Here is a 72089-nt window from a genome sequence, read left to right as displayed (position 1 = left end):
GACTATATTTATGATATTGTCTTGATCAAGTGTTCTCGACTTAATCGGTAGAAAATTCAGCAGTTCATCTTCAACTATTATTTGTCCATCCGTAGTGTGATAAATCATAGGTTTAATGTGGGCAAACATTCCCACAGCACACCGACGCTGCTGACCGTTGGCCATCTTATCAATTATTAATATTCTCCTGTATGTCTCTAATGTTGTCAATAGCTTTAGACAAATTACCAAGACCTTTAAATTCAGACGGAAGATACTTACAACATGAATCGTCTCCCACAATAGCACAAATCAGCCACACCTGCAACCACTAACTAAATGAGCCCACAGCTCATTTCTCTTACAGGCTTGTACGGATGCAAATAGGCCACTGTTTACGAAATTCTCTTCACAAACAGTGTTCTTACATTTTTTAAATTCAACTTTGAATTATCTACGTGCTTTTTCATGGCACTTTCCTGAACACCTTAGTATCACAACTGAGACGGTATGATATGTATTATGAGAATTACATTATCAAAGGCCATTCACCATTCTTGTGAGTCATACACCCCCAAGACACAAAGGGCAACTTCTTTGATGCATTCTGTTAAAGGTGACATGACATGAAAACTTCATTTTATGAGGTTATTTAACATTAATATAAGTTCCCCTAGCCTGCCTTTGGTCCCCCAGTGGCTAGAATTTTCGATAGGTCTAAACAAAGCCCCGGGTGTCTCCGCCTTTGACAAAATGAAGGCTCAAACGCTCTGTTTGAAAATCTCCTCCAAGTGACGTAGATACGAGAAAGGTTACATCCCCTCTCTCTGCTTTGCCCGCCCAGATCATCTGGCCCGCCCATGAGAAACTGAGCTACCACCATGCAATGGCAAGTGCGATATCGTTTTTTCCTGGAGAGACATTATGGCGAGCAAACAAACGAAGCACAACAGTTGCTCAGTACTTGGATGTATAAATGCAAGCACAAGTCTTTATTTAATTCCTTCATCCGAGCCTCTGCACAACCAATATCTCAATTTTATTTTCGCTGAAAAGCGCCGACACAACTTCCCAAAGTTTTGCATGTCTGCGCCAAACATTTCAGCCACTACTGTTTCCTTAACTTGAGCCAACACAAAGCTGGCCTTGCTGAAATTAAATTCTGGAACATTACTAAATCTCCTTGGTCAAGCTACAAACCTTGGACAAGTAAGTTAACTAAAGCTATATCATTTTGTTGCTTTACTGTATATGGTTACCTAGCTTGCTACCCTTAGAATGTGGCTGTAACATTAGCTCTGCAGCCAACAGCTGAGTTACTGTTGCTAACGTAAAGATAAATGCAAATGGCATCAAGTGTGTGTGTGAATACAAACGCTGTAACGCCAGTGTTGTACACTTCTTTGTTATTTGGATAACCGTTATGCTGTTGGTGTTATGGGCGTGCGCAATATCCGCCTTTCCCCTCATTGAAATTATTATGAGTGTGCACCTCTGCAAACCAGGGTGATCAGATGAGAATTGGCAAATTCGAAGCATCTTACAGCAACGGGGCTATGAGCCAGCTGAGTTACTGTCGCTAATGTAAAGGTAGATGGCATTAAGTGTGTGTGTGAATTCAAACGCTGTAACGCGAGTGTTGTACACTTCTTTGTTATTTGGATAACCGTTCTGCTGTTGGTGTTATGGCGTGCGCGATATCCGCCTTTCTCCACATTGAAATGACTGAGTGTGCACCTCTGCAAACCAGGGTGATCAGATAAGAACGGATAAATTCGAGGCATCTTACAGCAACGGGGGCTACGAGCCATTGCAATACATCCATTGTAAACATTAGCGCATGTTGCCGCCCCTCTCCTGCCATTAGCATTTAAAGCTACAGACACAGAAACCGCGCGTTCTGAGGAAAGCTGATTGTGGGACTACTTGTAGTGGCTATAATTCTGCACCATGGCTGAATTTCGGGAAAGAGACTTCAGATACAGTATTAGGGGACCACTAAGGCCTATATAAAAGCATCCAAAAACAGCATGTCATGTCACCTTTAACTTAACTTGAGTCCGGCTTAAAGACCAATTACTCTTATTAAGAGCATTTAACCTGAAAGTCCTTAGTTAATATGACTCTCTTTTATGGTCAAACACACAGAGGTCTGAAATGGAAGAAAGGTGGAGGCTTGTTAAGAATGACTCCTTACATATACATTGTGTACATCCTTCCTTTCTTGGGAAACATGACTACAATAACATTTTGTTCACAGAAACAGTGAGCAAATCCAAAGTTTAAAAACCTGCATACATTTTTGAATAAATTCAAGGCTTAGTGTTATGATGATATTCTGTCGGAGGATGGGCCAAGAAACGCACCACAATGAAAAAGAGTTGACTTTGTTTATTAATCGAGCTGATCGGATCAGGTCACCACGACAGGCAAAGTGGTTGGCATGACTGACTAACATGTGTCTCAGATGAACTTTATATGCATGAGCTGTAACATACAAATATAGCACCCACCAAAACATGTCCTTAAACGGTATACATTCCACAACTTAATGCACAGGGAGAACAACCCAAGCGGTTCATTCATCACTCATCATTTGTACTATTTTCTGCATGTTGCTCTTTCTAAAGGTGAAAGTAGCACATTCTCTATCTAATAGTGTATTGTCCGAGACCTGCTGCATGACCTCTTGACCACAGCAAGAGACAACCTCACACATGTATAGAAAACCTGCGTATCACTTAGGTAAAATGCAAGGCAGGCTGCTGCTTTCAGATGGTCTGGAGCAGGGGTTCCCAATCCTGGTCTTCGGGCCTCCATGCCCTGCATGTTTTAGATGTTTCCCTGCTCCAACACACCTGATTCCAATGAATGGGTCGTTATCTAGTTATGCAGAAACCTGCTAACGACCATTGATTTGAATCAGGTGTGTTGGAACAAGGAAACATCTAAAACATGCAGGGCAGGGAGGCCCGAGGACCAGGATTGGGAACCCCTGGTCTAGAGCAGGGGTGTTCAATCCTGGTCCTCGAAAGCCCTGTCCTGCATGTTTTAGATGTTTCCTTGTTCCAACACACAGTTTGATGTTCAAGTAATTAGTAAACTGACTGAACCAAAGCCAGACTGTCATTAAATAATGTGAAACATTAGTGAGTTAAATTAGCATGAGATGTTTCCTTGTTCCAACACACAGTTTGATGTTCAAGTGATTAGTAAACTGACTGAACCAAAGCCAGACTGTCATTAAATAATGTGAAATATTAGTGAGTTAAATTAGCACAGTGGTTCCCAATCCGGTCCTCAGGGCACCCCTGTCCTGCATGTTTTAGATGTTTCCCTGCTCCAACACACCTGATTCAAATGAATGGGTCGTCATCCAGCTCTGCAGAAGCCTGCTTATGACCATTCATTTGAATCAGGTGTGTTGAGGTAGGGAAACATCTAAAACATGCAGGACAGGGGTGCCCTGAGGACCGGATTGGGAACCACTGAATTAGCATAACTAGCTAAATCCAAAAGGCGGGCACATGCTGCTAGTGGCTGGCTCAGTCTCAATTCTCCTCAGGAATTTTACGGTTTTGTTAAAGAAAGGTATTCTCGCTTTACATTCAATCCACTAATGTGTAACGTTTCTAGTGAAATTAATAGTATAGACTCAGAGATAGTTTAGTTCATCAATAGCTAGCAACATCGTTAGCAGTGCTCTGCTACTTTGCCAGTTACGAACGATATAGCTTAACAATTTTCTTGAAAGCCTTGAGCAAGAACCGGATGCCGGATCGATTCCCCTCCGTGCAAAAATGATGTTGTGTCCTTGGGCAAGGCACTTCACCCTACTTGCCTCGGGGGGAATGTCCCAGTACTTACTGTAAGTCGCTCTGGATAAGAGCGTCTGCTAAATGTAATGCATTGCATATAAGACTCGTTTGTGGTTCACAAGCAGACTGGTAGGTTAGTACTATGCGGGCAGGACTATACGTTTGTAGTTTAATACCGTACTGGTATAGCTGTAGTAACAAAGTTGTGCGGTAGTTAATGTATAGCTGCTTACAGTATTAGCACATTACGAGCACAGCAAAAGCTACAGGTCCCCCACCGGCGGTTTTGTTCACACCACTTCGGCGCCTGTGTGTGTGCACGGTCATACTTTTTGATCTACACTCAGATCCTTACAGCCACAGTAATGTGTTATTTTGTCTTAACTATGGTGCTATTAGAAAGCGTGAATGTACAGTAGTGCTGCCGATGTCTTCTGGCCCATAAATAGTTAAGCAGGTGGGGTATAATGAGCTGTGACAGCCACGTGTAAACAAATCAAGGTTAACACTGAATAGAAATGTAATCTCTTAATGTTAATATTCTTCTCAGGTGTTTTTTCCCTGACTGACGGTGGGTACTTCAAGCCTGGACTCATTGGACTACCTAAGGTAAGTTATACCCCTAGAATTGAGTGCTGCAGTGCAATGGAAAGGCTGCATGAAGCCTACATGACTGCTCTGAAGTAAACACAATATTTTGACTTACAAAAAAGTGATCCCTGAACGTCTATTCAGAGAGGGCTGACTAAATTGGACAAGCGGGAATTTTGTGTTTTAAATCAATTGGCTCCTTGATTTTCCCAAATGTAGATTTTTCCCAATAAAGTCCATCTCTTTGCTTTTCCAGTGTTGCACTGAATGTGGAAATGTAAGGACTGTGGGAGGAAGCTTACAAGAAGATATGAACTGCTCAAGCACTATAAACTATATCATAGGCATTACGGAAGGGGCCATTCATATCCATGCACTTATTTGAATTTTGCTTGTAGATTCAAGACCTGGAATGCTCTACTAAGCCATTTATCAAGAAATAACCCTGCCCAACGAACAGTTGCCAAAGCTATATCCATGTTTAGATGCCATATTTGTGGTAATAATCAACTCTCCACAAAAAGGGAATATTTTCAACACATCTTTCATCATCTTAAAAACAAGGAGACAGAAACATTCAAAAAGTGTGAATATAAAACCAACATCTATGAGAACTTCAAAAGTCATAAATACAGAAAACACTCTGGTACAGTGAATGTCTTAAAGCCTGGGATACATACTGTTGAAGAATCCTCTAACACTGTTCCCAGTGATATTTCAGATGGGGAAAGTATAGAGAGCAATGTCGATTTAGATTCTTCTTTTGACAAAGGGGATTCTACAAACTTGAATAAGGAGCTTAAACTTGCTTCAGTCCTCCTTAAATTAGAAAACATATTTCTTGTGTCTAATGCAGCTGTTGATGAGCTTTTGCAGGAGTTAAATTATTTGATTGGTTCTCTTTCTCTGCCGATTACGCAACAAACCATTTGCAAAGTATTGCAAGATAATGGATGCCAGTTTGACCAGTCAGTTGTTGAAAAGCTAGCCAGTGCACTGTGTGAGACAAACCCTGTTAAAAAAGCAATTGGAGATACAGGTCCTCTTTCTACAGCTTGGAAGCGAAAGGCTTACTACAGGAGAAACTTTAATGTAGTGGAACCAGTGGAATATATACTTGACCAAAAGACTAATAAGTCATTCCAGTATATTTCAATTTTGAAGTCTTTGCAACAAATTCTTGACTGCCAGACAATCTTGGACCAGACTGTTAATTTAAAGACTGAAGATAGACAGCCACAGCCACAGAGAACTTCTGCACACGTATACAAATCTTTTTTCGATGGTGCCCTCTTCAAAGAAATTGGACTGTTGTCAAAGGAAGAAAGCATTTCATTGATATTATACATCGATGACTTTGAAATGTGTAACCCACTTGGGACATCTAGACGTAAGCATAACATTTGTGGTTTGTATTGGATTCTAGGTAATTTGCCACCAGGTGGTAACTGCTCTGTCTTCCATCTATTTGGCTGCTTTAATCAAAAGTAATGGTCTGAAGTGCTATGAGTATGAGAAAGTGTTAGAACCTGTAATTAATTATCTTTCCATTTTGGAACAGAGTGGGATATTTCTATCAAAGTTGGGCAAAACCGTAAAAGGCACAGTTCAGTGTGTGGTTCCAGACAACCTTGGTGCACACAGTATTGCAGGATATGTTGAAAGTTTTTCAGGGTCATATGTATGTAGATTTTGCACTGCAGAAAGATCAGAGTTCCTGACAAAAGAAGTTAAAAGTGGAGTCTTTACTTTGAGAACCAAAGACATTCATGTGGGTCATTTAGGAATACTTGAGGAAAAACAATTGCCAAATTATTGTTGTGTGAAATCAAGTTGTATTTTGTCAAAGCGCCTCTCATATTTTGATGTTACTAGTAGGCATCCTCCAGATCTTGTACACAATCTTTTTGAAGGAGTTGTTCCTTTTGAACTTGCCCTTTGCCTCAGTGTATTCATCCAAAAAAAGTATGTCACTTTACTTACATTGAATGAAGCAATATCATCTTTCAACTTTAAGTGCTGACAAAACTAGTTCGACCTCATCCTGTGCCTCTCAGTTTTGCATCCAGAAAAACTATTGGGGGAAACGCACATGAGAACTGGAGTCTAATCAGATTTTTGCCTTTGTTGATTGGGCAGAGAGTTCCCTGTGAGGAGCCAGCTTGGCAGATCTTAACAGACCTGAAAGATATTGTTGATCTTGTTGTCTGTCCTGTTCATACCGAGGACTCAATTGCATATCTTGATTTTAAGATCTCCGAGCACAATTCGATTTCAAGAGGTTTTCCCAGACTATCTCCTTAAACCAAAACACAATTTCTTGGAACATTATCCACACTTGATCCATCAGTTTGGTCCACTAGTTGCCCTGTGGACGATTTGTTTTGAAGCAAAGCATAGCTTTTTTAAAAGAGTTGCAAGGAATATCAGGTGCTTCAAAAATGTGCTCCTTTCCCTTTCAGTGAGACATCAGTATCAGATTGCACATCATTTGCACGCATGTAGCGTGACCGGACCTTCATTGGAACATTTCCACTGTTCACATCGATGTTCTAAACAAGGAAATATCAAATGCTTTAAGACAGAAGTCTTCAAATCTGGACACTGTGTGCTTGGCAAAAAGTGTAGTATACAATGGACTAAACTACAAGTGTGGGATGATCTTGATCCACAGCTCACTGGGAGGGCTGCCAGAGTTTAGTGAAATCATCCAAATGGCAATACTGCTGGACAAGTTAATCTTCATTGTGAAGAAGCTCAATGTATGGATGGTATGTTGAACACTATAGAGCTTTTGATATCAAAACATCGACAGGCAAGGAAGTGGAACTTGTTGAGCAAGAACAACTACATAATGCATACCCACTGGCAGACTACAAAATTGGAGGGATGCGTCTTGTCACATTAAAAAGATATGTCAATGTTTAACGGGTGAGGCCTCTGAATGTATTTTGTTAAATGGGAAACATGTTGAACCTTACTAACTGCTTGTTATCTCTTCTCAGACAGCCATGGCTGGTTTAATGCCTGCAAAACTCAAGGTGATTTTGGGGGAGAGGAACATTGAGAAACTGACTCTTCCAAATGGCATACCAGAGTCACTAGAAGACCTGCTCAGCAATATCAAGACTACATTTGGGTTAAAGGACAGCATAAGACTGCAATACATGGATCAAGACTTTGGTAATGACTTTTTCAATATGAATTGTACAACTGAACTGAAATATTTGGGGACAATCTGGGGACAATCAAAGTGATCCAACAGGAAACAAATCTACTTAGTGCCACTGAGACCACACCATCTCGTTCTCTTTCATTAGAGTCTGATGACGTTGATTCTTTGGCATCAAATGACACAGTACTTCTCTCATCCCCTGAGTCCTCTTGAACACAACAGTGGCCAGTGAACTTTTTAATTACCCAATTTTCATACGACACAGAGCTGCAGCTAGAAAAGGGAAATTCAGAGTACCATGTGAGCCAAAACATGTTGAATGTCAGCTCCAGAATGAAGTCTGATATCCTAAACAGACTTTCCGAAGAAATGTACCAATACAAGGCCTACCCAGAGGATGTTCATTTCTGCACTGTGGCAGAAGCCTTAATCAAGAAGCACCCTTATTTGAAAGAACCTGGCTCCTTTAATGGCTGCTACGGCTGGAAACAGCGACTGAAGTACAAGATGGGAAACTACTGGACTCAGCTCAAATTGCAGGGCTGTCCAGAGCTGTCAGTAAACTCACTGAAATCTAAAGCTACTACAGATGCTTTCCCTGCTAAAAAAGTGAAGAAGCCAAAACAAGCTGAAGCTAACTTTTATCCATCCTTCCTTTCTGGTGATACTTTGGAAAGCCTGGAAAAAGAGAGACTTGAACTTCTGACAGAGATTGGCATAAGAAACAACGAAAGGGTAATCGCAGACAAAATGGCTCGCACATTTGCCTACAGACGACAGGAGGTAGTAAACCAAGAACCCAGTATCAAGGACTTCAAAGACAGATGGCCTACACTGTTCCAACAAAGAGAGGTATTTATGGAAGTGATCGAAGTGATATGTATAACACTGTTGACTGTCAAAAAATAACATTTGAGTCTTAATATTTGTTATACTTGTATAGACATTTTGGCCATTGTACAGGTATGCATTAATGGCTGCTTTGTTAAAACTGAGATTGTATACAGAATGGGGACAGTTGCATTTTTACGAAGGAAACCATATCTACTGCCCTTTTATTTTTTGTTTTAGATCAATGCAGATTTCCAGAGGCTCACGGCTGTTCCTCTTGAGGAGAGATTCATGGTCCAGTTAGACATCTACTCAAGTCAGCTGATCAGAGTCATCCGTGCCAAAGGAGAAGCAAAACTCCAAAAGACTGCTGAAATCCTGGACACCTTGGACAAGGTAGATCTGTATCCAAAAACAGGACCACTAGTTTCCTTGGTAGCTAAGAGGAGTGTCACAGTTTCTCAGAGCTCACATCCCTTTCATTAATTTATTTTATGAAACTGGCACCATATCTGGCCTTCTGCTTTTAATTAAAGTAGGAGTTAACTAAAGTTCGGGAGGAAGATAGCGCACCAAGACTCCTCCTCCACTCCAATCAAGCAACTCGCAAAAGCACGGAAGAACGCGCACCAACTCCAATCAACTTCACATGCATCAGCCTAGCAAAAGCATGGAAGAATGCAACCAAACTCCCCGTATCAATTACGAGGTTTGTATAAAGTGTCTTCCCTTGCTCTGATCCTTGTGCTAGCATGTTTTTGTTGTGCTTACCGCAGATTGGCGTTCCTGCGCACGTTTCATTACCGCCAACTCTGCGTCTGCTCCCGACCTCGTCTGCGGCACTCATGGATGTCCTGGACCTCCACCCATCCGACGATGAGTTTCCCTCCCGGCTGGTGCGCCGGTCCCGCCCTCGGCGTTCTGGCCGCGGCGCTGCTGCGACCTCCTTGCCTTCCCTGGCTCCCGCGGCTCCGCTTGCCGGTCCCGGGCGTCGGCCTGGCCGCCTCCCGTGGTCTCCGTCCCCCCGGCCTTCCTACTGGGATCACTCCGGGCGTCCCTCCCAGTCTCAGCGGCTGCCTGCGCCGGCCCTGGGTTCTCCTCCTCGCCCTCTCCCCAGCCTTCCCGGCCTCGCTTCTCGCGACCGCAGGCTCTTCGCGCACGCTCCCCGTCTCCTGCTCCGCGGCGCTCCGCGGTCCCCCACCCCGGGCCTCCCAGCACTGCCTTCCGACTGGACCGTCGCTGGCCTGCAGCACCTCCTCTGGGCTCAGGGCATCCGTTTTGGCTGGTCTGATCCCAAGGCCAGGCTGTTCGCCCTCTGTTTCGGGGAGTTCGCGGGCCGGCGCGTTCCTGCCTCCTGCCTCGCCCGCCTCCCCGCACCGGCTCTCTCCCACTGCCGGGCGTGGGGCCACGGCCGGCGCCTTCCTGCCCCCTGCCTTGCCCGCCTCCCTCTTCTCCCCGCCCCCCCCTGTCCCCGCTCCGGCTCCCGCCCTTGCTGACTTTCCTGGCCTTTTTGCGGCGTTCCTCGCCTCCTTGGCGCCCCCCGGCCGTGTCTTCTCTTTTCTCCGCAGATGGCTCCGCTCCGGCCGCCCCCCCGGCCCCGGCTGCTACCCCTCCTGCTGGTCCCCTGCCCGCCCCTCCCTTCACGTTGGCCACGGCGCCTCCCCCGGTCCCTTCCCACTCCGGTCCCTCCGTATTCCTCTACGACCTTCCCGTAACTGCACCGCTCCACAACCTCCACCTCCGTACCCTGGACATTATCCTCCAAGGTCTGTCCCCCCGTACACTCTCCACCTACTGGACAGCCTGGAAGTGTTTCAAGTCCTTCCACCCCATTCACCACCTCACATTCCCCTCATTCAACCTCCATTCCATTACCAGCTTCATCTCTTACGCTCACGCGCACCTCTCTATCCGCACTTCCACCATCCACACATACCTCAGCGGCATCAACTTCTTTCTCAAGTTGCTCTCCGGTTCCCCCTGCACTGCCATCTCCAACAGCCAAACCTCTCTTCTCATGAAGGGCCTGAAGTGCCTTGAACCCCGCTCTCCCTCTGCACGACTCCCCCTCACTGCCGACCTACTAGCCGCATGCATCACCACACTACGGTCTGGCTACTCCTCCCCTTCCACTGACTCCACCCTAGAGGCTATGTTCCTCCTGGCCTTCTTCGGCTTCCTGAGGTGCTCCGAATTCACGTCCACCTCCTTCAACCCTTCTGCTCACCCATGCGTCTCCGACATCACTCTTCACTCCCCCAACACACTCATTTTCTCTCTGAAACGCAGCAAGACCAATCAGAGTGGGCCAGCAGTTCCCATCTTCTTCTTCCGCCTCAATTCTCCCCTCAGCCCCTTCGAGTCACTACAGATACTCATTCACTCTAAATCCGGAAACCATGCCCTCCCTTCCAGCCCATTATTCATCACAGAATCAGGACTTGTCGCCTCCCGGTTCTGGTTCCACCATCATATCCGCCTCATCCTCACCAAATCAGGCATAAACCCCACACACTATTCAGCACATTCCTTCCGAATCGGCGCTGCTTCCTCTGCTTCCAGCCAGGGCGTCGCCGACCACACGCTTACCTCCTGTACATTAGGACTAACCTCCCTGATCTCCACCACACTCAGGCTCTCATCAGCCTCGCTGCAGCCCGCACGTGAGTATGTTCCTTTTGGGGATCGATCTGATGTGGGAAAAAACATCATACTGTTGTAATTATGAAGATGGTTAATGATTATGGACCCAAAGATATTTGTAATCACTCTTTGGAATATGCTATACTAATTGGAAACCATATTAATACAAGTTATATCATGGGAAACCAAATGCAAAGCTGTTTTGCTGATTACTGTTATTCCTAAACAATAGTAGGAGACGTGAAGCCCTAAATATAAGGTTTAAATAATTAAAGGATGAGTGGGGGAGAGGAGCATGTGTATGCTTTCATAAAAGACCAGGATGCATAGCTGTAATTTATGAGGCATATTTGTGGCCTTACGCCCAGAAGCCTACTACAGCTGGCTGTTCAAGGTCAGAAAGAGCCTAATTTCAAGCAGTGTCTATGTAGGAAAGTACCTGTTTTTTTTTTTTTTCACTAAAATTTTTATTTCAAAATTCACAGTTCACAATCAAAAATAATACAATAAACAAAAAACAAAACAGGAACCAAACAGAAAAATTCGGCTTGGGAGTTACATTTCTCGCAGTACTTCTTTTCTCTTCATGTCTTCATCTAAGTAATTTGTTTCTGTCCATATTCCTCGTCGCCGGTTTTGGTTCTGAATATTGTCCATTTCTCCCACTTTTCTTCAAGCTGTGCTTGTTGTAGTCTTAGGCGGTGTGTCAGTTTCTCCATTACATAGATTTCTTCTACTATGTCTACCCATTCTTTCTTACAAGGAGGCTCCACTTTACCCCATTTTCTAGTTATAGCCTTCTTACTAGCTATCAGTAGTATTTTAATCAAATATTTATCTCTCACTCTTATATTCTCTTTGGTAAAATTGAAATTACAAAGGTATAGTACCATATAGCTCATTGGAATATCATAACCTAATATATTTTGTACGGTTTCATGTACAATTCCCCAAAACTTAAATACTTTATTACATTTCCAAAATATGTGTGAGTGGTCTGCAGCATCCTTTACTCCACACTCTCTCCAGCATGATACATTTGTGTTATTATATTTGCTCTTGACCTTGGGCGTGATAAAAAAACGGATCAGATTTTTCCAAGAGAACTCCCTCCATATCCGCGAATTAGTGGTCGTCTGATGTGTTTTCCACATGTCTTGCCAATCATCATCCGAAATTTTCATACTAAACTCTGATTCCCATTTTTCCTTTATGTATTTAGTTGAATGTTTAGTTTTTGTCAATGCTTGATATAAAGCAGATATGATTTTTATTTTCTTTCCTTTGTATGTATTCATTATAATTTGGATCACACCATTCACTTCTGTGGAGGGGTCTATCTCGATTTCTTTTTCATAATAATCTCTTAGTTGTAGGTACCTGTAGAATTCCTGTTTATCCAAGCTATATTTATCTTTCACGTTTTGGAAACTCTCCAGTGCCCCATCCTTCTCTAAAGTACACCATGCCGTGACTCCCTTGTCTACCCACTGCTTGAATCCTTTATCATATTCAGCTGGTTTAAAATTACTGTCAAATGCTACCCATCTAAGAACTGTTGTTTCTTTCTTTATCTTATAATTTTTAATAACTCTAAACCATAGTTCAAGAGTAAATGTTGTAATTGAATCTATATTGTTTTTAATCCTTTTGTATATGTCTTGATCTCCAATAAGGCTCTGGATGGGATATTTTACAAATTCTATTTCCATGTCTTTCCACTTAGCCGTGTAATCTGGCATACACCAGCATATAATATGCCTAAATTGGGCCGCGTAGAAGTACTCTTTCAGTTTTGGGAGACCCATACCTCCTTTATCTTTTGGTAACTGGAGAGTTTCGTACCTAACCCTTGGTTTTTTGCCTCCCCAAATAAACCGAGATATTATCCTGTCCCAGGTCACAAATTGGGTTTGGGGGACTTCTACTGGTAGGGACTGGAATAAATAAAGAAGTCTTGGTTGTACATTCATTTTGATAATCTCAATTCTTGAGTTAAGATCTAGTGGTAAAGTAGACCATCTTTCCGTGTCTTTTTGTATCTCCTGATTTATCTTATCATAATTGGCTTTATAAAGTTTAGATAGTCCTTTTGTGATGGTAATTCCCAGATATTTAATTTTCTTTAGGTTCCAATTTAAGTGGAATGCTTCCTGAATCTCCTTTGGTGGGGTGTAGTTAAGTGTTAAAATTTGTGTTTTTGAAACATTTACTTTATATCCCGAAAGGTGTCCGTACATTTCCAGCAGTTTCATCAATACAGGTAGTGATTTATTTGGTTGTTCGAGGAAGGCTACGACGTCATCCGCAAAAAGTCCTATTTTATGTTCCTTGCCATTTACTATAACTCCGTGAAGCTCTTCATTTTGGCGTACCGCTTGTGCCAAAGGTTCGATAAAAAGCGCAAAAAGAGTGGGTGATAAACAACAGCCTTGTCGAGTTGATCTCTGTATACTAAATTTGTCAGTAAGGTTTCCATTTATTTTGATTCTAGCAGTGGGCTGGTGGTATAATGCCTTTATGCACTGTATTGATTTACTATTGAATCCAAATCGTTCTAATACTTTATATAAGAATTCCCAATTTACCAAATCGAATGCCTTTTCTGCATCAATACTTACTAATATAGTACTTTGTTTTTTCTTTTGTGCTTGATCTACAATATGCAAGGCCCTTCTAATGTTATCATGTGTTTGACGTCCTTTAATGAATCCTGTTTGATCTTCATCTATCAGTTCTGTTATAAAAGTATTCAATCGTTTGGAGATAATTGTTGTATATATTTTGTAATCTACATTCAATAGTGAGATTGGTCTATAGCTCTGACAGTGTTCCTTGTCCCTTCCTGGTTTTGGTATAATGGTTATAATGGCTTCAGCCCATGATGGAGGTATTTTATTGTTATGAAGAGTCCAATTAAAAGAATCCAAAAGTAGTGGCGTCAGCTCTTCCCCGAACATCCTATACCACTCTGCTGGGTATCCGTCACTACCTGGGGATTTATTATTTTTTAGTGTCTTTATTGCATCTTTCACTTCTTCTATAGTAATATTGGTTGTTAATGTCTCATTTTGTATACTACCAATTGATGGTAAATCCAAAGAATTTAAAAATAGCTCCCTTTCCTCCTCACATTCAGATGTGGGTTGTGTATATAGTTCCTTGTAGTATCCACAAAAAATGTTCTCTATATCCTCCGGTTTATCTGTTAATTCACTTGTATGTGGATCTCTGATTTTATGTATACTACTAAGTGCTTGTTGTTTACGTATACGTTTCGCCAGCAATTTAGTCGCCTTTGAACCTGCTTCGTAATAATTTTGTTTAAAGAATTTGTTCCTTTTTTCAACCTTGTCTAATAATATGTCATTTATCTTCTTTTTTACTTCCTTGATTTGTTGATATACCTTTGAATCTTCTGTTCTTTGATATCCCTGTTCTAATTCCCTCAGTTTCACAGTATGCGTTCTATATGACTCCAATTGAATTCGTTTTGCATGTGCAGTTTCCGCTATCAATTTCCCCCTTATCACCACCTTCATGGCATCCCATAATATTGTTGGGTCTACTGCTCCATTGTTATTTTCCTCTATGTACCTTTTTATTTCTGCTTTTACCTTCTCTTTTCGTTGTTCATTGTTCAATATTCCTACATTCAATCTCCATACAGTATTTCGTTTCCTGTTACTTAAACATATTTTTAAATAGAGTGGATTATGGTCAGACACGTCTGCCCCTCCTATTTCACATTCCGTCACTCTGTGTTTATCCCCTGTATTCAGTAGAAAATAGTCTATCCTTGAATGAACTTTATGTGCAGCTGAATAGTGCGTAAAGTCTTTTTCCAAAGGGTGCAGACTTCGCCAAGTATCAGTCATCCCCATCTCTTCTAGTGACATATTGACAAATCTTGTTAAAGGCATTTTCGTTCTCTTGAGACTTGTTGTATCCATATTGTGATTCATGACTACGTTTAAATCGCCCCCACAAATAAGGATTCCTTCTGTTTCTACTGCTATGACGTCGAAAAGGGACTTGAAAAAGTATTTGTCACTTTCTGGGGGTGCATATACATTTACCAGTGTGATTGGTTCATTTTCTATTCTTCCTTTTACTATTATATACCTTCCTTCTTTGTCTTTGATTTCCTTTTCGTAATTAAATTGTGTTGTGTTTGATATTAATGTTGCAACTCCCCTCCTGCGTCCCTCTTTATATGTACTGTAGTATAAGCTCCTGTAGCCGTATCTTTTCAGTTTTTCATGTTCTAATCTAGACAGATGTGTCTCTTGTAGGAATATAATTTGTGCTTTCTCCTTTTTCAATTGTCTCATCACCCTTTCTCTTTTCATCGGTACATTTAACCCATTTACATTCAGCGACATTATTTTGATGTTATTAGTCATTTACTGCTCTCTGAAAATATTCTCCCAAACCGTTACAAACTACATAAACATGAACATATAATAACTGAACACAAACCAAATACCTCCCGGACTTCCAAACATGGAGTATTCTTTTACTCCTCCCCGCGTCCCCGTTGGTGGGTGAAGGGGATATCCTCATCTCTAATAAGGGCCCCTCCCTAGACCTAGATACGCGCCCAACTTGTGGGGTACCACAGCGTCTACACATGTCCAACTCAAATGCCTCGACCTCTCCCAGTCGGTTCTTAATATGTTATGCAAATTAAAGAAGTCCGAAAATGTTCAGATACTCACACTGTGGATTTATTCTTCTGTCAGTCTTTTTTCTTTTAGTTTGTTTATCCACTTAGTTCCATACAGCGTTTATTAATTAGTCTTTTTATTCCAGTCTGTTGTTTTGATTCTTTCCTGTCCCCTTTTTTAAACAGAACTTATTAGGGTTTCCACTGATAGTTGTGTAGCTTGTCTCTTGCTCGTTGCGCCGGGTCGGGTCCCCGGTCTTTCCCTCTCACTCGCTGCCACTCTGCCGCTCCTCGCGTCCTTCCCTCGGCCACGGCTCCGGTGTCTCCGCCTGGCACGTCCGCAGTGTAGCCTCTTTCCTTCATGTCCCGCGCCGCTTCAGTGGCACTGTCATATATCTTCACCCCGTTGTTCCAGTGTATTCTGATTTTGGCGAGCGGCGTCTGGAAACGAATTCCTTTCTCCCTCAGTACTTTTTTAATGCCCGCGTATGCCTTTCGTTTCTGAACAGTTTCTGTAGGGTAGTCATGATCAAAGAATACTTGTTTGCCTCCTACTTTTAGCTTTTTCTGCCAGGCTTTCTTCAAAATCATTTCCTTCGTCTCGAACTGTAGAAAGTTGGCAATAATTGACCTGGGCGCAGCGTTCGGGGTCGGTTTCTGGGCTAGGGCTCGGTGGGCTCGCTGGATCTGGAGGTTGGTCCCCTCCGGGAGCTCAAGTTCGGTTTTTAGAAGCTGCTCCAAGTATGTGGCTGCCGAGCTCCCCTCCGTGTCTTCTGGTAGCCCAAATATTCTGATGTTGTTTCTCCTTGATCTCCCCTCGAGATCGGTTATTTTATCTTGCATTCGGCGTGTATGACCCATCAGCTCCGACAGCGCGGCACTGGCCTCCATTTTCCACTCTTCGATTTCTCCAATTCGCTCCTGAGCCTCGCTGATGTTCACCTGTTGTGCCTTTAGCTCGGTGTTGTTCTCCTTTAGCTGACGGTCTATTTCTTGCCGGAGGTTGGTGATTTCCTCCTTCATCTCTCTCTTCAGCTCGTCTTTAAATGTGGTCAGCTCATGGCGTAGTTCTTGTTTGAGTTCCTTGATGTCCTTGCTGATAGTAGCAAGGCCGACTCTTAGCGTCTCTGCGCTGTCCATTTTCTCGACTGTCTCTTCTTCGTGTTCGCTAGCCTCTTGTTCGCTAACCTCGTATTCGGAGATTGCAGATTGCTCTTCTGTTTCTTTTTGCTGTCTGTTGTTTCTCTGACTTCTTTTCTTTCTTGTCCCACTCATACTCTAGTTTTATTTGTCGAGTTATGTCTGAATAGTGGGAATATTTTACCGACTCTGGAGAGCTAGATAACTATGCGTCTACTCTCTCCGCCATCTTCCCGGAAGTCCAGGAAAGTACCTGTTTTGAATCCCCTGAGACAAGGGACCCGCTTGGTAAGATTACCTAATGTCTACGAAACCAACTAATGTCGTACCATATTAACATACAATGGGGAGAAGACTATATAAGTTAAATTGTCCGGAGAAAACTTCAGTCTGATCCCGGGATCACGCTCACGTTCTATTGGCAATCTTTGTTACCTGAGAACCAATAAAACACTTTGCATCAACCCTGCTGAGTTCCAGTGCTGTTTTTACATCTTGAGAAGTGACTGAAGACGTACAGAACTTTTGTTTCATCAGATCGAGCTGCCGCTCGGCCGTGACCCTTAAGAACTCTCCGCCACACCCCGAGTCCATACGCGGTAAACTATACACGCACCATCCACATCACCTCCATCACCATTCCCTGCATCCCCTAATCACACTCTCATCCTCCCAGGAACCCAGGCCCAGCTCTGCTACCGGCCTCCACCAGCACCAGGCCCGGCACTGCTACCAGCCTACACCAACCGCTACAGCCCCTTGATTGTAGCATCTATGGTCAATTCAAGAAATTGATCAGAACAGCCAATGATGCATGGATGAGAATGAATCCTGCAAAAAAGAAAAAAAAAACAATCTATCCAGTGGCAGAACCAGACTTTTATAAATGGGGTGGCCACGGCTACTTCAGGGGGTCCACAGACCAAGACTGAAAATGTGTTTAACCTTAACCTGGCATCCAAGCAGTGTCAATTATCCATATACTAATGCCTATGAGAAATATAAATACAATTCACTTAAGCCTGTGTTCTTAAGTGTGGCCTAGTATGATCCACTAGGGTTACTTTAATCAAATTCTACATTTACTATGAATAGACTGAATAGACGTTTCTCTACATCTGAATTGCAACAAATGTCTTTGTTTCACACACTGTACTGTAGGCTACTCACAAACTGGAGAGACGTTGATCACTCTGTTTTCATGAATATACTGTATAACCTGGGTCTAACCAGGTTAGATCCTTCTTTTACATTAAAACATAACTATTAGTGTACACTCACACAAAAATGCCACAGCCATCAAAACAAGAACATTCATGAATCAACAACCAACATTTTAAAGTGAGGCTTAATCTGAAAAGAAACTTGTGTAGGTCTGTAGCTTTGGGGAGGGAACTGCTCTGAGGTCTTGGGGGTGGTGCAAGGACTGGGGTCTATTTCCACCTGATCCTGTTTGCTCAGCTTTTTGAAGAAGTCTGCTATCTCACCCTTTCTTTCAATGTTTGAAGTGAACCCTAAGCAAAAATAACATGTAGGCCTACACGTCCAATTACCCACATTTGAGTCCAGTCTTTAACATATTCCCATTATTATCTTCAATCAACTACTAGATCATGGCTAGCCCTACTCTGAAATACGTTGTTTCAAACAGGCATTATACAATAGCAAACAGGGTCTATCTGACTGCAGTGTTAATCGTTTTAACTTTAATAGATTGATAAGGCATCTCATCAAGGAATCTTAACAGTTAAAGAGAAAAAATAGTGTAGCGACCCATACCGAAAGACGTTTGTTGGTTGTTTACCAGTAGTGTTCGCGGGGTCCGACATACCAATCAACCTGCTGTCTGCTAATCACGGGAATGCCCAGAATGTTGGATGCCGGGTATCCTGGTGGTTGGCGGAGGGGCATGGAGGGTGGTTGGGCAGGGGGGATGGAGCATTCGAAGTTAAGACCAGGTTTAGCGTCTGTTCTTTCTGTTACGTCTGGGTGTCACAAGAGACGGTATTGTTTGTGCGCTAGGGCCAAACAGTGTACCATGTACTGTGCCTGTGTACCGTGTGGTTAATAAATGTCAATTTGGGAATTTATCTTATGCCTGGACGATTGTTGCTTTCTGACCTAGTCAGGTCATTACAATAGATTTCAAATGGCTATATATTGTTGTTGATTTAAACTACACCAAGTGGGAACTGCACTGTTAGCTAGGCCTACTATAGTGCTAAGTGATAAACAAAAACAGGGACATATTTCTCTTCTCTGAATCTGTTATGTAACCAAATTGCCAATATGCATCTTATTCTATGGCGCTGTGGCCCAGCAACTCAACTTTCATAACATTTCGTTCAGGAAGCCTCAACACCATTGCTAAACCTTAAAATGATAACTGTAATACTAGAGTGGGTACAATTTCTGGGGAAATTGTAGGGTGTGCTTGTTTGCGTCGGTTGCAGGTGGGTCCGTTTTCCCTTCTAATGATATTTTCAAGCATTTAGCCTTCTCATATTGCATAATTCATTAAGAACACCCTTTGAAACAAGTGAACACCCTTTGAAACAAGCTACTGTAACAACGTTGTCACTGGCAGTATTTCAGATTTAATTGCGATTCAAACAGTACCGTCTGCTAACTGAAAATAAGCCCCCCAAAACGTAAATGCGTTTACATTGCAGCTATGCGAGCGCCAACATGTTTTCCATTCATTTTCTATGGAGCCAGGCAAATTGCTTGCGTGGTGCATTGTGGATAGCAACGCGATCGAGATGAGATTTTCTGGTGCAGGTTTGCCGACGTTGTTGGTGCTCCTGTCGGGTTTTTTGTACTTTCAAATTCAGTCTCTCGTCATATTACGTAACTTTGTTCTGGTAGGTAGTTACAGTAGTAGCCCGGCTGGAACTCCCTGGTCGTATCGACAGATTAGCAGAGACTTTGAGTAATATAATAAAACGTTTTTAAACAAAATGTCAACGTGTATGTCTATTAAACAGTTTTTTATTTTGTATAGAAGTTGTATTTTGATCAATGTTGCGAGTACGTAAACCCAAGTCTGCACACTTGGCCATGACAACAGTGACTTTGGAGAACTACAATTCTAGCTACATTAATCTGTTAGATACGCCCCCGAGCGTGGTGAACTGTGGGAAGGCGAGCGATGACTATCGCTGCAATGTAAACACACTGTTAAGTGAAGAGTAGAATGAAATAGTTCTCGTCTCATTTCCCCTGCCAGAGGGAGCAGCCTCATAGTTGAATCAAAACGTATACATTTGGCAGACCAGTGTAAAACTGGACCCAATCTCTAGAGTGAGCGGCCCCATTATCGTCCACCCTAACTCTCCAACATTCGGGGCCCCATTATCGTCCACAACCGTTTTTTCAGTTTATTTCTTAAAGAAGATATGCAGCAGCAACGAAAGAAAGTAAGTTGTCGATATGTACACATCTTATATTGCTTCACACCAAATGACGGCTTCTTAAATTGAGATTTGAGTAGGTAAATACGCTCTCAAACCGTATTGAAACTGACATTTCTCCATTGAAAGTGATTGGCTGGACGATAATGGGACCCCCTGGCTAACTGCTAAAATCATGAAAGTAACATTTCTAGGCATATCCTGATAGGATTTTAAAACCGGAATGTTATAGGTGTGTATCTATATATCAAAGAACAATGCTGTGACATAACATTTTTTATGTGTATTATAACGACATTTTGGTAAAATTTATAACGAGCATCGAGCGCTAGGTGGACAATAATGGGACCCCTTACGTTATGACTCAAACGTATTTTTAGGTTTTCCCTTCTTGTGATTTTTTAGGCATTTAGCCTACTCATATTGCATTCATTCATAAATAAAGAACCCCCTTTGAAGCTTATTCTAACAACGACATTACCGGTAGTAGCTATCTCAGATGGAATCGCAATTCAAATAGTACCATCTGCTAACTGAAAATATGCCCCCCAAAACTAAAATAATCTTGACATTTATTTAGGGGAAAATCCCTCATTCATAAAAAGCTCAGTGGTAGTGATCATTGTCAGTAACAACACGAAATAGCCCTGTGTGGAGAAGCTGCCCCGGTAATTTGTACTACTACAGTACAGCACCTTCTAGACTGTGTTTGTCTTTGTAAAGCAGCGATTGCGTTGGTTGAATTCGATTGAATGTTCCGTTGTACGGTTTAGGCTGAAATTAATTATTTTCATGAACAGATTGACAAAGTTTAGGCTGACCAGTGTATACTCACACTCCTGGAAAATGTCTGGATTGAAAGGCCAGATGCCTGTACATCTAAAACCAGCTTGTACGTTGCTTGGCGTTGCAGCATTGGGGAAAGCAGTCCTAAAAAACTAAGAAATTAAAAGACAAAGGTTTTAATTATTGACCTACCATTTTGGGTGGGCTAAATGGCGCAGCATACAATAAAACATGCACAAACGTAATCACTGTACAAACTTAATTACATTATGATGGCTCCAATCAAATATAAAACACAATGATGGCAAAATAAAATAAAACACAGTGTATGCCTTTGTTGAACCATGTGCAGATTTTAGTTGCTTGTGAGTTTCTTCTGCAGCCATTAGGTGCGTTCGACATGCACTGCGGCTGCATGAAACGACCGGCGAGAATATCTGCTTGCAGTTGGGGAAGAGTTAAAAATGTCTCTGTGAAGTCGGACATTACAGCTTCTCGTGGTTTGCTGCATTGACGTCAGTCATGGGCAATCAAGCGCTGTTTGCTTACTTGACTTTATTTATAATTAAACTTAGTCTTTCCGTTAGTGAAGAGGCGGACCATAACCCTTTCTTCAACACATTTTTAACTCAATTAAACTGTTTGGTCCGGATTTGAGCATTGGCTAAACTGAAGGTGTCAGAATAATTACAAAACACGCATCAAAGTTGTTGTGTGTGAGTCTAGCCAATCATGAAATAGCTGTATCGTCATTAGAACCCGTGCAGTTGCTCTTGAGAAAATGCGCTCGGCTACACAGCCGGCAGTTCTCGAAACGATCTCACGGTACTTTGATGGCTACGTCACAGTGACCTAGCCTCGGCGCCATCTCAAGTCGGACAAAAAGTCTAACCAGAATTCTCTGTTTCAAGTCAGCCACCTGCAGCTGGCTGCCGCGCTGCATGGAGTCAGTCCATGTCAAACGCACCTAACATCTCTTCTCTGACCCACAAGGCCCCGTTTAACCTTTTGTAGCTCTGATCACATGACTCGACCAAATAAAACACACTTTCCAAATAAAAACATTAAAGCACTGACCAAAACATATTTCTAAGTTAGTATACCTTATTATTAAAATCCTTTGTTAAATGAAAACAGATGACTTTACATGAAATAATTCTTACATAACTAAAACCTGTCTCTTCAAGACAGTTACATGTACACTAGATGGCGCTTTGCACCAATTCATATTTATTTTGTCCTCACAAAGTGAAACAATTTAAACAAAAATCTTAATAGTATACATTAAAATGGACTTTAATAGGTGCATGCCTCATTTGTTAACCAATAGGTCTTTGATATGTACACATAGCACTTCTTTAGCCATCTGTAGTAATTACCCCCAACATTTAATTTGTTACCATTTTAGTTGATTACATTTATTTGTATCTAAATTCTCAGCAACCTGTGATCTTTTTCTGTCTAAATGTATTTGATTACAACGAGTACATGATCTGAACATTAAATAATATGATCAGTTTCTAGTTAGGCTACGTTGCATGCCCAGTTCCTGTTGTTTAGAGGAGGGAGTTTCCAGTTAAACACTGAGAAGGAAACACCAAAGGATGTCCCCTTCCTGATTACAGAAATAGATTAGGTTGTGCATGTGTATGGATAATGTATCCAAAATAACAATACGTAATAAAAATTCTGTGTGGTTGAAACTTTGTGTAAACCATTTTCACACTCATTCCCTGAAGTTAGCTTATTCCTAAGTATTTACAAAATATTGGTCTCTAAAACTAAAATACAATGATTTAAATATGCTCAACTGTAAGTGTTCATTAATACAATAAATCCTAGAATCCTTTGGGGAAGACATGAACCCACAGTTTGTGATGTTAACCAGGCAAAAAGGAGTGACTGTTGAAGCCTATCTCATTCAATCTATATGAAGGAATGAGCACAACAGCTGGTACGGAATCCTACTACACTATGCTGCATGTCACATGGTCTCCTACTTACTATCCCTCTGATCCTCTCTCTCTCTTCCACTCTTTCTAATGCCATGCATATGTACAGTGAAGTAGAGGGGGAGGGGAGGAAAGAGAACAAGGGGAAGCGATGGTGACCGGAAAGTGGCATCAAGCAGCAAGACGACCTTGTTGCGAGATAAAACAGTAAGGTAGAGAAGAGTGGGACTGCAGTCAAGCTGGAAAGAGAGAGAGAGAGTGACAGGAAAAGGTCTGTGTTTGTTTAACACAGAGGAACAAGCCACTCAGCCAGAAGACATTGGCTGTGGGGTTGTCAAGAAAGAAAGAGAGTTTGGAGATGTGATGATGGGAGATGCTGGTTCCAGAAAAAGATAGGAGGGATATATCCTTGCTTGATTGTCTCTTTAATGTGTATCCGAAGAGAATTCTTGCAATGTCTCAGACTTTGAGTCACCTGGAGTCCTGCTGAAGAGATGGAACAGGTAACTAGAATGTTACTTTGCTCTTACTGAAAGTGCTGTGATGTTGTTCAGTTTGGTACAGAGAGATTGGGTTTTCCTATATACTTTTGTAAGTACAGTATTAAAGACTGAAGAGTGATTATGTATTGTAAGAGAGATTACATAGAGAAACCATTAAGGGAGGGACATGGAGTAAGTGTGTTTAAAGGTACTCTTCGTGACATAATGGAACAATCCAATACTAGGGTACTTGTGTTTTGGGTCGCACTGAGGGTTTGTGTATGTGGATGGCAATAACTGGAGTCAGGATATCCTGCACTTGACTACTTCGACAGCTAGATATGTTTACTGGAATACCTTTTTTGAAGATGTATTTCCAATTGTTGCACAAAGAATGGGAATATAATTGGGGTACATTTCCAGTAGAGTTGGAGGATGATGATTTATAAATTGGCACAGTCTTCACAAAAGCTTTAATTTATTTAAGTTTGAACAATGGCTGGATACCTTTCATAGTAGTACATTTATTTTCAAAATGTTCTGTAAAATTTGATATTTGAATAATCTAGGTCCTGACCATAATATCAAGGGTAGGTAATGACCAAATCAAGTGTGTACTATGTATCAGTGTCCAGTCAGGATTAATGGGAAACGCTGCAGGTTGTCAAAGTGTCAGGAGTGTCAAGCATGGAGAAATTTGAAACATAATCAACTTTTTGGTGACGGAAGGGTGTGGCGAACGATACTGATACACATATGGAACCATACTGGTGTTCCACTTCTTCGTATCTCTGATGAACGTATGCACCTGTATTTATCTTGGTATAAACAAAACATGGATAAAAAAAAAACTGGTACAAGAGGGAAGGTTGTGATAGCTACGGTTGTAATGGCTAATGTTTATTCTGTTTTACATGAACCAGGTTGTGTAAATGTGGATGCTAGGACCTAAACATAGCTAGCTAGCTAGCAGCATTTGAAACCTTCTATGCACAAACAGACTGAAAAGCTCAAGGCTGACCGGGTAGAGCATCAAAATAATGTACCCTGATGCTCCTTGTGTGAATGTCCCATTAGGCCTAACTTTATCATGTTCTCCACAAAAAAATAAAATAATAATCTGAACAGTAGGTCTCTGGCTCTCGAGACCCTTACTGAGGTTAGCCATCACTCTAAATCCAGCCTCAGATAAACTGTGTGTGTGAGAGAGAGAGAGAGAGAGAGAGAGAGAGAGAGAGAGAGAGAGAGAGAGAGAGGAACCAAAGTTTTTCTTGTAAGGGTATTGTCATACATGTTAGATTGTGCTATTTACAAACCTACCTTTGTGCTCAAAATGACACAAAGTGGACAAAACCAAAATGGAATATGTCACTGTCACTTATTTTTTGTTGTTGATTGTACTTGTGTCTGTAAAAACAAAATGAAAATGAAGCTAAAAGCAGCATTGTGAGGGTCATTACATACATTGAGATGAAATAAACATAAAATACAAATAATTTTATATAGAAAGCAAAGTACTCTTACAGTAAATGTAACAGATATTCAAGGACTAGAAGTATTCCAAAATATCACTGCTATTATTGAAAACTGGAAGGTACAATATGTCCAGGGCTGTTACCAAACAATAGAGCATAACTTCCGGTGTGTAGATATTAGCAGACAGCTTTTTTCCTGAATGTTTTGTGATTAGTCTAATAAAAGCATTATAAGAATGTATGTTCCCTTATTATTAAAAGCAGAGGAGTACACCATATTAATGTAGTACATTGTGTTTGGATTCAAGATTGAGCATACTAACATTTTGTAAATATGTTTCTTATATGCACCCACTTAAGTTTAGAGTTGTGAGGCCAAACAGATTAGTTGGGAGACAACTGCTTGTAGATCTAGAATGGTCAATTTGGTAAAGGTTCATTCAGTCTTGAAAGGTGTCATTTTGTCATTTTTAGAGGGATGCGGTAGACATCTCAAAGTTTGACTTGCTTAGCTGTTTTCTGTGATTTTTATTGGATTTCATAACATTTCAAGTTGTATTAGTCTATTAGTTGCTATATTGTCACCATGAAGTGTTTTGGATTCATGTTTCTAAGGACATAATTTGGTTAGGTTTTGGAAATGCTTGCTAGAGAGCAACAATAATTTCAAGTTCACGGGCTGAGTTCAGGAGGAAAATAATGACAATAATAATACATAGCTAAAACAATAGGGCTGTAGAACAATAGAACATATGTATTTTTACTTTAGATATACTATTTATAATGTATGCAGCACATACGCATACCATAATTATTGTCAACAATCACGAACACATGGTCTGATTTTCCTACTTCCTGACTGCAATTTAAGCCCAGACTGGGGAAGTGAATGTTATCAGCATGGAACAGAATAGATGAAGGCAGGAATGGCCGGAGAACAAGAGAAAGGAGATGGAAGAACAGAGTGGAAAAGGGTTAAAGGAGTTGGAAAGATGGAGAAAAGCGAAGTTAGAAAGAGCAAACCTTGTTGATTTGAAGATGCAAATACTACACTCGAACCCACTGGACCACTGGCACTTCTGCAAGTGTATGTAACTGGACAAGTGGGGAAAGGACTTTTACAATGTCCAAAGCAATCTCACAATATCGATCAAAAAACTACTTTTACATACATGAGCCACAATATCCGATACAATGACAAGATGTAGCATGATCTTATCTTCAAAACACAATAGGGCGACACGCCAGGAGCGGTTCACAGTCGAGGAGACTGACGTTCTCATCAGGGCCGTTAAAGAAAGAGAAATTACATTGTATGGGAAAGGCAGAGAAGTTTTCTCATTGCACTAAATTGCCCGCTCATGCTGCTCATTCAAATTCTTATTTTTATATATATTTTATTTTTTTAATTCTTATATTTTTTAATTGTTTAGTTCTTAGAATTAGTTTAACTATTGTACTTTTTTTTACTTAATTTAAGACCGGTAGGCCCTATATGTTTATTGTTTGCGCCTTCCTGCCACAGTAAATTCCGTGTTTGTGTAACATAGGCTACATGGCGAATAAACCAAATTCTGATTCTGATCGTGATGGAGATGGGAGAATAAAACCAAACCAAATTAGCTTAGGTTAAACAGGCGTGGGAGGAAATTGCCACAATTGTTACAAATCAAGTTCACTTATATAGAGATTACTCATGGAAATCTTTGTATAATCATTGAAGAAATGTAACACGCCATAAATCAAAACAATGTAACATAGCTTCGCAGAATGACCCTGGCCGCTGCCTCGCCAGCAGTGCGCACGGACCAAGCTTGCGCCCTTAAAATTGCATCTGAATAATACGCCATTGACTTTAGACTACGTTTTTGCTGGTCAGTGGTGGAATTGTTTTTCGGAAACTGCAAAATAGCACCAGGGAACGTTTGCACGCCTCCTTTTTTGCTGAACCGCCCACGGGAGCGCAAAGTCATTTCAACGTGCGTCTGTGGAGGGAAAAGTTGGCTTTGCGTCGAATGCAAACTCGTAATCACACTTGCGTCGTTGACCAAGACAATTGTGCTGGTTGCAAGATAGGGCCCTAAAAGTCAGCAACTTGGCATGCTGGGACATGGAAAGGATTAAACATTTAGATTTTTATCAAAGTGAAAAATGTTGGTATGTCCTTTTTCATCAATGTCCTCAAAAATGCAGTCTGCAGAGCTATTGTGTCTGTGGGGTGACTGTCTATCTCTGGAGGGCTGGCAGGCAGGGGCAGGCAGGGCCTGCAGACAGGGCAGGCCAGCTGGATGAAGCTGTCCTGGGGTCAGAGGACCGAATCTTTAACCCGAAGACTTGGTTGGCAGAGGAATGAATCTTTAACCCAAAGACACGGTCAGAAGGGTAATGATTCCTTTGTTCGGGTACGAGTCTTTGAATAATTTTTCACGTGACCTGCATAGGCTCAGTACTGGTAGAGAAAACCAAACCCTAAGAAACCACAACTGTGTCTTCAGATCTGAGTCTTTGGATCATTTTTCACGTGATCTGAATACATACGCTCCGAAAAGAAAACAGAAAGGATTTGTGTTTGTTTATTACTTTTGCGTGACTTCTAGGTTTAGCAATAAGACGTGAATGATATTTATTCTTTGATTAAAGGTTACATAAATGTGTAATTTGATTACAGTTGAATAACGACAGTTCGGTGGGTAAAATGGACATACAGTGAACTTCAAAGTCCATTGACACCTCTTTCCTATCTAAATCTCACAACTTGAAACTGCAGCTGTAAAACAATCGGTTTCGAAAAAGCTGAATTTGTGACATCACAAATGTAGCAACCTTTGTCACGCCCCAACAATTACATACAGACCAGCCCTCTGGTGTTCTGGCTCATGATCTCAGACACTAGTTTAGCTGCGCGCTGCTCTGTTTACTTCCACGGGTATTACAAAGGAGAAAGTGTGGACATTTTTAAAAGATTTTGAAAATAGACCATCGTAAATGCAGTGTTCCAGGCTGTACAGGAAATGCTGACACTATTCAGAGTCTTCCTAAGGAACCAAATACTCGACGGGTTGTGATGTTTGTCTATGAGAAGATCCCTTTGCAGTTCGACCCTCAATTATACATTTGCTCGAACCATTTCACCAAGGACAGTTTTTGAAAACCTGGGACAATGTAAAGCAGGATTTGCTATGAAGTTGTTGCTGAAAAGAGGTGCTGTTCCGACCTTATGTTCATCACAACCGCAAGCAGTAGTATGATGTTGTCGCTAACAGTTATTAGCAATGCTAACGTATCCTGCCTGTATATTGTATCTGTAGAATGTGTGATGATGTCGTTTATTGGTAATGGGGCTAATGTTATTTTATGTTCTTGACTGTGTTTTATTCAAATAAATAACCTGTGTTGTCATGTAAATGTGCAATTCAAGATGTATGTTTGTCCAGATCTATTTTTCTGCAAGATAGCTAGAGCTAGCTAGAAGCTGAGTTGAATCACGATAATTTGTTTGCTAAGCTGTAGTGCTAACGTTGCCCACCTAAGTTGATCCTGTTTTCTTCGACAACAGAAGTGGAAACAACTAATGTTATCAGAATCAGAATGGGTTTTATTCGCCATGAAAGTTTGCACAGACAAGGAATTTGCTTTGGTAGGAAGGTGTATACATTAAACACATAGGAATCTTAAATTAAATATGAGAACTAATTATTTATAAGGGTACACAACTAGCAATAACTAAGTGGAATTAGAATTAAAGTAAAATGTACAATAAAATATAAAATAAAATCTAAGTTTTTTCTATATAAAAATACAAATATAAAAAAATACACATTGTACAAGATGCAATTATTATTTCAAATGATATCTAGCCAATCTTTTGAAAACAGTGTTGTGTAGACACGATATATTTATTTATACGTTTTTATTTCAAGTATCCACCTTCAATGTTTCAGTGAGTGCTGTTGGCTGTGTTGCATCTTTGCTTTGCAGCTTCACTTGTTGTAAACCAACCAATCAGCGCACAGCTAATCAATATATTCATGAGCATACCATAAAAAGGAGAAAACCTAGCGTTTCATACTGGGGCTATTTCACAGGATGCATCAGGGCTCATAGAACCGCACCTGCGCCATTTTCAGCCCAACCAATGTTACATACCCTATTTGGAGGAACAGTGGGAAATACCCCCAAAACCCAGTCAATGACCCCTTTAACTTTACTTACAGTTCAGTACAGTGTTATTGTGTGATTGAGTTCCGGAAAGCATGTGCAAAGCGTGAAAACTTTGTTGCACTGAAATGTGGAGTTAGTTTGTTGAACAGTTTCTCTCTTGTTTTCATCAAAGATGTTGTATATGGAGGGCAAAAACCCAACCTATCTATGTCACAGTGACCTATCTACGTCAGATTACAGACGGTTGCATTCTGTTACTCAGCTGGTAAGACAAAGTAATTAACATAAAAACTCAGAGACTGCAGGTAGGTCTGTTCTGATATCTGCAATGGATTTATCTAGTGTTGCTGTTGTCGCTAAATTCAATAAATTCGAGGGGGTGGAGCTTCAGCTCCTTCAGGTGACATGCCCCCCCAGTCTCAAGTAGAGAAGACTGCTGATTTTGTCGCAATTTCAAAGCCTAATTTAGCATACTTTTCTGTGTTTTTTTTCATTCGAATTTGGATGGGTAGTTAACAACAATAAGTCTGGCTTATTTGGTAAACTCACTTTATGGAACAGGCCTCAGGTTAGCCAGCTAATCTTCTTGTCAAACATACTGTTCAATTATATTTACGGTGTGTCAACCGTACACAATGTTACTGCCTTTGAATCTTGCTAGCATAACGTTAGCCTTCTGGCTAAAAGCTCAGCCAAAGGAAAGCCTGTGTTGGTTCTATGAGCTGAGCGGACTAGAAATGTCAGAGTTGGCTAACGTTGGAAACTGTTACATTTCTATTGCAAAACACATTAAAACATAAATTAATGTTTGTAAAAAAAAATTTGCCAGTGACCATGGTATAAGCAGAATAATGCCCTTCGAGGTGTCCATTATCACCTGATAATGGACTCCGATGCGCCTCGGACGGTTCACGCCTCTGTATCATCCATTATCAGGGGATAATGTACACCTCGTCGGGCATCATACCTTACATATGTGTGCTGGCCCAGGAAAAGATGCTTTATTCACTGAGATCACTGTTACATCATCAGTATGCAGCCCCCGGCAGTTTCTGTTTTAAAAAACCATCTGTGCCCTGACACAACTCAGAGAATTTAGATAAAAATTAAAGATAAAACACTTGATGTGTGTTACCATTTGTTAATGTGAAACAATAGCTTGTGTAGGATTGTGTATTTGTCAGTTTATACATTTTAATGTGTACAAATGTATTGATGTATATCTATGATTTTTCTGTACTTGCTTATGGTTGATCTCATTGCCCACTTTCTGCTTCATGGCTTCACTTTGGTCTGGTTCATACTGCCTTATCAGGCCTATAAATAGTGTCCAATGGCTTGTCTGTGTGTGTCTGTGTGTTAGTGAATAAAGATGATAGTGAGTTAGAAGAGGAAACAAAAGTGTGTGACCACCAGATAATGGACTTCCTCTGTGTGTCTCCCTTAGGGTCCCAGCCCTCTGTTGTCCAGAGCTGACTCATGTGTGTGTTTTCTTGCTTGCTGCATGTTCAGGACCTAGAGGCAGTCTCCTTTGCTTTATGCTCCATTTTGTTAATTGAATTGTCAGCATACAGCTGTATCTGTGAGAGCAAAAAGACAATTATGAATGGAACTCTTAACAAGGTCTTCTCCTCACCTCCTTTGCAGCATTGTGTTAGTGCTTGTATATTCACAGCAGTGGGCTTAAATCCAGGGGATTATGGCTGTTAGGTAACTGTGTATGTCTGTCCCTTGAAGGGATAAAGTGTACTGTGTACGTAGGGATGAACTGGAACTGTGACAAGTAGACATGATGCTCCTCTGACCACTCATGTTCTGCCTAACATAACAGTGAAATAGAGCAGAGTGAAGGGAAGGAGAGGAGAGAGGAATTTAAAGTAAAAAACATGAAAGATGTGTTCAGTGAAAATTCTATCACAACCTTCTACTTTCTTATCTTTAACTTTTCAGAACCAATGTTACAAGCTCTATCCATGAGCTCACATTTTATGCAGACACATAATCACTCAACCAGACAGTCCAATCCTAGCTCTTCATCCCTCCAGGGATGTGGTGCCCCGGTACAATCATCGCAGAGTCTCTGATTCGATTAGGCCACCATGGCTTCTAAAGGAACTATTACTTTATAGGACATTCACTTTAAATCAGTCTAGAGTCTTCATAACGTTCCTAACAATTTGTGAGGTTGGAGAAATATCACTATGGTTAGAAAAGTAAAATAGTGTGGGCATTATTGCTTTATGCAGTTAGGTATATTTAACCTTTTTTATTGTGTGTAGAGGAATGTGAGTGTTTCCTCACTTAGTGTATGTGCACTTAAATGCATGGGTTCAAGGATATTTTCACTAATCAAAACTTCAATGCATTTCAGGCACCCTCCAGTGGGCAGCTTGTGTTGGTACACACCTTCTCCAAAACCACATGGAAACGATTAGATGGAGATATTTGGGAAATTCAGCTTTGTGCTATTTGAAACATTTACAAACACAGGGACAATGGCAGATATTTTATATATATATTTTATACCAACACCTTAAATGCAATTTTGTTTCTAGCTTTAAAATGTCATCAAATACCTGTACTTTAATGGTTGGGTTGCAGAAGGAAGGACTCTTCGGTTATTCGGTATACTTACTATTCTTGTTCACGTAGTTTTATTTGGTCCTTATCTAGTTTAAAACTACAACCAATTCCCCAAAAGTTGGGATGCTTTGTAAAATGTAAATAGAAAAACAGAATGCAATGATTTACAAATCTCATAAACCTATATGTTATTCATAATAGAACATATAAAACATATAAAATGTAAACTGACGAAATGTACTATTTTAAGGAAATTATATGGTCATTTAGAATTTGATGGCAGCAACATGAAACAGGCGATGTGTACCACTGTGTAGCATCCCCTCTTCTTTTCAGTCTGTATCTGTCTGGGAACTGAGAAGGCCAGTTGCTGGAGTTGTAGGAAAGAATGTTGTCCTTTTCCTGTGTGATACAGGATTCTTGCTGCTCAACGGTCCTGGGTCTTCTTTGTCCTATTTTTCATTTTTTAACTGGTGAAGGGTCTGTACTGCAGGCAGGCCAGTTAAGCACCCAGACTCTTCTACTATGAAGCCATGCTGTTGTAACAAATGCAATATGTGGTTTAGCATTGTCGTGCTGAAATATGCAAGGCCTACCCTGAAAAAGATGTTATCTGGATGGAAGTTAATGTTGTTCTAAAACATGTATATATCTTTCAGCATTGATAGTGCCTTTCCAGATGTGCAAGTTGCCCATTATAGGCACTAATGCACCCCCATCAGAGATGCAGGATTTTGAACTGAGAGCTGACAACAACATTTGACAGAACAGTTCTCACTTTGCCTCAGTCCATTTCAAATTGGCTTTAGCCCAGTGAAAATGGCAGTGTTCACATATATGACTTATTTGCATGATAGAACTTTAAGGTTAGCACAGAAAACTGTGTTTACCGACAATAAGTTCTGGAGGTGTTTCGGAGCCCATGCAATGATTTACATGACAGAATCATATGTTTTTTATTCAGTACCTTCGGAGGGCCTGAAGATCACAGGCATGCAGTATTTATTTCCACCCTTTTCTCTTGCACATTTCTCCAGATTCTCTGAATTTTTTGATTGTATTATCTACTCAGTCTTTGCACATTGAGGATCAGAATTCTGAAATTGTTCCACAATATGTAGGTTCACAGATTGGTGAACTGCTGTCCATCTTTATTTCTGAGAGACTCTGCTTCTCTAAGATACTCTTTCTAGACACATTCATGTTACAGACCTGTTTGCAATTAACCTAGTTAGTTTTAAAATATTCCTCCAGCTGTTTCTTTTAAGTAACACTTACTTTTTCCAGCCTTTTATTGCCCATGTCCCAATTTGTTGGAGACGTGTTGCAGCCATCATCAAAATTACCTTATTTTTTCTTAAAATTGTAAATTTCCTCAGTTTAAACATTTGATATTTTGTATATGTTCTATTGTGAATAGCATATGGGTTAATGATATTTGCTAATCATTGCATTCTGTTTTTATTTACATTTTACTCAGCAGGGTGTTAAACAGAGCTTGACTGCTAGATATACCTACTCAAACACATAAACTTGGGAGGACAAAACATGCAGAGACTGGATGCAAGTTCTGAGAAACACTCAATTCATTTATTCATTTATTTTTGTGCAGGTGCATCAGCTTATATAGACAGTCACATGACACACACACACCTGAAATGCATCAGCAATAATTGGGAGCACAATGAGTTGTCAATTATTCAATTAACACAGGGGCTTCATGATTGCTTGTTTTAAGTTGACAGGGACTTGGCCAGTTACAATAGATTCATTCATAATAATTACCATGTGTGGTCCAATAATAGGGAGGAGTTCCTTATGAAGTTTTGCAGGAAGGGAATCTAAAAGGCAGCTGGTGGGTTTAGATTAATCTATTCATTTTAGGAATGCATCTATAGGGTGGGCATCTAGTGGGTGAGAGCCTCAACATGTAGCGTGCTTGGTACGGAGGAAGATATGGTATTCATGGTCATTTGTCCAGGGCTGGTCGGTAGTTTGTCAGATTGCATAGATTTTGTGAACCTGAGACCTCATCTGCTGTCAAATCGGGCACCAATTCCTTAATGTCCATATACAGAGCAGGTGTCTACAGTACATACTTTTGGCCAGTGGCAAGGGTTTCATTACACATTATTCCTTATACATTATACATAAATTATATACTTTTGTAAAATATGGTTAATATGACCCCACCCCCCATCTTTTATTGAGAAAATGATGTTAAACGGCTGCATACTCAGGTGATAAAAAAGAGGTGTGTAATTATGTTGATGGATTTAAATATTAAGGACAGGGTATGAGAATGAGAGGAGGCTAAGCAGGTCATATGAGAGAAGGGAGGGGGGGTTGGGGCAAGAGAATGCTCAACCCCCTGGAGAGAGGATGAAACCCTGTCAGGGCAAGTAGAGATTAGTGAAACACAACCCCCACTCACAGAGGACAGCCCCCTACAAAGCCACCATGGGTTCCATCACCCTCTGTTCTACATTGACACTTTCCAACAGTGTCTAGACTGATTCTCTAGCTTCCTTCTTTGTGGGCCAAAAGGGTGTTAGAGACTAATGGCTTTTACACACTCATGATACAAATATTTTCAGTGGTGTTATTATGATTATTAATCTTTTTTTTGTTGGGGCGAGATTGTCTCGATAATCGCGATAATCTCTTGTGATGTAGTGGAACCGAGTTGATTTGGTTATACTGACTTCTCAGTGTAAATAGCATCCACCAGCACCATTAAGAAGCTAGTTTGTTGGTGGTGTAGCTTGCTAAAATGGTGTTTATGAAAGGTGGTAGCTGCATCTGTCATGTTATGTCCTATTTTTAAAACTTAAATCCTCAAACCTGGACCAGAGTTTTCCAGGAAATTATAAGTTGTCCTTGGAAAATTGGCATTTATTGGCATTTAAATAAATATTTTGGAGGTAAAGAAAGTTACACGGTCTGTCTTGTTTTTATATTGAAAGGAGAACTAAATGAGTAATGAAGCAAAGTTACCAATTTAACTTGTAATAAGTTACAAATGGGGGTAGTAAGTGAGTAAGTTCAATTTAAGCAGGAAAGCTAAATTGATTAAATGTATAACTATTAAATATACAATACACTTTTCGATTTATACTCCCTATTCTAGCACTCTTGGCATATTGCCACAGGACAGGACCACCCTTGAAATCCCTTGGGAACCAGCAATAGCCTTCTAAGTCCCCATTGAACTCAAATGTGTCCTCCTAGATAAGCACAAACAAGCTACCTCTCCCTCCAGCCATGAAATTGAATGACAACTAACCCACCCTGTCTGTATTTGAATAAATACAGACAGGGTGGGTTAGTTGTCATTCAGTGGCATGTAGCCACTACAACACTAAATATGATTATGGTAGTGTAGTGAACAAATGTTGTCTTCAAGTTGTGAATGAGCTGTTACACGGTCAAACAGAATGTGATGCCCAGGTCAAAATCTCTGGAAAATAAATCTGTAATTTCATCACAGTCTTCGTCAGGAAGCAAGACAAGGGTAGAATGTTTCAAATAAGTAGATTAAGAAGCATCTATTTGTGTGTATACGTGAGTGGGTCTCACACCAGCACACAGTATATCAGAATGAACGGTGAATAATTTAGATGTAGTTTGAGTGGTTCTTTCACCCCTACCTCCCTTGTGTTTTCATGAATAGCTGTTACATAATGATGTACAGTGAGTACAAATGTTCATTTATATATGCACATGCTCCCAACTACAGCCTGAGGGGAACGTCAGCTAACATCAGCATCAGGGCCAGACTCATGCAGAGCATGCTGCACCCTCGCTCCCTGTAGGCGTGGGGATTCTCCTGCAGATTCAGAATTGAAACAGAAATAATAATTGATCGGTTCCACTCTTTAGTACAGCATATTAAGTTTGAGGAACAATATGGAATAGAAATGCATAAAAACAAATTCATGTTTCTGGAATATTGTTTGATTCTTCTTCTTTCAAGACGCCGTTCCAAGTACAGACATACTATGAAGAGTAACACATTTCGTCATAAAGAATATATTGGCAAATGGATCCCGCTGGGCTAAGACATCTACTGAAAATAGTTGTGGGCACTATGAGCAAAAACTGCTAGTCAGTATCAAGAGGGGTAAAGAGTATTAGACTTGAAAAGGAGATAACATACATTTATTTTTATGTAGAATGTTATCAAGCTGGCAGTAAGCTTCAGTACACTGACTGCATACTGTAAAATGTGCTATTATTGGAGCTATTTCTGTATGATTTGAATACAAATACAGCTCTGGAAAAAAAGACCACTGCATCTTTTTCTATCCTTTTTAAATGAGTTAAGAAGGACCATTTTGAGTGAGGAACACAAGGGTAAAATCTGCAGTGGCCTTTACTTCTTTTTTTGTAAAGAAAAAGGTGTGGTTGTCACTTTTTCATTTTTTTTCCTGAGTTGTGTTGTTTTCATGTCCCTGCTTACCAAACGTAGGAGGCAGTAGACTACAAGGCTATCACTAATGCTGCCTTCTAAAGCGCGGTATTGTGTGCTGCTTGCGTAGTTGTAACACAGCTCTGTAACACAGGGCCTGCCTTATGTGTGATGGACATTCTATGTGTGACAACGCATTCTAGCGGTTGGTATGTCTATGGTTCTGTCGGTACGTTTATGTTTCGGATTAAAATGGGAAGCACAAATGAGTTGGTACCTAAAAAGTAATGGCCACTTATGGGCCTCCTTATGGAAGGGATAAGACCCATAAAGTTTTTCACAGGTATACAAAACGTCATTTAAAATCGATGGAAAATTATGTTCGCCATAACAGCAATGCATAGGCCTACATACCCAACTTATTACACAGGTACAAATGCAGTAGGCCTATTTTATGTTCTATCCCAAAGCAGTTTCATTTTCCCCCTGATTATGACAGTTCTGGATTTATATATATTAATTCAATTACTGCTTAAGTGTTAGGCTAACTGTTTTAAATTCTGTAGCAGTGCAAACGGAGTGACCTGGACACTGGTGTCCTGTACCTTAAAACATGTTAAATGAACCACTACTCTGTTAATAATGTCTAAAATATCCAGAGACATACTTTTTCAACGTCAGCTGCCGAAGTGGAGTTCATTTTTGGCCACTATACTGCTAAATACAACAGCAACGCAATTCCATAGGGATGAAAATGATGAAGGCAGAAAGAACAAATGGCAGGACTCGCTAACTTGCTAGATAGCCCAATTCAGAGAACAGGAACTTAGCCCAAAACGCTGTCAAAGCTTTAGTACGTTTGACTAGCCGGTTACTGACTGCTATCCCAGTTTGCTGTAAAGCAACATGCTAGCCTGTATAGGTTGCTGTCGGATAGCTTGTCAAAAGTGAATACAAGCTGCATAGTATTGCAATCGAAATTCCCACAAATTCTACAAATCAAAATTATAGTGTAATTCACCTAGTTGTTATCTCAGGGATTATGTTAGCAAAATACTGGATATTTACCATCCATAAATATGGCTAAACATTTGTCTGATGTTGCGCTGCTAACTCACTCATTGACGTATAAGCTTTAGGGAAAACATGACATGGAGACATTTTATTAATGTGTAAGGCAAGTCAAATGGATTTGGGAAATGGACTGGCCGGGATTTGATATTTTCGGAGCTGGAAACTAAGACGTAGGCTAGCAGTCGTCAATATGGCCCGCATAATCATACAGTATGAACAAATTGGCGGGGACAAATTGTCCTTCTTTAAATATTGGGGGGGACGTGTCCCCCTGTCCCCCCATATCATTACGCCCTTGTTTGCTTAGCTACACAAATCCCATGGTTGGATCAAACATTTAGCCCACTTTATTTTAAGTAACGACTGGCTGCTATGTTGTTTTTTCTTACGACAGACAAATACAAATAGCCTACTGTCCGTTCCAGGAAACTTAACATGTAGGCTCTAATACCCTTATCATATTGTAGTAGAAGGGCGGGTCCGTGTCTTTGTTGCGTTCTTGCTCCCCTCCTCTGTTGGACCCAGGAAGGAGAGTCGATGATGGGATAGTTAAGTTGGAATCCCTATCGAAATCGGCGGGATTTAATTGTTTGTACTGCGTGAATGAGGGATATATGAAGGATTGCCGAATGACACACCATAATGTCGACAGAATAATAAGTGTTTTGAGTTATTTCGCGTCGCACACTTTATAGGCACAATACGGGATGCCCAATGAATGGAGTAGCTTTTTGCCTTGTTGGAATTCCACCCCACACTGTAGCAGACGTAAGTGCACCTGTTAGAGAAATGTTTAAGTCTGAACGATTTGATTGAATAGAGTTAGGCTGTTTGTTTGAAACTGTTCACTTTTTATTCGTCTTTTACGCTGACTGAGAGAGGGAAGGTCGGTGCCCCTTACAGATCAACTCTTGCTGTACTGGGCGATGGGTGGGTCTATATGGACAGTGTTCATTGGGAAGTTACATCTTATTGTTAATACGTTTTGTAAGTACGCACCGAGCATGACCAGCTATATTTATGTTATCGTGGAGTAAAGTTATGAGTTTAAGAGCAGAGCTTGCTTTTTGGACATGTACAATGTATGTATGTATACATGTCAATTATGAAAAATCAGTTATGATTCAGGCTGTATTGTGTTTATTTATATGACACTATAACTTGTAATTCAAAAACACAGATTTGCACACAGTGACAACCGATTCTCAACTTTAATAGAATTAGTTGATCAAGTTGTTACCCCATTGCATAACATGCAAAAGGAAGTTGGAGCCAAAATAAAGTTTAGAATGCCTCAACATCCATGTTATCCCACAGATGCAGATGCATGGAAGAAGGCATGTTGTAGCTGGTACTTATTCTTATCTGTCCCAATGTTGAAGATTAGTCATTAGAAGGCGTCCACATAGGGTTTAGGCTAAGGTTAGGTTTATTTACTGTTGATTGCTATTGAATTGTTGTATCAATTAAGATATGGAGTCTCAATACCCTGTAACATTCCCATTCATTGTATTTGTGCCAAAACGGTTTCATTTAAGTATTGCACTATGAAATCAATAATACATTTTAAGGATTTGTGACGTATAATCTAATTTGATTCTGTGGCCTAAGTTGAGAAAGTATTTTCTTACATATTATTACCAAAGTAAATGACTTACTTTGTGCCATGGAGGATTTATAATTGGCATGCAACTTTCTTTGATTTGATCTTTTATGATAGCCAACAGTCTTAGTTTTCTGACTGTATGCTCGTGAAAAGTCATAAAGTCAACCATGCAACATGAAATGTATTGAAAATTCCTCTAAATGTGACAGAAGTTGGTGAAACAGACATATATTACTACTCATACAACTACTCAAATCAGTAAGCTACAGACCTTCCGGCATTTCCTATGATAGAACATTGCAGATGTGTCTTCCATCATCCAAGTGAAAGACAGTGTGTGCAGTGGAAGTGATGCCAATGGACCATAATGGGTGAAATGAATAAAATTGCATTGACCACATGGACAGCAAGTGTTGTTATGACATGTTTAGTTTTTTTTGTGGGGCAGGACTGAGGAATGAGACTCAGGTCATGCTATATGAAGTAGGAGGGTTGGGACAGGGAAAGATTTACACTGAAATGCAAACTTAACAATGAGGCTCTGTTGAGCTGGGATGGTGCTTGAAGATAGGGTAGAAATAATGTGGGTAGCTGGAGGCTGTGTGGGTCAGGGTTTAAAGGTCAAGGGTAGACAGTGCTGTCTGTATTCTAGAATGATGGGTTCATTGGATATACCCAGTCTGTGGCGGAAGATGGGCTCCCACACAGTGATTGAAAAACGAGTGTGTGTACGTGCTATTGTCTGCTTGCATTTCTTTGCTTGTGAATGTTAGGATACACAGCATATACTGACCCACAGGTGGGCTGCCAGAATTGTGTCAACAAAAGACTGATGTAAATTTACAGTGCAATAAAAAAAGAGAAAGAGCGAGGAACACAAACATTTGAAATGGAATGAAATCAGGAGAAAATACAACCGAAAATACAGGCCAGTAATTGGGGATGAGGTTGAAAGCGATACTAATGTCTACAGAGATGTCTACATGAAAGAGGGAAGGTAAATAGGAGGCAGCAATGGGCTCAGGGTGTCAGGTGCAGTCAACAAAGACTTCTGCTTCCAGACATTGCATATGGGGGAGGGACACACATGTCCCCATCACCACCCCAGTTCTGAGAGCTCTCTGGGGATCACACCCCATCTGGACAACCAGCTGCTTCCTCACCCCTGTTGCCACTCATGCAGTATTTGCTGTGCCGTGAATATGGTGTACACTAGGCTTGAATGACAATGAATATTTAGAGATGAAATTATGGCAGTTGTGAATATGCTTAATGCTATTTTTGGTCAAGTTGCCTTTTTGTTTGTTTTGCCCACATACCTCAGGAAGACTAACATGTCAAGGTTTATTACCCTTGAGTATGTTTTGAAATAACTTTGGATTGAATCATCTCCAAAAAGAAATCATTTCATTTTCATGTACATTGTGGGCTAGCTTACTTTGTAAAAAAAATAGTTCTTATGAATGAATAACAATTAAACCTTTTTAAAGTGTAATGTCAACCAGTAAGCTTAAGCATCCAACACAATAACAATTTGTTATAGGCTAAACTGCAACTGGCCTGGGACTATGGCCTTGATCTGGTACTCACAGAGCACACAACAGTTTTTCAAATACTGTCAATCACACATACAGTGTGTTGTTGCTAACTATACTGGTCCACTACAACTACTCCCTTCCTCCCAATGTTATATTTCCTGTAGAGTATAGAGATAGGGCTAACAGACTTTAATAAGAAATTGTCTCATTACAAAGTTATTTGTATAGGAAACACTACATGAACAAATATTCTGTTAAAACGTATCCATTCAAGACCTAGCTCATCACTCTTAAAATGTCTCACTGAACACAATTCCGACCTTTCTGAGACAACACACATTCAATCAATGACGTCAACGGATATCTGGGTGGGGGGCACTACAATACTGTTGTGAAGATGTCCAAGAAGAAATTATTTCTGTCAGAGGAAAAACTAAGATTATCAATAGAAAGGTTAGAAATCATAATTGAACCATTCCATTCTATTGAGCCATGGTTCTAATCAGTGAAGTGGATAGGTTACAGAGTGACACTGGAGTAAACAAGTACAAATATACTGTAGTTTCCGTGGAGTTTTCCTTCTAAGACACAGTATGGAATGGTAAAGTTTTAACATAGAACAGTACAGTGTACAACGTCTTGGGCTTGTATACAAATGACAATATTGTAACTCAGGTACTACAAGGTCTTATTAAATATGAGAAAAATCCAGTGTTTCCTTTCTGCAATGTTGTGTTCTGCAAAATTTTGACATGCTTGATGTCACTTGGATATTACAAAGGAGACACTGCATGGCCTCATTTAGTAAAAATGGTGCCGTTTACGTGCGTCTGTGAGTTCGGTAATAGCGCCCGCTATGCTTCCTCATTTTGCGTAGTATTTATCAAACCTGACGCTCATCAGGCAATCAGCTCATACTCCGCCCATTAGCGTAATTAGCACCTCTCTAAAAGAGCAAACAAGGGGCCCGCATGTATCTGTCATGGATATTCCTACAGGAAAAACAAAGCGCAAGCTTAAATTTAGCGACATGCATGAAGTAACAGCAAACCTGAACATATTACAGGGCAGATCATTACATTTACGTGTAATAATTTAGCAGACGCTTCCAAAGCCACTTCTAAGAGAGAGCTTTACAAAAGTGCATAGGTCCATGATCATAAACAACGAGATAGCCCCCAAAACATTGCGGGTAACCAAAACATGAAGCATACGAAAATTAAGAACATCCACACCCTCAAAAAAAAAACTGGCCTATGTCTTTGCCTTGTTCGGGTCACTGCTGCCATTAAATAAGGTACTTTTGTCTCTCTAAGTCACCACCTTACCGTGGTGGAGGGGTTTGCGTGTCCCAATGATCCTGGAAGCTAAGTTGTCGGGGGCTTTATGCCCCTGGAAGGGTCACCCAAGGCAAACAGGTTCTAGTTGAAGGACCAGACAAAGCGTGGCTCAAAAAACCTGACATGAAGATGAAAAATAACAATGGTTCCCAGTTGCCCTGGCCCGGACGCGATTCACCGGGGCACCCCCCCTGGAGCCAGGCCCGGGGGTGGGGCTCAATGGCGAGCGCCTGGTTGCCGGGCCTTTTCCCATGGGGCCCGGCCAGGCACAGCCCGAAGAGGCAACGTGGGACCCCCTTCCAGTGGGCTCACTATCTGCAGGAGGAGTCATGGGGGTCGGGTGCAGTGTGAGACGGGCGGCGGCCCAAGGCAGGGGCCTTGGCGGTCCGATCCTCGGCTGCAGAAGCTAGCTCTAGGGACGTGGAACGTCACCTCGCTGGCCGGTAAAGGAGCCTGAGCTGGTGTGCGAGGTAGAGAGGTTCCGGCTAGATATAGTCGGCCTCGACGCATAGCATCGACTCTGGAGCCGGTCTCCTTGAGAGGGGCTGGACTCTCTTCCCCTCTGGAGTTGCCCTTGGTGAGAGGCGTCAAGCTGGGGTGGGAATACTTGTTTCCCCTCGGTTTGGCGCCTGTACGTTGGGGTTCACCCCGGCAGACTAGAGGGTAGCCTCCTTCCGCCTTCGGGTGGGGGGACGGGTCCTCACTGTTGTTTGTGCTTACGCACCAAGTACCCACCACCCTTTTTGGAGACTCTGGAGGGGTGCTGGAAAGCGCTCCTCCCGGAGATGCCCTCGTCCTCCTGGGGGACTTCAATGCTCATGTGGGCAATGACAGTGAGACCTGGAGGGGCGTGATTGGGAGGAATTCCCCCCTCATCTGAACCCGAGTGGTGTTTTGTTGTTGGACTTCTGTGCTAGACACGGCTTGTCCATAACGAACACCATGTTCAAGCATAAGGGTGTCCATATGTGCACCTGGCACCAGGACACCCGAGGACTCAATGATCGACTTTGTAGTTGTGTCTTCGGACCTGAGGCCGAATGTCTTGGACACTCGGGTGAGGAGAGGGGCGGAGCTGTAAACTGATCACCACCTGGTGGTGAGTTGGCTACGATGGTGGGGGAGGACGCTGGTCAGGCCTGGCAGGCCCAAACGTAATGTGAGGGTCTGCTGGGAACGGCTGGCTGACCCCGACGGGGGGGGGGGTCCTGGATCGGTGGAAGGAATACTTTTAAGACCTCCTTAATTCCACCAACACGCTTTCCGACGTGGAGGCAGAGTCTAGGGACATTGGGGGGGGGGGGCCTTCTATCTCTGGGGCTGAGGTCGCCAAGGTGGTTAAAAAGCTCTGCGGTGGCAGGGCCCCTGGGGTGGATAAGGTCCGCCCAGAGTTCCTTAAGGCTCTGGAAGTTTTGTAGGGCTGTCTTGGTTGACACAACTGCAACATTGATTGGACATCGGGGACAGTGCCTCTGGACTGGCAGACCGGGGGTGTGCTCCAACTTTAGAGGGATCACACTCCTCAGCCTCCATGGGAAAGTCTATTCAGGAGTTCTGGAGAGGAGGGTCCGTCGGAATGTCGAACCTCGGATTCAGGAGGAGCAATGTGGTTTTCGTCCTGGCAGTGGAACTGTGGACCAGCTCTACACCCTCGCCAGGGTCTTGGAGGGTGCATGGGAGTTCGCCCAACACGTGTTTTGTGGATTTGGAAAAGGCATTTGACCGCGTCCCTCGGGGGCTCATGTGGGGGGTGCTCCGGCGAGTACCGGGTACCGGATTCCCTGATCGGCGCTGTCCGGTCCCTGTACGACCAGTGCCAGAGTGTGGTCCGCATTGCTGGCAGTAAGACAAACTTGTTCCCGGTGAGGGTTGGACTCCGCCAGGGCTGCCCTTTGTCACCGATTCTGTTCATAGGGCTCAGAGTAGTCAGTCTTTGCAAACAATTAACGCCTGGAAACAGGCGCAAAGGCCTTGATAACAGAGGCCCTGCAGAGCGGTAGGAAACTTAATGGAGAGCTGTACATTGCATTTGGCAGAAATGCAGTTTCCTACTTGGCAATGAATGTCCATATAAGTTATTACCAGAAAAGCATGTATTAGCATAAAACAAATAACTTACAATCTTAAAATGAACATTGTTGTCTTCCCTCATGGGTGTGTCAGAGGAGACCACAGTTCCATGGGATGGTACTCGCCTCAGGAAATATTTTGTGCGTACAGTATACACCTATGGTACTACAGGTTCCTGCCTCTATCCCTCAAAACTCCATGCAAGGTCATCGAACCTGGCTTTGCATTTCTCTGGTGTTCTTGAGACCCCAAACTAAGATACACTGACAGCCACTGTTAAATCCTTGCATGTATTCCCGGATACACCAATCTGTGCAGTATGTTGAGTGTCTCCTCAAATCATATTTTTTTATATTTTCTTTGGTGAACTTCCATGTCTGGATTTCATGAATTTAGGTTGTCAAAACAGAATTATTATTTGTTTGTATTGTACAAAAATTGTACAACAGTAGATCTTCTAGAACAATGGATTAAGAAAACATAACAGGTGCACAGAAATACACAGCTAACAACTCACACCAACTTTCTCCCTTTGTCTACCCTCTTTATATTGCCAATTTCCTTTGATGTTACTGCTTCCCCGAAATGCATTGCCATAAGTCCTTAGTTTTTTTTTTAATGTATGTAACTATATTCAAAACAAAAACTCCGGGCATCACCAAAGATTGTCATCAAATCATTCACATCATATCTGTGATGTGAATGTATGAATTGCACCGTGTGTTCAATTCTCACTTCTTTTTACATACTAAAATGGTATGCTTCTTCCTGCTGTACTTTTAACACAACCCCTAACCCTAAAACTTGTTTTCTTCAGTGCCACACAAGACCCAGTGTCCATTGAAGACAATAGCTTCTACTGATATGCTGGAGACATTATGCACACTGTACTCTGATATTAGAACAACTGTTCACAATTGAGGATCTTTGACAGGCCTGTTTCCAGAATGTATTGAATTAGAAAAAAATATTTTACTATTTTGCACTAAAATTAATGTAAAAAATCTTGCACACACTCGCATTAATGTAAAGTTGCGATTTCGGCTCACATCACAACCTTGACTAGGTCCTAGGTTTGGGCTAAGCCATGAATGTTTACAACGTATGGCTCGGCCCCTGGTGGGGAGTTGGTTTTGGCCTTTACACTCCGGGGCTGAAAATGGGTCCCAGTCCGGCCCTGGTGTCACCAGATGTAAAATACATGAACTTGGGGCCTGAAATACATAGAAACTAAAAAGATTTGCAAATGTATTTGTTTGTATAAATCTTTTTGTATTACAGTTGACATACAGTTATTGACATGCACCTTGAATGGACTGCAATTATATTTATGATGGCTGCTGGAGATGATCTTGATAATCTTGGATTATTTTTGTTCATCTTTTACTGTGTGTCTATGTTCTGTGCTGTACCACAAATTGCTTCTCAAGAGAACATTAACATTTTCAAAGTCTAATCATTGTACCTTGTGCATTGTACATTGCACCTGTTTTTCAATTTAAAGATTAGGGCAAGAGTTATTTTACATCAAACATAAAATGCTGCATGATCCTTTAGTTCCTCAAATGGACATTCTGGGCACTATGAATAACTGTCAGTATAATACAGGATGTCTAAGTTAACAACATCCACTTTAAACTTCAGTGCATTGGATATTTGCATAAAAGAGCTCAAGTACTTTACAAGCTCTGTCCACTCGTGATTTTAGATAAAAAAGGATGATTTTTTTTCATTTTCAAGTTTGATAGGTGTGTTTGTGTGTTAAGCCTGTGTGTGTTGGGCCGAGGCTGTTAATCTGTCCCATGTGTCCTATTGTTGAGTGACTCCTGTGTGCATGGCTGTGTTGGTTTAAAGTCTGCATCCCAACCTAATGCCTCTAAACCTCTTTTCATCCAACTCTCTCTCTCTCTGTCTCCCAATTCTCAATGATCAATGTATGTTTTTATAAGTTAAGTTCTCCTTACTTTCTACAATTTCCCTAATTTAAAATGCTCATCATCTTTTGCCTTTAATGTAGCTTTTTGTCAGTTTCACTGTCTCTCTCTCCCCTGTCTGCAGGGACGTCTTAATAGCACTTGAGGCCCTTGGGCTATGGACTTTTTGTTCATTTTTTGAGGCCCCCCGCCCGCTAATCGCGAATGTCAAAAGTTTTGTGTTGAGTTGCTTGTATTTTTATTTACGTTCCGTTGCACGGTTTAGGCTGAAATTCCGTCTTTGTGGCAAAAGTGCCTATGTGTCAACAAAGGGAACTGTGCTAGCCTACGTCACAATGTCAGCACACGTTAGCAATGATGCATGGATACACCGTGCATTGCTGTTGCACTCTTAGCAAGTGTTGTATTGTGCCATGGTGTAGCAGCATTATACATTTAAGCAATTCAAGACTTGCATGTACAGTAAGTAATATCACATTAAATAATGTATTTAAACTCAAGATTGTGTGGTGTGTCACTGTCTTCAATGCCACAGCCTAAAATGTATGTCAAAATATTTTTTTTTAATTCAAACAATCCCCTCAGTGTAGTTTGGTTAGCAACAGCAGCTAGGCTAGCTTGCTCGTAGCACAATTCAGCTTCTCCATGCAGGGCTCTAGACTGACTGAGACCAGAAGTCGCGTCAGGGGCATATTTTCAGTTAGCAGATGGTAGCTACTGTTTGAATCGCGATTCCATCTGAAAAATACTGCCGGTGGTGACAACGTAGGTAAAATAGCTTGTCTCAAAGGGGGTTCAGCTTGTATGTTTCATAAATTGACCCATTTGCAACCGACACAAGCAAGCACACTACCCTCTATAGTTTTTGTAAAATTTATTTTGATAAGGGAGAGGGTAGGGGGGCCTCCTTCCACATCCACCACCGGAAGCGCTGTAGAGCAGAGTAATGACACCGCGAATACGGACGTTTATCATTATTATTTTGTAATATTATTAAGAGGCCCCTGATTGGTCGAGGCCCGGGCTTAAGCCCAGGTAAGCCTGTGCATGAAGGCGCCACTGCCTGTCTGCTATGTTTGTAAATTATGAAACCTTTAAAGTACACCTGTGTTAGAGATAGTGTCTAACAGAAATAAGAGCTAGTGAGAAAGTAATCACAGGGAAAACACTGGGTCAGAAGTGGAAAATAACTGAGAGAAGCTCTTGACCTTCAAGATCCTGCCAATCTCTCTCATCACTGCTTTGTCAGTTTGTGCTACTGTGCTGTAAATGTGACACATGGGGTATTTATGTGACAATTCATCCCCTTCGTCACCGAGTACGTTCGCCACCCGGGTGCAGGACAGCAAAAATGAGACGCTGACACGTACAGCTGAGACATACTTATATTTCACTTTTCAGCAGAGCCAGAAAAGCGAGTAGACACACTGCCGTACTAGGTTGTCAAAACGGTCAAAATAAACACTTGGCGTAAATAATTGGACAATTCTCAGGCGGTCCCTCAACCGCCGTTGCACCAGTATTTCTCAGGCTCCACTCTCCCCTCCTTCACCTTAACAGGACCTTTTAAAGCAAGCACAATCAAGAATATGAGTTACACATGTTTCCTTGATCACATCAATTACATGTCCATAGGTCTACCTCCCAGGAGAGGGTGCCCCCGGACCCTGTATTCCACCTGACCCCTCACAATGTTCAGAACTCAAGCTGTGTTTAACATGGATTTAATCCACCAGTTGACCAAAGGTTGAAACATTCAGACCAACCATTTATCTGGGATTTCTGTGTGTAAAAGGGTACTAGATGCAATGAGTGTTTTAGAAACACCAGCAGTCACTATTAGAGTCAGGTAGAGCAGATGTAATACAGGAGATGTTGCAGCAGGCTGGACAGCATACAGAGTATTGGTGACCAAATGAACAAAAGAGACAGATATTCCCCATGGGCCATGTAGCTGACTGCGAAGGGAAACTCTGAGTGGCTTGTGAGTTGGTAAAGATAAGCTGAACAAAATGTGTGACACCACAGACAGAGTGGATAACCTATAGGTATGTTCACTAGCTCTGCAAGTTTGCAACATACAGTACCAAAACATAGTTGACACATGTGTAGTGATATTTGGGATATTTGGTGCAAGTTACATGTGACACACACATTACCACTTTCTTCATCCTGCCCCCTCTAGTGAGGGATGGTTAGTGTGTGCCCTCACCAACAGGGCTTGAGACTCACATAAACATTCAAATCCAGGGTTAGGGTTAGCCATGGGAAGCGAGATACAGAGAGGCAGGAAGGGCACCACTTTTATTCCGCACTGAGTCACACATTCTATTTTTGCTGGATAGAATTTACAACAGAGGTGGGAGGGGATAGATGGGAACAGTTGGTCTGCCGTTGTTTGTCTCTGTCTCTTATCTCTCATCCATTACATGCATGTCACACAGGTGTCCAAGCAAAAAAGAGAACAACTTAGAAGTAACACTTACTCACTCTGACACGCACACACATTGGTTGCTTTTCCCGGTGTCTGCTGAGCAGCAACAGCCAGGCTTGAGCCCAACAAGAAGAGACAGGGAGTCACAGACAGAGTGAGCAGGAGAGATATTAGGACAGAATAGTGGGAGAGGAAGAAAGCAAGAGAGAGAGAGAAGCACTGTGAGGGCTGCTGCTCACAGCTGAAGCAGCCTGGGCAGAATATAGATTTGAAGAATCTGTGTGTGAGAGAGAAAGAACAAGAGTGAGTGTGGCGACAGTGTACCAGTGTTGCATGGAGCATCCGGGGGATGAGACAGAAAAGATAGAAAGAGGGGGGGAGGCAATCTATGCTTGGTCAGAAAGGAGAAGACTATACATAGACAACAGTGCAGCCACTGACATCACTTGGTTCTACCCACCATAAAAAAGGCGTACTCTGTACCTTCAGTTGACACACGAGTTTGGATTAATACTGATAGTTCTTCTGAACCAGTGAAGCACCCTAATGCAGGACTTCTACTGTAGCTTTAACCAATGCAGGACACTTCAACCAACATGGAGAAGACTAACCAGATCTGGATACTCAGAGAGGAGTGAGGGAGATCATCTGTCACATATACAAAATAGAAGACTAACTCCTGTCATTCATTTGGTGACGCATACCTGCTCTGCCTGCTGGATCAGATCCTTTCATGATGGATAAAAAACGGTTACAGAGACCAACAGGACTAGTTTGGGTACACTCCGCTCCAATACTATATTTTGTTGAAGAGGAATACAGGAAATTGGACTCAGAGAACAGACGGGCAACAGCTGACACTGGTTTATCTGAACCAGAACCAGTACTGCATCCATCCGGATCTCTCTACATTTGTATTCATCCCCAACCTGCTCGTTCACCTTGTTGTTCCTCGGACACTGAAACTTCTCAGTGTGTAGTGAAACAAAAGGAATAAGGAACCTTACCTCAAACATTATGGAAAACATGTGGGGGAGTATATGTATTGACTTTTGACTACCATGTTTAGAAAATGTGTGTCGTTTGTCTAGGTGAGGTCTCTTGGTGTCTTGGGCAACCTAACTGTCTGTTAGCTATACTGTGTGATGTTGAGAGGAGGTGTCCCAGCCCCGCCAGGGCGGAACTGGTGTTTCCAGTGTTCAGTGGGGGTGGACTGCAGTGACCCAGAGCCACGTTGTATCTGGTTGGCAGTGTTACAAAGGGTTTCACAAGACAACACACCACATTCCTACCCCTCTGCATCTTCCCTCGTTTCCCATCACCAGAGCGTTCCCAGGAGGACCATACCGAGTAGTGGCCGGGCCAGGGTAAGGCTGTCAAATTTAGCACATGATTAGCAGCCCTACATTTTCTTTACCAATACAGTCAATTAAACCGCAAACAGATTGTTTATGCTTGCAGGTGCTTAAAGTTGTGTTTTCTTCACAGAATGTAGTTATGGATCCACACCTAATGGTTAATTATATTTTAACTGTTACCTTACACTATTATGTTAACATACACTGGTGGAAAAATGCTTGATTTCAATTGGTAAATACTGCCAAGGATTGCCAATTTTTGCCTGTCTCTTGATCTGAGCCACATAGACATGTGAACCATGCTGCCTTCAGTATGATTGCTTTCACCTTTCCTGTCTGTTCAGGAAATTGAATGTATTTCCGAGTGCTATGTTTAGTGTTGTGTATGTCAACTAGCTTTAATTTCTACAGCTCTGTGAGAGAATGTGTCTCTCTGCTGTCTTGATGAGTAAGTGTGTGTGTGTGTGTGTGTGTACTGTAGATCTTATATAACAGAGTGTTGTGGGGGATTATTCTGCGATGGAGGGATGGAGATTTGGCTGCGAAAATGTGTCAGGATGCTTGATTAAAGTCCTACAGTGACATGATTCATTATTGCAATCAACTTTTTGCATTTGTGCTTTTAAATTTGGGTGTTCACATTGGAGGCTGATTCTTATTTTGAAGGTGTGTGCATCAAAGTGGGGGGGATCTGTTCTTGTTATTCCTGGTATGTCATACCCACTCTGTATGTATTTTTACACCACCATTATGTGGTGTTTAAAATAGGTGTTTAAGTACATGTTTAAAATACATATTCCTGAGAAAGAGGAAGTCAGTTTCAAATTCCAGACACAGGGTGGGGTTTGAATTTTTTTGTGAATGAACCCCCCACTTCAACTTCTCTCTCTGAAGTTATTCTTTGGTGGTTTACCAAAGAATATTGGTTTTGCTGTTAGGCACTTACACACATGCACAAAAATAGTTTCACCAATGACTCAGTAAATATTCCCAATGTAAGACATACTGTATACTCTTTACAAAATAATTCACACTTGGACTGCAGTTACATGCTGGTTGTGCAAAAAAGTCTAGTAGTTCTAGTATTCATAGTGTTGGTCTCTGTCATAATTTACATGAAAGCAGCCTATTGGACGTTGACATAACTCAATCTTCAATGTATTCAAACCTCTCCTTTGGATTGTTTGTGTTTCATCCTATTATTTTTAATCCTAATATTTTTTTTTTTGTTGTTTCAGGCGAAAGGGCTGAGAGATGGTATGGTGTCATCCAATGAGAATGTCCATCCGCAGTTGCTGGGCGAGGTTGAGGGTGTGTCAAAGCAGGGCCCTCGGACCGTGGTGCTCCAGAAGAGTCAGCAGGGATTCGGCTTCACACTGCGCCACTTCATCCTCTACCCACCGTCTCTCCAGACACACATTAAAGTAACTATGCTTTCCACAAATGGTTTATTTTAGTGCATTCCTAGACTGTTGTTTAATACTCCAAGTCTTACTTTTTTCTAGAACAGTACAACATGAACATCTTATCCAGTGAATTTGTTTAAAAATCATTAGCAGTAGCTTAAGCAGTTGAAAATGTTCATGAAGCAATAGTAGAGTTTTCATAAGTGGGTGTTCCTGGCCTTGAAATGAATGGTAGAGCCATCAAGGTTTTTAGTGAGACTGGGTTATTTACTTGAGGTGCACCGTATCCTTACTGATGTGGGCCCCTAATCTAACGAAAGGCTTAGAGGAAAGGGCTCTGTGGCCTTAAGTCCCAAGTTAAAGCCCTCATCACATCATCCAGGGGCTGCTGGATGTGTCCTGTGTTTCAGATGGAGAGTTAACTTACCCAGGGGTATATTCCAAAAAGCGGGTTTAGTGAAAACTCTGTGTTGGGTAACCCTGAAATGAGGCAAACTCTTGAGTTTTCTGTTTCACTCTGTAAACCCAATCTGGTCGCTAGCAGGTTTTCCATAACAAACTCTGCATTTCTACCTATCACCTCCCACTTTCTGAGCCTGATACAGTTGGCAGACATGGGGTGTTCTTTCCTGGTTCAGCCGACCGATCTCAAACAAAAGTATAAGATTATAAGACCACGATTCACTGTGCTGTAATTCCCTGATGAATACCTAAGTTAACATTACCATTCCACACCATAATGTATTTAAGCAACATTTTCAGCCCCTACATCACTAATATTACACACTGTGGACGTGCACTCAAAACTGACCAAATACACTAAAATAAAGACAAATCATTGAAATTTTGATTGGTGTTCTTCAATGCCTACAAATAGAAATCGAACAATGAGTATTTATAAATGCAATTGTTCCTATAATTAACATTATTCACCTGTGACCATGGACCCTCCTAACTGGTGTTCCAGCAAATCAATTTCAAGATCAGCCTTTCTAATCTTCTCCCCTAAGTACACCATCTCTTGGTTATTTTTTTTAACTTGCTTTATGAGATGCAGTTTGTACAACTCCTTTCCTGGTAACTGGGAATACATGAGATTACATTCAATTCCACAGCTCCACATGCAGAATTCACCTGCCATTAAATGAACATCTCACTGTGAGCAGCTATTGATGGACCCCAAGTTCTCATGCTTAACTCAGAGTGGATGTACTCTGAGTTGATTGAACTAATTGAAATCAGCTTTTCTGCAACCGAAAAGTTGTAGTCTCCCATTTTAGGGTAAATCAACTTGTTCAGGGTCAAGTTCACAGTTTGTTGAAACCGCTTTCTGGAATACACCCCAGGTATGTCTCATAACCTGCTTGCATGTCCATGTGTGTTCATTCCTTTATGTGTGCCACTGTGTTTGGACACATTGGATCATCTCTTTCTCATGTCTTTCTTTAGCACCTTCCTGTGGTGTAATCACAGCAACATACCTTCATGACACTAACTTACTGTTTTTCTCTCTGCAGGATGAGGAAAATGGAAATGGAACTGGAAAAGGTGACTTTATTCTGCATTAATCTTAATTATTCCCACATTCATGTTTGGAAAATCTAATGGGATTCACCAAACATTAAAAACAATTGGGTTCTATCGACTTATTTAGCTGTTTCTGATTGGACGAGAGACGTTCCATGAGTTGAAATATCCCAGGACATCCCAAATCTAACTTTTCACAGCTAATAATAAATCACTCCGCGATGAAAATTCGCGTTCATACTGATAAGTAACCATAACAACAGGGACAAGTGAAAGCCTCCATTTACAATTTTAAAATACTTTAACAAGCTAACTTGTATTTACAACAATGAGTGACTTAAATATTTATTTTAACCTATTTGAAAAATGTTTCTTTTCAGAATGTACTGTGTCAGTGTCACGTAACCGCTCATCTCACCTCCCATTCGCTATTCACCTCGCTAGTCAACCTTCTTCAGACAGGCTGCGGCCAACACAGCAGTAGCAGCAACTCTACACATGGCCAATTATTTTCTTCTTCAAAATCTTGATTTTATTTGGGGACAATGACATGGCTCGATAGCTGGCTAGTCTTGTTATTAAACATACTGTCAAATTATAATTACTGTTTGGAGAAAATGTCAACTTTGATGCGGTCATCTCACATCCATTTGCTATTCAACTCGCTCCACAGGCTGCGGCCATACTGTAGCCTAGTAGGCCTACTAGTATATGGCCGATATCGTTTGTGAAAATCTTTATATTGATTTTGGGCAGTGACATGGCTGGTCAGCTAGCAAATCTTCTTGTCAAACATACTGTAAAATTATATTTACAGTTTGTCAACCGTATACAATGTTATTGCCTTTGAATCTTGTTTGCATAACGTTTGCTTTCGGGCTAATAGCGCAATATTTCTCCTTCCTACTTTAGTGTACGTGTTTTTTTTTAGCTAGACTACAAACTAAAAATCCAGTCTAACGGTGCGTTCACACTGCAGCGGGGCGGGCAGAGCGGGGCGTCGGCTTCCCATTCATTTTCAATGAAACCAGGCGTTGACGCCCGCGTAGGGCATTGTGGGAAGGTGAGCGGGGCGGCGAAGCTCGCATAGGGCATTGTGGGAAGGCGAGCGGGGCAGCGAAAGTTGGATTTTCTGAACTTTATGTAAATGAGGAGCGTGAAAACGCCAGCGATGGCCAATCGGGTTGGTTTCTTGTTTCTTGTAACGTAGCAACTGTTGGTAATGGTAAACATTTCTAGGTTTGACAATTTTCAAGATGGAAGAGCAACTTATCGTATGTGTCTTCATACCCAGTATTGTATGATACGTCTATGTTAGATTACAGAGACGTAAACACAAAATACAACACACGTAAACGTGTGTTGTATTTTGTACTTTAATTCAGTTTCTTCACATTACGTAACTTTCTTCTGTGCTAGCTGCGTAGTCTAGCTAGCTCACCCGGCACACGACTGACATTCAACGCTGAAATGCTGGCTGGCAGCCACTCGCTATCCATACAGTGAATGTGTAGAGGCAAGTCATAATCTAGCGAATGATTTGCACAGATTTCGAGTAATATAATAAAAGGTTACACATGTCAACGTTAATGTCTGATGCATCTTTTTTTCCAGCCGGAAAAAGACCCGTTACATAGAGTGCAGGTGGCATTTAATCTTTCACTCGGCCTAAAAAAAGTGTGGAAAAAGATAACCTATTGTGTGCTGAAGATAAGATCATGTCAGATCTAGAAAGCGTGTCGGATTCTTGCTTAATGTGTGTAAAAGTTGTATTTTGTCTGCACATTTGCCATGACATTATAGAACTACAACAGTGATTTAAGAGAACTACAGCTCTGAATGAATCTGTCTGGCACGCCCCCGAGCGTGGTGCACCGTGGGAAGGCCGGCGGTGCTAAGCGGTAAAAAAGTCTGCAGTGTGAACGCACCGTAAGGCTGCAGCCTGGGAGGCCCGATTGAATTTAGGCGTCACAACGATGGTTGAGGTTAGGATTAGTTTAAGGCCAGGAGTTGTAGCAGAGGTCAAGGTTAAGGTTAGGCACAACCACGACGGTTGAGGGACAATGATGGTCGGTATAGCTCAGCACCTTGCATTTTGTCACCTGCGGTGTGTTCTTTTTTTTAAAGACACTGATGTGTACCTTAAGGAAAATCACAAAAAGAAACCATCAAAGTCTGCAACCATAAATTGCTCTAGGTAACATAAGCTAATATTTAGCAATATTAGCAAGGCACTTCACCCATCTTGCCTCAGGGGGAATGTCCCTGTACTTACTGTAAGTCGCTCTGGATGAGAGCGTCTGCTAAATGACTAAATGTAAAATGTAATATTCGCTAACAAATGTCAACATAAAATGCTGATGCAGTTTTAAATGAAGGTCATTGAAGGTTTTATCAAATATACGTTAACATTAGGGACAGCACAATAACATCTGGAAATCAGCAAACTATATGGATAAAAAAATTCATTTCAAGTTTTTCAATTTATTGCAACAAACGTGCTCACAAACATACCTTTAACTCCATCCGCAAAATAATTCACGATTTAGTATTTTTGACCCTCTGAATTTACCTTTGGACTGCTTGGGCATGAGACGGGAGGGCATGAGACAGAAGGCTGCAGGCTGCAGGCTGCAGCCATACCCATCTCAAAAATATTGCTAATTTATTAATAGTATTCAGGCCCGGAGTGGCCATCAGGAAAATCGGGAGAATTTACGGTGGGCTGCTCTCCCAGTCATAAATTGGTCCAGCAGATCGCCTGCTTTCTCTTTGTTTTTTTCACATACCGAATAAAACGATATGTGTTAAGTGACTGTGTGACTGATAAGTAAGCTGATAGGCTACACAAGGTTTTAGTCTAAATAAACGCATGATCAGACCGTGGATTAAAAAGTGCAATTTTCAGTTGTTGCACATGCTCTCTTTCTCAACCACAAGTGAGTACCAAGTTTGTTGCCATGGAGACAACCCTAAACAATCATTTATTGTTGTGGAATTAGGAAGATTAAGCTGATGCAAAAATAATAAAATGGATGGGGAAAAGATGCCAGGAGGAACTGAAAAAGCCAGGTAAAAAAGAAAGATCTGTCATTTCATAAATCTAGGTTTCTGCAAGGGTGGGAAAAATGTTTTCTCAAAAGCCCTGAATCTTTCAGGTACAAGTTTGGGTTGTAATTTCCGGAAAATATTACAATATGAGTGAACAAAATGTTTATATTAGCCTACAGAAAGCTCAAAAAACTATATGTTCTAGGTTAGGGTTAAGCCCAGATTGTTCAACGTATGGCTCGGCCCCTGGTGGGCAGTGACGTGTAGTCAGCCTACCCTGCCAAAATTCAAAACGTAAAAAATGTGTAAAAATCTTTTTATTTAATAAACTTTTATTTGTACTGATTATTCTTATGATTTATATAATCAGATGGCTGAGTGGTTAGGGAGTTGGTCTATTAATTAGAAGGTTGTTGGTTCGATTCCTTGCCATGCCATAGGACGATGTATCCTTGGGCAAAGCACGTCACACTACTTGCCTCGGGGGGAATGTCCCTGTACTTACTGGGGCAAATTTTAATGCTCTTATCAACATGGAAAAGTGATTCGGATTGCTTCGTGCAAATATTTTTTTATTGAAAACAACATTGCAATCGCCTGGCTTTGACGAGGGGGCGGGGAATTCGCATCAGCTGTGTGCTTGGCCATCAAGTGATATTTCAGACTGGACGTGCTGCAAAGATAGCTCAGTTTACAACGACAAAACACACAGATCACTTTGGTCTTGTCAATGGAACCATTTGGCAACTTTTTTAAAGTAAACTTTCCATTCAGAATCTTATTGACATCCATTTCGGCGTCTCGCGCTCACCATTCACTCAAAACGTAATGTTAGCCTACTACCAGAGAATGTCTAATATCCGAAAACGGGCTCTGCTACAACTCTTTAGCCGGCTCGCAAGCCAAACAAGTGTGTGTGGCGTACCCGTTGTTTTGTTTCCGGTCTAGCTAGATCCTGTGTGGTGTTGTAGTTTTTCTAACGTCGGTAGTTGTTGCAACAGCATGTGGAAAAAACTACAAAGTTTGCTAGGCCAAAAAGAGCGTTAATCATGCAATTAAAAAAATTGACACCATTAATTTTGGTTTGCGTTAACGCCGTTAATAACACGTTAAACTCACAGCACTATAAATTAGGTAACCTGCCTTTCATAACTCTGTGCCTTGCCTCTTACTGACATCACCGCACTTCACTGCTGGTGGGGGATGGGCTGGCTTTGGCCATTACACTGCTGGGCGGAAAATGGGTCCCACTCTGGCCCAGGTGGCCCTGATAGTATTTATATATAATATAGAGAATTGCGCAGCTCCCTCTGTCAATGATCTAGCATACCCTTAGCACCTGCATTAAAAATTATCTGGCGCCGTCCCTCGCAAGGGCCAAGCATGCGCCCTTAAAATAGCATCTGAATAACGCGCCATTGACTTTAGACTCTGTTTTTCCTGGTCTGTAGCGGAATTGTTTTTCTGAAACTGCAAAATGGCACCAGGGAACGTTTGTGCCAGAACACGCCACATTTTTTTGCTGAACCGCCCCCGGGAGCCCAAAGTCATTCACTCATTTACAGACGTGCGTTTGTAGAGGGAAAAGTCTGCTTTGCGTTGAGTGCAAACTAGGAATGATACTTGCGTTGTTGACAAAGTAAATTTTGCTGGGTGCAAGAAAGGGCCCTATGTTTTTCCTGGTCTGTGGCGGAATTGTTTTCTGAAACTGCAAAATAGCACAAAGGAACGTTTGCGCCGGAACACGCCTCCTCTTTTCGCTGAACCGCCCCTGGGAGCGCAAGTTAATTCCCTAATTTACCGACGTGCGTCTGTGAAGGGAAAAGTCTGCAGTGCGCCGAGTGCAAAATAGGGATGACACATGCGTTGGTGTGCTTTACACAAATGTGCTAAGCAGCAAACATAGTAGAGTATTACATCTATTGTTGAGGAGCAGGCAGTGACTCTGGGATCAATGTTCAACCCATAGAGTGGAGGTGTAAAAGATGTAGTGAGAGCAAATAAATGTAAAGTGTCTTAATGTAAAGATAATAGCAATGTAACCAAAGAAAACATTGTTTTCCCTAGTAAATCTGATAACATTGCTCTCTAATTTTAGTTTATTGCTACATACAGTACACTATTGTTAGTGCACATTATTTCACTAATTCTTAAATAATTCAATTGTTCAATGTTTGCAATGTGTTTTATTTTGAATGTGATGCTTATGTCATAACATTTCCTTAACTTTGTGTTCAGCCAGCTTGAGACCTGGTCTGGAGCCCATGGACACCATCTTTGTGAAGAGTGTGAGGGACAGAGGCCCAGCCCACCAGGCTGGCCTGTGTACAGGTATAACACTACAAAGAATAATGTAAAGAGGAGATTTTACAATAGAGAAGAGGATTCAGCAGACACTGAAAAGTGTGTATGTATGTTCCAGGGGACAGACTGGTGAAGGTTAATGGAGAGAGTGTTCTGGGGAAGACCTACTCTCAGGTGATAACACTAATCCAAAACAGGTGAGAAACTCATGCACACATGCTCAGATTGTCATAATGAAATGTAATTCTTGCATACAACAAGTCATTAAAATTACATAAAACATAAGAAGTTCTCCTCTGTTCTTGTTGTGAAAATCAGTGGAAAGGTTTTGGAACTATCCATCATGCCTAAAGATGAGGATGTGATGCAGTTGGTGAGTGTGAGTATGCTATTTCTCCTTCTTTCCTTATTTTAAATTTAAATATTTGTGTGAAAAAGTCAAATGAGCATGTTAAATGTTGAAGAACATTTTAATTCCAGCGACAACCATGCAGAGAATTAACAAACGTGCCATCCTTGATTGCTTCACAACTGTATTGTTTTTTTGTTTTGTTTTTCTATTCCAAAATTCTATCTAGGATTTCCCTCTTTTTCTTATGACGTTGTTATATTTTCTCTTATGCAGGCGTACTCTCAGGATTCCAACCTACAAGGGATCAAGCCATATTCAGGCGGGCCACAGAACCTTCCAGAACCGCCACCTTTCTGTTACTCTCGATCCAAGCCCACCCCTCCTATCGCCTCACCCACCCACATCCCACTGGACAACTGGCACTGCCGCCCTGTTAGCCAAGCCTCCCCCCTGGACAACTGCTCTAGCACATCTACATTGACCCCTGGCTGGCCTGGGGGTCCTGAAGAGCACAAGCAGAAGAATGGCGCCCAATTTGTCTCTGCACAAAAGCCATCTTATGGTCAAAATCGTGGTCGTTCATTATCAACCCTAAGTGCTCTGGATTTCCATTTTGCCAACCACAATGCTGCCATTGCCTCAGCAACGCTGCCTCATGTGCTGCCACGCAAAAGCAGCCTGCCAGCCTCACGTGCACAAGCAGATGCCAGATGCCATCAGGCCCTGTCGGACTGGTACTACAGCCAGGCAGAAGCAGCAGACAACATGTCCCCTCGCCATCGAAGTATATCTCAGGATCGGTTAGCTGAGCTGGGCCTGGCCCCTGGCTCTGCTTCCGCAGCTGATCAGAGAAGCTGGAGAGTTTCCCAAGAAACTATTCTATGTCATCAGCAGGCAGCTGCCTCCTCCCACAGCTCCTATTGGCTGGAAGGCTGGGGCATGGTGGGACCAGGAAGTCGTTCCTGCTCAGAGGGCTTGTTAGCAGCGTATGCTGAATATGAGCACAGCTATGGTCGCTCAGTGGACACACTAGCTCAGGCTGCTGCGTTGGTATCCCCCCATGGTAACCAAACCTCCGCCTGGCTTTCACAAACTGCTCAACCAGATAAAACAGCTGTTGAGGTAAAAAAGCAGCAAGGTTTAGGAAACCAGCAGAAAATTAAAAATACAGTCACATCATCAATGGTTATTTCTGCCACAGTCTCAGCTGTTGGGCGGCAGCACCAACAGATGGCTGAACCACAAACCAGAAGAATGGAGGGGAAAGAATCAGTCGACTACAAAAGCAACAGTCCATTGTGCCCTCCCAAAGCTGGTCATTTCTTACAACAAGACCATTCTTTTAGGGAGCCCACCTACGGATCTCATCTCAACTGGAGCCCTTGTAACCAAACCAGTCCCTCGGACAGCGAATTAGGGTTGGTGGTTGTACCTCGTCCCCGATCCACTCCTGCTCTCTTTTCGACTGAGGATGATAAGCTTCCACTTGAACAAGACAGAGAGGCCCTCTCACCACTTACATTCAACCAAGAGATCATCTTCAGGCAGAAGCCACCCTCGGGTTGTCGGATCCCCATCCACACTCTACAATATCCCCATTTTGCTGCCAGCGTGGACTCTGCTGAGCCTCCCGCAGCACTGTCCTCTCCTGTCTCTGGGGGTTCAAGGCCAGGGGATAGTTTACGAAAGGCCAATGGTAATCTGCCTCCTGACAACTCCCTGGCTTCCATTCCTTTCATAGGTGAGTGCCCCTTTTCCTCCTTCTCTCTTGTCACTTTCCCTTCTTCTTTTGTTGGTGTTTCACTCTTAGTATTCATTCTGTCTGTTTGAATGTGTGTGTTATTAATAGCACCTGCAGTGTATGAGTGTTCCCAAGATTATTCCTTGCGCGTACTCAAAAATACTTAATTTAATTTAACTTTCAATTTTACATCTTACTTTCTAGATGCTGTGAGAATATTTTCATGTGTGACTCATCTGTAACATGACCGTTCTTTGTACAATCTCACTTTCCACCTTCCCACATATTTGACCTGAAACTGCCCCCCCCAAACAGATGGGACCACAAGCCCTAATGCTGACAGTGCCTGCAATGTGCCTGCCTGCAGTTTGGTGTCCTCCAGTACCCAGTGCCCCTCTGTTTTCGCTTCTGTGCCCACCCTCCTCACTTCTAATATGGTGTCCCCCATCCTCTCCAACTCCCCTGTCCGACTCCGCACCAGGGACTGCAGTGAGTTACCCTCCCTTACCCCATTGTTCCCAAAACCCTACCCTACTCTTCCCTTCACATCTAAAAGTTTATCCCTTCAACTTCAATAACGTTATCACTCAACTCAAATTCTTATGTATCAAAAACAAAACAACTATTTTTGTGATAAATTACACTTTGAGAAAGCCTCGATAGAATGGAAGTTCAAATAACATCCCAAATTATATAACAAGGTTTTTCACATAGCTTTTACACTTGCCATACAGCATGTATGATTCAAATCTCTCAGTCCTATTCATACAACTTACATGCTTTTTTTAATCATATGTACTTATCCCTTTTCATTTAATCTTCCGAATCACATGAATGTGAATGTATAGTTTCAAATCACATCAAACCACATTTTTGCAGCCCTTTTTCAAGCAATGTCACAAAGGGCTTTACCATTGACCAAAGATAAGCACCAATCACCAACTTTCACTGAGATTGGCATTATGAGGGTCATTCAGTGAAGGATCTCCTCTTCCAGGGATGATGAAGATTAAATGTGAAACATGTATATTTACCACAGAAAAACAACTTGACAGCCAGACCTCTGCAGCCACCCAAGTGTAGAGCCATTAGACAACCAAATAAATGTATGCAGCACCCAGATTTGTGGAGTACTTCAAAAAGTTGTAAAACAAAGATCTGGACTGAGATATTGAGATGGACATTATATGGCCAAAAGTATGTAGATAGCTGCTAACTATACAGACATCTCCTTGTTGATGGGGTACTGTCCAATATAAGCTTAAACATTGATGTGGGATGCTTCCCTACAGCCACAAGATCATTATTGAGGTCCGGTTCTGATGTTCTGCAATTAGGCCTGGCTCAACAAACCATTGGACACATGGCTTTCGCTTAGTGGGCATTTTAATGCCAAAACAAGACAAAAAATCCCCCCACAGTTTCCACAAAGTTTTAAACAATCTAGAATTCTACTTCACCAAATATTCAGACAAACAACAGTGTTATGGCATGTGTAAACCCACACTCATACATCAGAAGAAGTTTGTCATGCTCCCTACAGAGAGGTCTTCTGTAGTTTTAAAAATGTGTTTATATAATGTATTTTATAGCAAAACAAAATGGCTGGTAAAATACTGGCAATAGTAAAACCTGTCTGACCCCTTATCTCCCTCTCTGATCTCTGACTCTCTAATCCCTATCTTGTGATCTGTATCTTTGATCAGGCAGTATCAAGGGACGCCGTTCTTCCTACTTGCTGGCCATCACAACTGAACGATCCAAGTCATGTGACGAGGGTCTCAATAGCTTCAGGGAAGAAGGGCGTGTTTTCTCGTGAGTTTACCTTAGGATTTCACTCTTGAGATTAATAAAAACAGATATAAAGTTATTGGAAATAATTACCTACCACATTTCTTCCACCCAACATAAATAGGCACAAAATTGTCAATTTTTAAATTACAATTACAATTTGCACTTTTTTTCTTAGACGACTACCAAAAAGGGTCAAGAGCTTTTTCACTGATGGGGTGAGTTGTACAAAGAAACAGTTTTATTTGTCTTTCTTTCTCCATCAATGACTAGCAGGGCTAAGTGGATTTGTTATCTGATTAGTTGTCTGTTTTAGTCTCTAGAGAGTTTGCAAGTTGCAGAGGAGGTGCGGTCCAAACGCCACTCCACCTCTGAGTTGGGCACTATCACTTTCAGTAATGTCCGCAAGGAGGGCTGGCTGCACTACAAACAGATCCTTACCGAAAAGGGAAAGGTAACACTCATTCAGAGGCATACCCAAACATACACACATCCTTTAGATAGACATAGAATGCCGTACATGGTAAACACTTCTTAGTTAGCAGACTCTTTTATCCAGCGTACAAAAGTGCATAAAGTGAGTGCAGCAAAAAATCTGCTGCAGAAGTTATATGAGACAGGCAGGTCGGCATGCAAGAAGGGAGATGCATATGATTGGTCAGTTAAAGCCAGGTAAATTAGCACTCCCTGCTTTTCCTTGTACTTCAAATATGTCAGGCACAGCTTCAATATAAGTTTATGATTGTTGTCCTTCTGCTCTTCCACACAACCTGTGGATGTAGATGTTTTAACTCCATAATACTGTTAACTTGATGCTGATGGTTAGGTCACTGTAGGTCTGCCTGCTTTTACTTTGGATGAAAATGGTTTGGTTTATCTTGTGTTTGAAATATTAACTTTGCTGTAATTTTATGCTAGTAAAGATTTTGAAAAGAAAATCTTTAATTGCTTCACCAAGATCCTTATACATGATACCTTATACAAAATATATTTAAACTGATGTTCTTCCCCATAAGCCCATATGTAACACATGCAAGAGTGCTAGTTGAAGAACTAAAGGATCAAACAAATACAATTAATATTCAAAGTTTATTGTGAGAAAACAAATACCTCTCACATGTGCTAGGATGGGACCTTTTAGAATAAAAATGAATTGTCACAACAATTTAGAAAATAGATTAGCATATGGTGTGTTAAAAGGATATTGAAATGAATAGAAATGTAAGTAAGATTTAACAGTGATGTCAAATGTATTTGTCTCAGTGTTTAAAAAAATAAATACTCAATAATAATCACATGATTACAATATTTAAAGTTTTACAAGGAATGATCCCACCCCAAAGAAACAGTTGGTGTTAGACCTTATTGTATATGCTGTCCATCTAATGTTAAAGGTGTTCCCCTGAATTTACTATTGTTCCCTCCTCACCCTTCACAGAAGGTGGGTGGAGGCATGCGTCCATGGAAACGTGTCTTTTCTGTGCTACGCTCCCATTCACTGTTCCTCTACAAAGACAAACGGGAGGCGGTCCTTCACGGGGCAGGGGCAGGCCCCAGCCACACAGAAGATGAGCATCCACCAATCAGTATTCGGGGCTGTTTGATTGACATTGCTTACAGTGAAACTAAGCGTAAGCACACGCTGAGGCTGACCACTCAGGACTTCTGTGAGTACCTGCTGCAAGCAGAGGACCGAGATGACATGCTGGGCTGGATCAGAGTCATCCGGGAGAACAGCAAGATGGACAATGAAGTTAGTTTGACCTAATATGACACTTTAGTCTACATTTGAAATTGAGATACTTACGTATATTTACTTGACATTTGAGTTTGCAATACTTTCTTGAAATGGAAATGTTTGATTTAGTTTTGATTTTCTTTTTTAGGAACTGGGTTTCTCCAGACAAGCTCTCATCAACAAGAAACTCAATGATTACAGAAAACAAAGGTTACTTTATCTTTACTGGAGAACTAGACTCCTAATATGTTACAGTGTTATGAGAAAGAAAGGTAGCAAAGGTAGCAAATTGCTGTGCAATTTGTCTGATCATAAAAACATAATCTACTCATGACCTCATCATTCAACAAAGTATAATCTGTACACAGTCCAACAGGTAATAAGCCAGATGCCTCTCCCAAGACCCATCGCAGGATGCCACCTTTTCTCTTGACCAAGACAGACAACACTTCTTGGCACCGTTCTTCCAAAACTGGTAAGTTACTTCATTAAGGTTCTTTTACGGTATAGACCTGTACAGAAAACAGAGTATTTGTAACAAGTCTGTCTGTGTGCCTGTCTCGGTATGTTTGTCTATGCTCAGATGAAATTAAGACACCTTGGGGGATTAACATCATGAAGAAGGCAAAGAAGACAGGGAATCCCAAGGTGTTTGGAGTACGACTGGAGGACTGTCAAACTGCTCACAACAACACGGTGGGGTTCTTTGTAGATTATGTCACTGTGAAACAAAGAAACAGTAAACTCAACTTTTGGGCAAAGTCAACTGGTTGCAATAACAGAGTCACCCAAGTCATACAAAATGTATCATTTACAAACCACTGAAACTTCTGGTAAAGAAGTTGTTAATGGTATGTAAGGTCATTTAAGTCAAGTATTTACATACCATAACTAAGTATAAGTAAATGATTAACAAAATATTTACATGCACATACATTAATGGAGTGGTGGAAAGAATACTGAAAATGGTTATTTAAGTATTGTTACATTGCTCAGATAATGCTAATACTACTGTCCATCCTGTGGTTGGTTTGTTTCTCCATACCTTCAGTTCTGTCCATAAATTAACTGTGCGATTATAATGATGAACTCTCTCTAAAACCTGCTGCAGCAGGGACCTTTTTTTCGGTCCAAATATCAGGGTTTTAATTGGTTCATTTACGTTCGGATATCTTTATTGGCTACTGCGATGCCGGTCAAATGTTTGAATATTATTTCAAATTGTAGGCTAGGCTACTCAGTAAAGAATTGTGATTTTAAAAGTATCAAAGTAGATAACTTAGCTTAATTTATATTTAAGTACAAATACAATTACAGATTTAAAAATCTACTCGTAAAAGTACCCCCCAAAAAACTACTTAATTACAGTAACGTGAGTAGTTGTAATTCGTTACTTCAACCCCTGCATTAATGCTTAATGTATGTGTGACTATTGTTTTATTAACACTTACTGACAATGCAATTCATGTTTACTAATTTTAGTTTGAAAGCTTTTACTCATTGTTAGTTAAGACTTAAATGTTTCCCATTGTCACGGTGAGGTAAGCATATAGATTCAAACACAAGGAAAAGCAGTCAGGCAGGATCAAAACTATAGTAATTCTTTTAGCAAAATCAGGAACATGAGGGAACACTTACACAAAGGGAGACCAACAAACAAAATGAACTGACAACACTTGGCTTGCTGTTTGTCTTTAGTTTGTCCCTTTGATAGTGGAGGTGTGCTGTGGTCTGGTTGAAACCATGGGTTTAGAGTACACTGGCATCTACAGGGTACCAGGCAACAATGCCATGGTGTCCAGCCTTCAGGAGCAACTCAATAAGGGGATGGAGATCATCACCACCGAAGAGGTCTGGTTATGTTTGGAAGTGTAAATATGTGCCAGATAAAGTAATACATACATCTATAAATAGCCTTTTACAAACTCATATCAGCTTTCTTCCAAAAAACTATAATAAACCGTTGGGTTGATATGTTTTAGGCTTAGACACTCTGAGACAACATCTAATTTCTTTCCTCCACAGAGATGGCAGGACTTAAATGTCATAAGTAGCCTGCTGAAGTCCTTCTTCAGGAAACTTCCAGAACCCTTGTTCACAGATGGTAAGCTCATAACAAAAATGAAACCCCCCTGCACTGAGAATGAAACCCTGAGAATGAAAAACTGTGTTTTTATGTGTGTCTGTATACATGTTTTAAATAGTGGTGGGCCATTATCTGCGTTAACGTGCTGCGTTAACGTGAGACTCTTATTGGGCGATAAAAAAAATATTGCCCTTTATCTATTCTCAAAGTTAGGTTGGAAGCTGGGTCTATACTACGCAAGCTATAATGACTTTCACCTTGATATTTTACTGCGGATGTATACCTAGCCGAATTGCACTGTAAGGGCGAGAACGAGTCTTTGAACCTGTGTGTATGCCCTGTGTATGAAATTATCACATCCAGGGTCGGCATTTGCTATAGGCGAACTAGGCAGCCGCCTAGGGTGCCATGAAGAGGGGGGCACCAAATACTGAAGTGCGTCCATTAATTAACCGTCCTGCACCACCAGCTGAGGGCACCGAGGCGGGGTGGGGGGGCGTCTCTCCGATTTGCGCGCCCGGGGGGGGGGGTGCTGTTGAAACATCTTGCCTAGGGCGGCAAAGGTGCTTGCGCCGGCTCTGATCACATCAAACGTGACATGCTAACATGTATGCAGCTATGAAGCCGCCTGGTTTGCTCGGGAAACCTCGACAGGACTAAGGTTATTTGCACCTTGTGCTATGCGGAATTTGTTTACTGTAGGAGTTCTTCCAGTCTCAAATACCACCTAAACGCAAAGCATCCCTTAGGTAATGCGGAAGATGCCGGGCCAAGCACTGATGTAGCGTAGGGGAAGAGTCGTCGTCAAACTACTGTTTGAGTGCAACCGAGGCAAGCCCGTCAGCACAGCTCTATCAGCCAAGCTAACTAATCTAATAAACAGTTAATAAACACAAGTACATCTTATTGAACATAATTTATTTTCATCACCAATTATCATAGTAGAACAGCTTTCTCAAGCAGTTTGTGATGCATTTTGGAAACAGGAGATGAGCCCCTGGTCTAATGCGCCACCTGGCTTGAGAAACCCGTTCTCAAAGACATACTTTTAGTCACTATTTGGGTAGCACACATATTCTGAATGCCTTCGGCGGAATTCAAATGAGCCATATTAATCTAGATTAACGCCAAGATTACAGTGAGATTAATCTAAATGTAAAATCTATGCCCACCTCTAGTTTTAATTTAATGTTTGTTTGTCTGCATATCATGTTTTGACTTTGATATGCTGGCCAACCACTCTTACAGCTTTATTCTTGTTTAAATCATGAGTTAAATTATCAGTTTAAGGGAGCTCTGTTTTTTTAAATCAGCCAAATACAGTAACTTCATTGATGCCAATCGGCTAGAAGATGCAGAGGACAGACTTAACACCATGAGGAAACTGGTAGGTAAAACAAGTTATAAAATATATATTTGTTTTTATTAATTTCATATTTTATAAATAAATACATTTAATTATACATTAAATGTATAATTATTGGATTCTATTATCTGTGCATTTCACCCCCATTTAACTTAATTATTACCATGTGCACATGGGTACTAGGTGCCATGATTTCCCATGTAATTCCACATCTTCCTCGTCTATCTTCTTCTCCAATCCAAATTTCTGTCAGATCCATGATCTACCAAGTCACTATCACCACACCCTTAAGTTTTTGGTTGGCCATCTGAAAACAGTAGCGGATCATTCTGACAAAAATAAGGTATGCCAGTTCCCTGTCATTCCTGGCTGCAATGACATACTTGTAAAATAACCCTGTGCAAAGCTCATCTTATGCACACTATTTCATTCTTCTCCATTTCTCCACCCCCCAATTCCTAATTTTGTATCGGTCTATCCTAGATGGAGCCTAGAAATCTGGCTCTAGTGTTTGGTCCCACTCTGGTTAGAACATCCGAAGATAACTTGACTGACATGGTCACCCACATGCCAGACCGGTACAAGATCATTGAGACACTCATCTTACATGTAAGAACTCTCAAGCTCCTAACTTACTTCAGTAGTTTTGGATTTGAAATAATCCCATATTGTAACTAATTCTCTTTTTTTTGTCTAGCATGACTGGTTCTTCAATGCGGGAACACTGGATAGAGATGACAAGGTAGACAGTAAACCTGACCCTGACACTGATCCTAAACCAGCGGCATCGCTAGACCCTTTTTAATGGGGCACAATGCCCAGTATATATCTGCTGTGCCCCAGTAAATTCTCAAGTTTGAGTTTTGACAATTTACTTTATTTGTCAATGCATTCATTTAACATTGATAATCCTAGAAAAAGGAAAGCAGTATCCCAATCAACGCTTGTAAAATCAATGCAGTTTAACTGAAAACACAAACTTATTCGTGCCAGTAGAATTCCATGTCCATGCACTTTTCTGTGCTTGCTATAATAGCTGCAGTGGCACAAAGAAGTGCAGGTGTCAGCAAGCACGTCAGAATTGAGGCAGGCTAAAAATAGATTACGAAACTAAAGAAAGTTTCTAAATAATAGGCCTACCGGTCATCTTATTTTGACTCAAACATAAGACCATCAACCCAAAACATATTACATGAAGCTCCTAGCCTGGCTGCCAGCCCAACTTCTCCCCGCCCACAAAAAAATTTGGTCGGGAAGTTGGGGCTGGAGGGTCTCGTATTGGGGAACAACTACAGAAAACCAGAATCTGGGCGTACCAATGAAATTGCCAGGGCGGGCTTTATACGATGATGGACAGATGATCAACAGTAACGTAATCACCCACGTCACAAAAGAGCGCTTAAGTTGAATTTGTTTTGAACAAACAACATATTACGTAGCTCTGATTGGTTGTAGGTCTATCCAATTGAGCGAAGAGGCATTTGTTTTCCAGGCTCGTTTGAAACACGCCCCGTAGTCAAAGCCCAACGGAGAGTTCTCAGACTCATATTCTGACTAGAATTATGAGTATGACAACGTCAGGCTATGAAGCTCCAACATTAACTTTTGATGTCCCTAAAAAGGCTATGAAACTTTTATCCCTAAACTGTACACATAGTGGGTTAAGCAAGGAAAGTTTATATTGCGCATTGTGTTGCACACTTCTTGTATGCAGCAAGCTTGGAAGAAAAATAAAGTGATACGAGTAATGAGGGGCCTGTGCCCCAGTAGAGCTTCATGTCAACAACCCTGCCTTAACCCCAGTAGAAACGCACAAGACAACTATACAACAATAATGACCCAGCAGTAGTTTCTGGACTACAAAAGTGAGACTGTCCATGACACTGGGTCTTGATATTCACAAATATTTAATCTCATTCTATCTTGTCTGTGTTTGCACTTGCATGTATGTGTGTGTAGGCCCCAGTGGACAAGAGAGACATGCAGCCTGTTCCAAATATTGACCACTTACTTTCCAACATCGGTAGGACAGGTGTGCTTGGGGAAACCTCAGGTGAGTGTGGACCCAGAGAACCCACAGGATACTGCACATGCTAAGATAACATTAAGGACTACTGCACATGCTAAAGTACTGCCCATCTGTACTTTTTCCACTCCCATTTCATTTCTACCTGTGTAAACTTATTGTTTCACAATTACTCTTTTTCTGGATCTTCTTGCACACCTATCCTACTGTAGCTGAACCTGTGGATCAATCCTCTTCGGTAGGAGCATGACTACCTCAAGTTACGTGTGTGTGTTTTCCTGTCTGTGTTCTCACTCTATTATTCTATTCCTCCTCTGGCTTCTAACATCCTCAACGACCATCCTCAAACAGTATCATATAGTACTGTTGAGTGGTTGGATATCAGCAAGTACATAACTTGTGTCCTCTTTGAACTCCCAAATAAAATGCTACCTCCATTTGATTTGCTAATGATCACCATATCCTTGTAAACTTCTCTTTTTTGACTCTAATGCAGTTTCCACCACCAGAGATTCAGTTAAATCAAAGGTAAGCACTATTACTGCCCAGAACTTTTTTTGGAGTTGATGGTGTTACATTGTTGATTGAAGGAATTATTTTGTCTGGATGATGATCATTGACTGATCTTCAGCTCACAGACTATTCTGCAATCAACCATGTCTGATCTGGGATCTGTGTTTAAGGTCTCATTGGAGATCAAGAAGGACCTGAATGCCGGAGACTTCCTTCCATCACTCATCTTTACAGCCACCCGGAAACGCAAGAAATGTCCCAGTACCCATCCAATGGGCAGCAGCTCTGGTGAGGACTCTGAGCACGAGCCAATAAAAGCAAGCAACTATGGGGAAGAGGAAGAAAAGAAGGGAAAGGACCAGGATCAAGAGCATGTGACTGAAGGACTGAACCCTCCTAGAATAGAAAATAGTTGGGAAACAGAAGGGAATAAGGGTAAAAAGAGGATAGAGGCAAAACAATCCCTGTTTAGGGGAAGTGGGGTGACAGTGGAAAGAGAGAAAGAAAGACCTGCAAGAAATATTGTGCGCCGGGATGAAGGGGGGTTATCCACTAAAATACCCCAGCCTTGTCCTAATAGCTTCCTATACTCACACTGTCAGTCCCCCAACATCATCACCAGCACCACACAAATGAGGTCCCAAGAGGAGCTCACTGCCCTGCCCCTCTTAAATGTCCCAAGCCTGGCCAAAGCATGCTCAGTTTTCCCCTCCTGGCTCTCCTATCTCAGACTGCCTAGCCTCAGCCAAGCTTCAAGTCTTCAGAGAGCACCACAGACCCAGTGGGACCAGACACTGCCAGTGCGTTATAGGAAAAAAAGAGGAATAAGAGTGAGGGCTGTGTCCATGAATCTAGAGATGGAACTTGGCAAGGATGAGGATGGATTAAAAAGTAGAAGAGGAGAAAGGGTTGAGCTACTAAGATCACCAGTGAAAGAGCAGTGTCAGCACGGCAGCCCAGTGGAGGCTTCTCAGCGGGCCACTGTCCACCCAGTTACAGTTCCCAACAGCAAACTGTCAGCCTTGGATCCTGGCCCTCTCCTGACCATAGGGCTTCCCTCTCTCTCCCACTCTTCAGCTGGACGGACAGATCAGGATCCCCTCTGTCCTTCCACCATAGTACTACGGAAAACAACCTTAGAGGCTCATAAGAGGAAGGCATGGCGCCGTCACACAGTGGTAGTTTAAAAGTCAAAAGCACTAGCCCTTCCCCACATGCACTGGAAAGTGTAAGTACATTCACTTTTTCCCAAACCAAAGGCAAACTGGATTAGTGTCATTGTCAGACACATCCTAAACTGCTTTGGTGCTTATACGTATAAAAGCAAAAATCTGGTTGACATTCTCTATACTAGCCTTTGGTAAAAATGAGTGACGGTAGGCCTGACAGAAAAGATCAGTAGATAAAGTGTTTACTTAAAGGGATACATAATTTTAGAACATGCAAGGAAACAAACTATACCTGCACAGGTTCACTTCTTAGCTAAAACTAAGGTAATTTTCATAGACTAGCTCTTCCATTTACCATATCTCTTTACTAAGCGCTTTCAAAGCTGTGAAACAGGAATAGTGATCTGTTAGGTGTTTAAAACATGCGTTCTTTCACTCCTCAGTGTTCATAATGCCAAAGTTTCCTTGAATTAACTGCATGCTACCTATGGTGTACCTATCAAACACATAATTCAAAGAAGCATTGAACAAAGCCTATTGTACCTACCTGTGTAATGTGTTTGGTCAACCCAGATACTCTCTGGCCCCCCATGACAGGGACAAAGTATCTGTGGCAGCTAAATAAAGTCATGCCAATAATTACTTTTAGAGTGGCCATTGTAGCATGTCAAATCATCATTACATTACAAGTGGAAAGACAGAGAAGATAAAGGGAACCAAGCATGCAGTGTGTTGTGTATGAGTTAACACTTGCTAAGAGTGGCTCTGGTTGATATTAGTTTTACAGGGATAGTATCGTCATGGGAATAGTTAAAAAAGGGTGGCTTGAAATAAGCCACCCTCCTTCCTAACTTCCTCATATCCAAAACCTTAAAGTCTTACCAGTTATTCTTTCTGACTTGTTAGTTTTGAATCAGTACAGGAAATTATGTTTATCTGAAACCAAGATGGTGGTGAATCAGCCTGTATTACTGCCAACATCTGTCCTACAAGCCTATTCCATTGTCTCTTTAATAGTTTGTCTGTGCTCTTGTGCATGGACTACATGTATGTGGGTGACTGTGTGTCTACCAACTTTGTAACAGTTGTACAAAGCCTTGTCAAGTTAACCTGTGTATACTGTATATTCTACATAATATATTAAATTATTTCTTTTGAAATTAACTTGTTCTTCATATCATTCTTTTATATATTGTCAGGAATGTCTCCTAAAACAGTTGAATCACTAAAGTACGTCCAAATTGTTTAACTGTTACTTGCTGTTGATGATGACCAATTGGCCATTCTGGCTTTTGTGACCACCATGGTTTTTATTGAGATCAAGCAGAATTATTTCACAGAAGTTGTTCAAACGACAATAGCTTTGAAAATTGTTATTTTTCAACATATAAAGTTTTGCCCTTACAAATTGTAAGTCTACGCATTCACATACAGCTCATTCAGAATTTCCACAGTTAATGTCTAATGGCGGCCCCATAGTTTAGTCCAATGATTTACCATATTGTGTAATGCTGAGTACACACCACAAGAGAATCGGGCTGATTTGGGGTCGATTT

At 41.4% G+C, this 72089-nt stretch overlaps 1 protein-coding gene across 2 annotated transcripts; it reads left to right on the top strand.

Moving 5' to 3' along the window:
* The first annotated feature begins 37794 nt into the window (after positions 1-37794).
* Positions 37795-71697, top strand: LOC146260554 (rho GTPase-activating protein 23-like). 2 transcript variants are annotated; one of them, XM_084670607.1, is made up of 24 exons: positions 37795-37951; positions 50702-50887; positions 52387-52417; positions 57686-57778; positions 57870-57948; positions 58070-58130; positions 58377-59844; positions 60160-60333; positions 61551-61659; positions 61814-61853; positions 61952-62089; positions 63074-63388; positions 63522-63583; positions 63742-63848; positions 63957-64069; positions 65072-65224; positions 65399-65477; positions 66773-66846; positions 67079-67168; positions 67309-67434; positions 67523-67567; positions 68785-68878; positions 69348-69379; positions 69535-71697. In XM_084670607.1, the coding sequence occupies exons 1-24, from the start codon at positions 37898-37900 to the stop codon at positions 70549-70551; spliced, it is 4740 nt and encodes a 1579-aa protein (XP_084526733.1). In that variant the 5' UTR covers positions 37795-37897; the 3' UTR covers positions 70552-71697. The 2 variants fall into 2 exon arrangements, with proteins under 2 accessions (XP_084526733.1, XP_084526734.1); XM_084670608.1 differs by lacking the exon at positions 37795-37951 and adding an exon at positions 49143-49472.
* Positions 71698-72089: the final 392 nt, after the last annotated feature.

Source organism: Hypomesus nipponensis, chromosome 13 (genome assembly GCF_054491055.1).
Source record: "Hypomesus nipponensis isolate SF chromosome 13, ASM5449105v1, whole genome shotgun sequence".
Classification (NCBI taxonomy): Eukaryota; Metazoa; Chordata; class Actinopteri; order Osmeriformes; family Osmeridae; genus Hypomesus; species Hypomesus nipponensis.
This window is presented reverse-complemented; position numbering and strand designations above follow the sequence as displayed.

Coding starts and splice junctions, on each gene's coding strand:
- LOC146260554 (XM_084670608.1), top strand. CDS start 49,251: ATGTTGAGAGGAGGTGTCCCAGCCCCGCCAGGGCGGAACTGGTGTTTC. Junction 58,131..58,376: donor ATGTGATGCAGTTGGTGAGT/GTGAGTATGCTA, acceptor TCTCTTATGCAG/GCGTACTCTCAGGATTCCAA. Junction 67,169..67,308: donor ATCATTCTGACAAAAATAAG/GTATGCCAGTTC, acceptor GGTCTATCCTAG/ATGGAGCCTAGAAATCTGGC.